At 39.4% G+C, this 72,089-nt stretch overlaps 2 protein-coding genes across 2 annotated transcripts; both read right to left on the reverse strand.

Annotated features, from left to right (window-relative positions):
- Nucleotides 1-33,576: 33,576 nt before the first annotated feature.
- Nucleotides 33,577-35,165, reverse strand: LOC138875798 (uncharacterized). Its single transcript, XM_070154666.1, has 5 exons — nt 35,054-35,165; nt 34,713-34,840; nt 34,480-34,629; nt 34,204-34,377; nt 33,577-34,134 (listed from the first exon to the last, which is right to left on the reverse strand). Exons 1-5 carry the CDS (start codon nt 35,163-35,165, stop codon nt 33,577-33,579), a joined length of 1,122 nt encoding a protein of 373 aa, XP_070010767.1.
- Nucleotides 35,166-40,792: 5,627 nt separating this feature from the next.
- Nucleotides 40,793-41,503, reverse strand: LOC138875799 (uncharacterized). Its single transcript, XM_070154668.1, has 2 exons — nt 41,302-41,503; nt 40,793-41,232 (listed from the first exon to the last, which is right to left on the reverse strand). Exons 1-2 carry the CDS (start codon nt 41,501-41,503, stop codon nt 40,793-40,795), a joined length of 642 nt encoding a protein of 213 aa, XP_070010769.1.
- Between the last annotated feature and the right edge of the window lie 30,586 nt (nt 41,504-72,089).

A 72,089-nucleotide genomic window follows, 5' to 3' on the forward strand; every position in this document is an offset into this window, starting at 1 on the left:
TTAAAAAAAATGCCTATAATACTTTAATAGAATTATTATTTTTGTATTTTTCGAAATTATATAAGGTATAAAAATAAAGTGCAATTTTTGTATTTTTTCAAGTTTATGAGAAATACATAAACTAAAATTTATATATATATTTTTTGAAATTTTCTTTTTGCAACGAAATAAAGTAAAAAATAGTTAAAATAGCTCTATTAGTCCTAAATTAGATATTTTAAGCTAAGAGCGTAAAAATTCCCGGGGAGGGTCAAAAATCACGTGCTTACAGCTGCCCCTCTTTGACTGGAAACACGAAGAGTTTTCCGACAAAGAACGACTAGACGTGTTTTTGACCCGACCATTACTTGGACGGACTACACTTAAGGAAAGGGAGGGAATGTGACCGAGCCCTGGTATCTGAGCTGCCTACATATCCTTGGTTATACAGGAATCAGGCCACGTGTAGTTCGGGAATGAGAGAGATAGTGAAGTTGTACCGAGGTGAAGAGCCGATCGAGGTGCCGTTCCGTTGAGGTTCCGGTCCGCGGTCCTGTCATCAAAAATGAAAACTGAAAAAGACTAACTAAGCCTATCAGCTACTAGTTACAAGGATCCCTATCTCTTAAGTCTTCTGAAACTTGGTCTTGAGTCTTGAATGGTGCTTCATACAGACTTTGGATTTGAACCTTGATACTTGCTAGTTGTAGGCGCTAGTTCTTGAGCAGACCACATTTGTTCTCCACTTCCGCATTTTGGGCTCTTCTCTTTCTTCTTTTTTTTTTTTTTTTTTTTGTGACCAGCTTCTGTTGATCATCCCAGACTATTGATTCGCGCTCTTGAGGCGAGCTTCTAACTTGGATTGAATGCTGGGGATTTCTGTTGTAATCCTTCTGCTCTCCAGTGGGTCACTGCTTGATTTTGAAAAATGTTTCTCCGTTCTACAGGCGGATCCCTGACAATCAAAACAAACAAAATTTCCTAACCCAGTTTGTACTGGGAAGGTTTGTGAGTCGTTAGCAAAATTGTAACTCACTTACACTACTGATGCAATGATGAGAGTAAACTAAAGGCTAGGATGTGCATCTCCTATGAGTAAAACCAAAACTCTTGCTAGCAAATGTGTCTGCTAAAACCTCAATGACTCAAACTAGAAAGTGCTTCTTCTATGGTTGAATCGGAATGAGCTAAAACTAGGAAGTGCATCTCCTAAGGGTGAAAACTTCAGTGACTGGAACTAGGAAGTGCATTTCCTATGAATAAAATCTCGATTAGGAAGTGCGTCTCCTACGGGTAAACTTCAAAAACTGGACTAGGAATTGTGTCTCCCATGGTCGAACTTAAAATGATTCAAATTAGGAAGTGCATCTCCTAGGGTGAAATCTCAATTCCGGAAGTGCGTCTCCTGAAATAAAATATAATCTAAAAAGCCAAACTCGGGAGTGTGCCCCCTAAAGCAAAAGTATAACCTGAGTGAACCAGACTAGGAAGTGTGTCTCCTAATAATGAAAACTTAATTCAGGAAGTGCGTTTCCTGTGCATGGAATTAAACTTAGGAAGTGCGTCTCCTAGGGGTAAAACTAAACTTTAGGAAGTGCGTCTCCTACTGGTGAAACTTTTTAGGAAGTGCGTCTCCTACTTGTGAAACTTTTTAAGAAGTGCGTCTCCTACTTGTGAAACTTAGGTTAGGAAGTGCGTCTCCTATTGGTACAATGGACTTAGGAAGTGCGTCTCCTATTGGTGAAACTGAACTTAGGAAGTGCGTCTCCTATTGGTGAAACTTAGGCTAGGAAGTGCGTCTCCTATTGGTACAATGGACTTAGGAAGTGCGTCTCCTATTGGTGAAACTGAACTTAGGAAGTGCGTCTCCTATTGGTGAACCTATTCTTAGGAAGTGCGTCTCCTAATGGTAAAACTGAACTTAGGAACTGCGTTTCCTATTGATGAAACTTGCTTAGGAAGTGCGTCTCCTATTGGTGAAACTTGCTTTAGGAAGTGCGTCTCCTATGGTGAAATGAACTTAGGAAGTGCGTCTCCTATGATGAAATTGAACTTTAGGAAGTGCGTCTCCTATGGTGAAACTGACTTAGGAAGTGCGTCTCCTATTGATGAAACTTGCTTAGGAAGTGCGTCTCCTATTGGGTGAAATAAACTTAGGAAGTGCGTCTCCTACTGGTGAAACTTTTTAGGAAGTGCGTCTCCTACTGGTACAATGGATTTAGGAAGTGCGTCTCCTACTGGTGAAACTTGCTTAGGAAGTGCGTCTCCTACTGGTGAAACTTATCTTAGGAAGTGCGTCTCCTACTGATAAAACTTGCTTAGGAAGTGCGTCTCCTACTGGTGAAACTTGCTTAGGAAGTGCGTCTCCTATTGGTGAAACTGAACTTAGGAAGTGCGTCTCCTATTGGTGAAATCAACTTAGGAAGTGCGTCTCCTATTGGTGAACCTATTCTTAGGAAGTGCGTCTCCTAATGGTAAAACTGAACTTAGGAAGTGCGTCTCCTATTGGTAGAACTAAACTTAGGAAGTGCGTCTCCTATGGGTGAAATGAACTTAGGAAGTGCGTCTCCTATGGTGAAACTGAACTTAGGAAGTGCGTCTCCTATGGTGAAACTGAACTTTAGGAAGTGCGTCTCCTATGGTGAAACTTGCTTAGGAAGTGCGTCTCCTATTGGTGAAACTGAAACTTAGGAAGTGCGTCTCCTATGGTGAAACTGATCTTAGGAAGTGCGTCTCCTAATGATAAAACTTGACTTAGGAGGAAATGCATCTCCTATGGGTAAAGACGTGGAATGTATGCCTCTATTATCTGGGCGGGCTCCCAATTTCAACACTTGAAATAAAAGACTGAATGTATGCCTCTGTTATCTGGGCGGGCTCCCAATTTCAACACTTAAAATTAAAGACTGAATGTATTCCTCTGTTATACAGGTGGGCGCCTGGAACATGAAATGCAAATACTGAAATGTATTCCTCTCGTTATTCAGGTGGGCGCCTGGTGAGAATTTTAAAGACTGAAAGTATTCCTCTCGTTATACAGGTGGGCGCCTGGTTGTAAAGATATGAAAAATGATATGCCCGTATTATACTGGTGGGTGACCTAGAACAGAAATGAAAAGACAGAAATGTATTCCCGCATTATACTGGTGGGTGACCCAGAACAAAAAATGAAAAGACAGAAATGTATTCCTCTCGTTATTCAGGTGGGCGCCTGTCTTCAACAATAACTTTGAAAATAAGATCCTATTTGAGGGCGGATGAACCCGACATATCCTGTTTGAGGGCGGATGAACCCAAAATATCCTATTTGAGGGCGGATGAACCCGACAGATCCTATTTGAGGGCGGATGAGCCCAACATATCCTATTTGAGGGCGGATGAACCCGACAGATCCTATTTGAGGGTGGATGAACCCAACAGATCCTATTTGAGGGCGGATGAACCCGACAGATCCTATTTGAGGGCGGATGAACCCAACAGATCCTATTTGAGGGCGGATGAACCCGACAAATCCTATTTGAGGGCGGATTAACCCAACAAATCCTATTTGAGGGCGTATTAACCCAACAGATCCTATTTGAGGGCGGATTAACCCAACAGATCCTATTTGAGGGCGGATTAACCCAACAGATCCTATTTTAGGGCGGATTAACCCAACAAATCCTATTTGAGGGCGGATTAACCCAACAGATCCTATTTGAGGGCGGATTAACCCAACAGATCCTATTTGAGGGCGGATTAACCCAACAGATCCTATTTGAGGGCGGATTAACCCAACAAATCCTATTTGAGGGCGGATTAACCCAACAAATCCTATTTGAGGGCGGATTAACCCCACAGATCCTATTTGAGGGCGGATGAACCCGACAGATCTTTAAGACTTGAAAATGTCTTACCTCGAATACTTGCTGGGGATTGGGATGAACTTTTCCTTTTCTACCTTCCCCATTTTTATTATTATTCTTTTTTTTTTTTATTCCCTTTTTTATTTTTGTTTTATTTTTGCATAGCTTTTACCTTCAAAGAACACCTTCCTTGATTTACTTACCTGTTTGGGGGTAAAATGTTATCAGCTGGGGGTACCTGACTTCCAGAAAATTTTCTAAATGGAAGGAAAATTTTCTGCCCCAGTTTGATAATATCCCTTGTGGCATGCAGTTCTGGCATCAATGCCATTTCCTTTACCTGTTTCAAATCAAACAAAATTGTTAGTTTAAAACATGGTGGTTGGTTGTGACTCCTGCTGGGATGATATTATGTGCTGGGGATAGTCCCTTCCTGCCGGGGATATCCATCTTCTTTTGTGGCATAGCTCGGAAACTGGCATTCTCCCGACCTTTTAGTTTAGCATGGATTTCGCCAAATTATGCTCACTGTTCTCCTTGCTCTGTTCACGGGCCTTGTCTTTGAGGTTTATAACCTTGGTTTTGGCAAGGATATCCCTCTTGATGCTCGTCAATCCTTTTGTCAATTCCCTTTGCTGGGGATATCTTTTTTGACACTGGCCTCGCGCTTGTTCCTTGCTGACTATACCATTTGGATATACTAGTCAGATCTCATCTTGGAAAGCTGATGGCATATTTTTGAAGTCATTTCATACTTGTTCTGACCGGACAGACTCTATTGGGGAAATTTTTTTGTGAAAGGAGAAAAACAACAGAAACAAAATAAAAGACAAAGGACACGATGACTCTTTTATAAAAGAAACTATAAATAAAAACCTATCAAACGCAGATACCGACTCTAATGGCCATGACATGCGTATGTGGCCTATCCTCTACCGTCAATCATCTTTCAAGATCTTCCATTGGCGATTCCCCCTCTGATTCTCAATCTTATTCGACTTGTAGTGCCCGAAGGGTTTTCACTATCAAGTCTCTCTCATTTTGGTTTTCTCTCAGCTTTCATCGCCTTATGGTGCCTGTGAAGGTTTTCACCGATAAGACTCTCTCATTTGTATCACTTTCCAGCTGGGGATTTGGAGTGTCGCCGGTACGACTCTTTCTGCTGGAGATTAGAGTCCTTTCTGCTGTGGAACAGAATGTTATGTTCGCCGGTAAGATTCTTCATTTGTCTGACTTGGCATCTTTTGAAGACTGATCAGAAGGTCTTTCTTTGGACCGTACTGTGGGTTTTTGGATTGGCTAGAAAGAAAGGTTATAAAAGGCTCAAAAATACAATTTTTTTTATTAGTTACAACCTTCGGAATTAGATTTATTTACAACAAACACAACTTTTGCCCCAGTTTCTTGCTTGGGGATATTTTAATTGATGATTTTTTCATTTTTCAAAACTATGACCGAGCCGTGAAGCGCCTACGTATCCTCTTTGAGGAATCAGGTCAAACGTAGTTCCCAATTCCTCTTTTCATTTGATTTTCTTTTTTTTCTTTGTTATCAATTTCTTTTCTTTTCTTTTTCTCTTTTTTTTTCTCTCTTTTTTCGTTTTGTTGTTTTCTTTCTTTCTCTTTTTTTTTGTTTTGTTACCGATTCCGAACGAGGGGTATGAAAGAAAAATAAATAAGGCTCAAAAGGGGTAACGAATGATAAAGTGTTTGGGTAGCAGAACAAAATGCCTTCGTCATCCCAGTCTTCAAAACATGCCAAGTGCAAACAACACAATTTAAATTTGTAGTCTCTTCTCATGGTGTTGGACTTGACAATTATATTCAACATCTGTTTGTTCATCTGTCACTTCTAAAGCACCGTAGGGCGACACTCTCATTCTCATTATTATGAACGACCCTCATGCCAATTTGGCGAATCTTTGCTTTTTAACGGTTTTCTTTGTGTTTAACTTGCCCCAGTTCCACATGACTCGGGACCCAAATAATCTCAAACCGTTCTTATTTCCTTTAAATGCTTTTGATCACCTTTTCGGGGTTTTATGATTAACTTTAAGATTAGGCCCAAACTGCGTGCGCATGTCATGTCACTAGAATCAGCACTGAACAAAAATGACAAAGGACTAAATGAAAAGATGATTGGAAATAATAAAAGACCGGATTTTGCATTAGATTACCGGTGAAATGGTTTGAGTAACAAAACAAAACAAACCAGAACGAAATCCTAAACAACCCTGACAAAACTTAAACAGACCGCTATGACAAAACGGAATGATAAACGGAAAGATATTGACACAAAACAATCCGAATTACAATCCTAAGGAACCGAACAAACAGAAGTGACAACAAAATAAGCCACCACAAGCTTATCTCTTGTTAACCAAGGAACGAGCGTCCTTCCACTTTATCAAGACTGGCATCTTAGCCACTGAGCTTTGCATTGATACTGTCAAGACCATTACCAGCTTCAATATCATCAATCTCTGTCAACAAGTTTCCAACAGGATTCGAATGCTTCGTGCATCATGAGGTACAAGTAAAGGATTCTGGGTGTCGTTGTCCGGCTTACCACAAACCAACCACCTTAACTTTGTAATTCAAAACAAAACAGGTTAAAATGGACTTAGTCTGTCCCCATTATTAACAACATTTTTTCTTTCTTTTTTCTTTCTCTTTTTCATTTCTTTTTTCTTTTCATTTTTTCATTTTTTTTCATTTAGTTTTTTTTCATTCTTTTTTTTCATTCTCTTTTTTTTCATTCTTTTTTCTTTTCATATTTTCATTTTTCATTGTGGTCGAATCTTATGGAGATTGCCTACGTATCATGACCCCGCATGAATCAGACCTTGCGTAGTTCGGACCAATAAAAGATAAACAACACTAAACACACATTTTTTTTAAAAATTTAAAACAAACTGGGTTTCAAGGATTTAAAGATTACCCACCAGCTTGAAAATTAAACAACCCGCATGTTCTAATCAAAAGATTGGTAGACTTAAAACAAAATTCCAGCTCCCTTTCTCTGTTCGAAAAATGCAACCAAATGGTTATTTTTTGCAAATGTGGCCCCTTCCAATTTTCTCATGAATTTTGAGGCCGGGGAGGATTATTTTGACACTTTGAAACTTGTCCATTCTTTTACGAAAATAACCTTTCGACAACTGAAAGATACTCTAAGGCTATTTCGGCAAGAACGGTTTAAGACGCGGCCGAAGCTGGCTCGGCTTATTATGACAAAAGACGGTATTCACATGACCGCTGACTCTTTGATTTTTTTTTCTTTTTAAAAATTACAATAAAAGACTTGGCGTTGTAAACACGGCCCTTCAGCGCCTCGGGGACGAAGATTTATAAGGCTGTGTGGGTCCATATCTCAAAATGACCCAAAGGTGGCTGTTTATGCCAAGTCAGCCTTCCGGCGTCCCTTTCGGGAACATTCGGCCCTTTATGACAAAACAGCGTCACCTGACTTCTTTATGACAAAATTAAAATTTGACATATATTTTTTATTTATTTGTTTTTTGGCTATTTTAGCAAAAGGTGGGTTGGACATCACCCGACTTATTTATGACAAGATTAAAATTTTTGATTTTTAGCTATTTTAGCAAAAGGTGGGGTTGGACCCGATGAGGGTTGCCTACGTATCTCACATCCGGTGAGAATCAAACCCGCGTAGTTCGGTCAAATAAACTGTTTTTGAGAGGACCCTTTTCCATTTTCTATATTTTTTTTATTATTATTTTCACAACAATCAAATAGACTATTATTCTATTATTTTCATTTATAACAAACAAACGAATTAACGAAAAACATAAAACATTCCTTCTTTTTTGAGAAGGTGGGGTTGGACCCGATGAGGGTTGCCTACGTATCTCACATCCGGTGAGAATCAAACCCGCGTAGTTCGGTCAATCAAGGATAAGTAGATGAACTAACTTTTTTTTTGGATTTGAAAGAACTACTTTAAAAGAAGAAAGGAAGTATATTTTTTGATTTTTGATTGATTTTCTTTTTAAAAGAAACATTTCTAAGATATATTTTTGAATTTCATTTGCTTTTTTTTTTCTAAAGAAGAAGAAGAAAATATTTTTTGGAATTTTACCTTTAATAAAAGAAATGCTTCTAAAATGTTTTTTTTTTTGAATTTTCTAAAGAAGAATCAAAATATTTTCGGATTTTTATTTATCTATTTTATCTTTTTTGAATTTTGAACTTTCTTTTGAATTTTTTTTGGATTATATATATACTTATTTTTGGAACAAATAAAAACTCTTTTTATTTTTATTTCTGGCATTTTAACAGGCAAACAAAATAAAATAAAATAAAACATTTTTTTTAAAAAAAAAACAAACTCTTTTTCATTTTCATTTAATGGCAAAACAAACTATTTTCTTTAATATTTTTTTAAAAACAGACAGAACAATGGTGATTTTTTTTTCCTTTGCTTTTAATATAACAAACTAACAAGACATTTTTTCATTTTTAAAATTTCGGCAGAGTTTCGACTCTACTCGGACTTCTATGCTGTTATTTTCTCCTCTTTTTCAAGATTTATCTTTAATCTGTGGAAAATAACGAAAACATACAAAATCTTTTTGAATTTTCATGCTTTGTTTTATTTGTAATTGTTTTTTTATTTATTTATTATTTCTTTAAAAAAATGTGGCATGGGAGACATAATGATTTCCAAGACTTCTTGGATTCCGCAAATGCTCCCCATGCGCTTTTCCCAACATATGAAGCGTGGGGGACATATGAGAATTCCAAGACTTCTTGGATTCCACAAATGTTCCCCATGTGCTTTCCCAAAAAGCAAGCGTGGGGGACATAGGGAATTCCAAGGCTTCTTGGATTCCACAAATGTTCCCCATGCTTCGATTAAAATAACATCATGCTGGAAATGACCAAATGACACATACGCCCTTGACTAAATATAACATGTAGCACATAGGATGCCGAAAGATTGTCTATTATTTTCAGGTTGCTTGTCCTAGACGGACCCAACCCCTATGTTGAGTCCCCTAAGTCAAATGCACATGATGCAAATAAACGTTCCTACTAGGGATCCGGCATGTGGCTTTGTTATACTAGGTTCAAAAACCTGGGTCGGTGTTCTAGACAGTGTACCCGAGCGGACAACTCGAGCTGAGGAAGGAGCTCCTTTCCGGGAACCAAAAGGCCAGCCGGCTTAGAAACTTTCCGAGCCTCTTTTATTCAGGGTATGACACTAACAGAATAGGGAGTCTCAACCAGTAAGCACATCCCCGGAGGTAAGAAGAGAAAGGTTTCGGCACAGTTTATATACAGTTCAAATAATATCAAAGCGGTAAAAGCAGCATTTAGCACATTAGGCTCAAAACATGTAATAATCAGATAATAAATAAAGCCAAATAATAACAATTATTCTAAGCTCGAATTCTTAACCCTGAACCAGTGGTTCTGGGTTCAAGTCCCCAGCAGAGTCGCCAGAGCTGTCACACCTCCTTTTTCCGGCACCGCGAGGTGCGTAGGGAGTTTTTTCCAATTAAAGGACAGTCGAAACGGGATTGGTTTAATTATTTCAGAGTCGCCACTTGGGAGATTTAGGGTGTCCCAAGTCACCAATTTTAATCCCGAATCGAGGAAAAGAATGACTCTATATTACAGTCTGCGTACCAGAAATCCGGATAAGGAATTCTGTTAACCCGGGAGAAGGTGTTAGGCATTCCCGAGTTCCATGGTTCTAGCACGGTCGCTCAACTGTTATATTCGGCTTGATTATCTGATTTTATACAAGTGTGAACTTATGTGCAAAATTTAACTTTTAACCGCTTTTATCATTTACTGTTATTTTTGTAGGACTTGCAACGTTGTGAAAATGTATCTCGAACCGCGTTACAATCAATGTACCCGTGGTCGTCGACACCCTTTGACTCCGTTGAGATTTGGATTTGGGTCACATCAATGTGCACCCGAGTTTAAGGAAGTAAATTATTAAACACGCGCCTAAAGAGACTATCGCGTTATTATTTTGCGGAGGCCGCAGAATTCGCTAAACGACCCTCCTGAATTCTAAGTAATTTTAAACAAGTATTTACTGAGGGCCCCGCAATTTGTATTTTTATTCGGCAAGGCTCATCTCATTCTTATTTTTTTTTTAAAAGAATTTGCAACGTCATGGAAATGCATCCCGGGCCACGCCACAATCAATGCGCCCGTGACTAGAGACATATTTCGACTCCGTTGAGATTTGGATTTGGGTCAGATAAATGTGCACCCGAGTTTAGGGAGATAACATTATTAAAGGCGCGCCTAAAGCAACTAGCGCATTATTATTTTGGGGTAAGGCCGTGAAATTTGCTAAACGACCCATCCCGGAATCTAAATACTTAATACATATATTTTGTGAGGGCCCCGCAATTTGTCCTTTTTATTTGGCGAGGCTCGTCTCATTTTATTTTTTATTATTATTATTTACTCTTTATTTATTTTTAAAGGGATGCCATTTTTACGCTTTTAACCATACTAAACCTTATAGCTTCTTTACAACTAAATCTCATAACTTGTTAGAAGTTTAATAAAAAGAGTTTTAGCAAATGAGCATTTCGGTAGTAGTAACAGCATGCACTAATACTATTTTTTTCGAATGAACTAACCGAAGGAAAGGACGAACAGATTAATGTCAAACTTGTGTCATAGTACGACTAGTCCAACTTAATTAAACGACATCAAATAAACAAGAATAACATAACATGAAAAATGAACAAAATGCAGACAATGAAACATAGGCGGAAAATTTCCATACCAATTTTTATATTGCATCTCAAACATTCAACGTAAAGTTTATTTATCTAATACGTCGAGGTTTACTAACCTTTGCACCTCGACAAACTCAGAACGACGAACACGATTCCGACGGAACTCAAGCCGGACCTCTCTAAACGAAGAACAACGACGGAACCTCGGACAGCACCTCGACGTACCGGACCTCGACGATCAAAACAACCTCACCGGACTGGAACTCGACCTCAACACAAGGTCAAGCAGCTCACCTCCATGAACTCCGGCTCAACTAGTGGCGTGAAGCCGGCGGACTGTTTAGTCGGAACTAGAAGAAGGAGGGGTGGTCGTCCATGGCTGGAGACGCGCCAGTAGTGGTGAGTTTCCCGGTGGTTTTGGGTTAGAGTTGAGGATGGTTTTCGGACATGGTGCTTGGGTGATGGCGTTCGGACAGTAGGGAATGGAGTTAGGCTGGTGGTTTTTGGGGTGGAGGCGACGGGGTCAAGGTCGTTGATGGTGGTTTTTGACGAGTGAAGCAGCGAGGGTTATGGGGTTTCTGGGAAGGTGAGGATGGCGGTCTGTCGGTGATGGTGGAGCTGGAGGAGGGGCTGTTTGGTCGTTGATGGAGGTGCGTGGAGGTGCGAATGGTTGTTTGGTCGTCGGGCAGTGGTCGACGAACTGGGCTGTAGTTTTGGACGTGGGGGGTGGTCGTGGTCGACGGAACTGGGCAGCGGTTATGGAGGTCGACGGACTGGTGTTCGGTTGGTGGTCGTGAGCAGTTGACGGAGTAGGGTTTCTTAGGTTCTTTCTCTTTTTTAACCGAGGAAGAAGAAGAAGCCACGGTCTTTTTTTTTCCAAGCCCCCCCGTTCCTCTCTTTTAGGTTTCCTCTCTTTCTTCTTTTTAAGAAGAAAGACCAACAGTAGTCCTTTTTTCCATTTTTTAAAAGTCCCTCCCGTTCCTTTTGTTTTACCCGTGTATTTAGCATGGGTTTTGCCCAGAAAAATGAGCCCACGCGTGGTGGGGTTCAAGGCATATGTCCCCCACGCGTGGTGGGGTTCCCCACGTGTCCTGGACACGGTTTATTATGGGCTAGGTCCAAAAATTAGGCCTAAAACCGGGTAGTTTAAACCCGAATATTATTCTTTTGCCCGGACCCGAGAAATAGGAACACGTTGCTTAACTAGTCCTATGTAAGCAAAATAACTACCAAAAGATAAGACTAGTATTTAAACAAAACTATATCTTTTTTAAATATTTTTCAAGGTTTAAAATAGCTACAAAATATTAATAAAACTATATTTTTTTGTAATTTTCGTTTTAAAATATTAAGATAAAATATGAGGTAATATTTTTGTATTTTTTCAAAGTTAAAAAAATGCCTATAATACTTTAATAGAATTATTATTTTTGTATTTTTCGAAATTATATAAGGTATAAAAATAAAGTGCAATTTTTGTATTTTTTCAAGTTTATGAGAAATACATAAACTAAAATTTATATATATATTTTTTGAAATTTTCTTTTTGCAACGAAATAAAGTAAAAAATAGTTAAAATAGCTCTATTAGTCCTAAATTAGATATTTTAAGCTAAGAGCGTAAAAATTCCCGGGGAGGGTCAAAAATCACGTGCTTACAAAAGTGACCAAGGTGCAAAATCAGAAAGTGTTGTTTGATGGGAAAACAATAAATGACTACCTTGGGTTTGATGGAGAGGATGTGGCACTATTTATGGCAAAGATGGAAATGGGCGAGGAAGTCCGTCCCTGGCTGGCACAGTATCTGGCAATCCCAGGTACCACCCCCTACTGGTTGACTGCGGGCGTCAAGACTCTGAGACGTAGTTTGAACTTCGAGGCAAGGAGGTGGGAAACATTTGTATGTAGTAGGTTGGACCCCGCGACTTATGACAACTTCCTCCCTCTTCACCAGGAAGTTTTGGTGGCTTCGATCATGGCGGGGTACCCAATCAATATGGGAAATGTTATGTCTAGGATAATCACAATAGTGGGAAATGAGCATGACAGAAACTACCCTTTTCCCAGTTTTCTGACTATGTACTTCCGAGAACTAAAAGTTGAAAAGAGGCCATTCGACATCAAGGTCAAAGCGAATGCCCCATTTTCTTATTACAACATGCAGGGGGATGATAACCCTAAGAGCAACAACTTCAAGGGAACAACTACTACTCCAACTGGCCAGTCTGCAGAGCTAGTTGTGGTAGTGGCTCCTGCTCAGCCTGCCTCCATCTCCACTGATATCCCTCATGGCCCATCCACCTCAGCAGACTCGGAGATCCCTTCTTCTCGTGCCTATCCAGTGACTACCCACTGACTGAGCCAGGCTCTTCTCAGTATCAACAACTGGATGCAGACTGCGTCATCCAAGTTGTCTACCCTCACTACCACAGTAGAGGCTCAGTCGAGACCTCCACCTCCACAGGTCCCCCAGTCCATAGAGGATGCTCTCAAGGAGATTTTAGCCAACTAAAAGAAAATCCTCAACACTCAGAAGGTGCTCACAGATGTAGTTGCTTCACGCAGCCAGGATCTCAAGGAGCTTGCTAAGGAGCACAAGAAGTTGAGAAAGATGCGGGCTTCCAAGGAGTCTGTAAAAGCGCTGAGATTTGATGTTGACAGAATGAAGGCAGATCATCTGCCTTGGACTTATTGCTATAGGACCCAGTACCATCTGCTCATCCCCAGCCCGAGCAGTCCTATAGGCCTTCCAAGAGGAAGAGGATGATCCCTAGAGCTTGGCAGACCCACCGAAGGCCTCCTCCAGTCAGCCACAGGATGCACCTCAGGAGCCTGTCCAGGCCCAGGTCCCGGCAGCACAACAGCATGCCACAGGGAACTAGTCGGAGGTTCCCGAGCACAATGAAGACCCAGGTACCACTCAGGAGCCCATCTAAACAGACAGGCCATAGGGAGTCCCTATATCCTTTTTCCCTTTCTCTTTTTGGTTCTTTATTTAGTTTAGGGGACAATGCCAGCTTTCATTTGAGGGGGTAGGCCCTAATTTTATGGATTCATTCGGATGATTGTATATATATTCGATACTTTTTATTCTTTCTTTATCTTTTCATCTTTGGGTTGTATATAATTTTAACATTTCGTTACATTTATCGCACTTTTATTTTACTTTGGGTCTGTATATAAAGTTATGCTACATTGTACATATTCATCCCATCTATTGTATTTTCGACAAATCCCCTCTTGTATATATTCATTCTACTTTCTACAACTTTTCGTTCTTATCTTCTTATTTATGATTCGTAGTTTCTTGTTTTGAAAATTTGCAATAAGCCTTTGGTTTTCTTAATGCCACGGTTCTTTCCAAAGCTGGAGTTTTGTATGAACCGAGTGGCTCTTCCCAATGATGGATGGCGTGACAACCTTCTTAAGGGTTTGAGTCCGTTTTTCTTTTTTGTTTTTAGTATTTAGTATTTAAGGGTGCCTTAATCAAAGCTTCACTTGGGCCTAGCACATTTGCCTTTGATTTTATGGTCAAAAACAAATTGTTGTGTTTAGGATGGTGAAAGTCGTGACCTTGAGACTCTTGTGTTGACCGATAATCATCAAGTAGTTTTTCGAGACCAGTGTGTGCTCAAATCTTATCTAAGGTAGTTGTTGGCCCCCGACTCTATGTCTTTAGCAACCCATAGCTTGTGTGGTGAGTAATTGCATTGCAAGTCCAAGTCCCGAGCCATTCGTCTAGAACTTACCCTGAATGTTTGTTGAGGCGAAATCCTAAGTGGATTTTTGACTTGAGACATGATTATAGGCTCTCCTTGGTCAAAATGATAGCTTGAACACTTCCATAACCTACCAATGATAAGATCCCTAGTCAACCCTTTTGAGCCTTAGACCTTTTCTCTTCAAGACCCATAATACAAGCCTATACCCGTTCTAAAAGATACACTCTCTTGGCAATCGATCTTTCCTTTAGCACATGACAAAGGCATAAGTTTGGGAGAGAGACAAGGATTGCAACAAAGTGGTAAAAAGGCACAAAAATGAAGAAAAAGAAAGGCAATGAAAAAGAAAGAAAAGCAAAAAGACAAAAAGAATGTTTAATGTGAAAAGAATAAAAAGGGACTCAAGAAAAGCAATGAATGAAAGGTGTGGAAAGTTGAAAAAAGGATAAAAGGTTTGAAATGTATAAGAAAGAGTGATAGTGTGTCTCTCTAGCCCCTTAGAAAGACGTGAAATGACTCAAAAAGTCAAGTGAATGTGTGCAAAATGAAACAAAAGAAGTGATTAAGGGAAGATGGAACCTACTTAGACCAAACATCTCCTACCCTGAACCAAAAGCCTTCACAATGTCTCCACAAAAGCCCTATATGATCTTGAGGTGAATGAAGCTTACATCAGTGGTGACTCACATAAGGGGCAAGCATATGGTACTTAGAGCCGAACTTGTGACTTTTTCTTGAGAGAGATGAGTGGATTTCCAATAACCTCATTCCGAGTGCCACTATTCTAAAGGCGAGGTTTGCTGAGGGAGAGTTGAGGATGTGTGAGTTTGGGTTCCACAATGACCAAAGTAATAGAAAGAGTTCTTTGATGTATTGAGTCAATTCTTGATGCTCTTGTATCGCACTTAATACATGGAGTTTCAAAGATTAGAAGTTGTTAATGATTCATTTGTATTGAGGGTAATTGTTAGTCCCAATTGATGCTAGATGAGGTTACTTTAGGACAACTGAAATTTTCTTGGATGTTCTCTTAAGGGGTGAGTCTTATTTTGTTTGCTTGAGGACAAGCAAAAGCTTAAGTTTGGGGAAGTTGATAACTAGGGATTTTGATGCATTTTATACTCCTTCTTGCTTACGTTTTGATTAGAAATTTGTACAAAATAGTTCCAAAAGGCTTACAAGTTGTGCTTGATTGCAGGTTTGATCAACAACGTGACAAGATGTCAAAGATCTGCTCAAAGGAGTGAAACATGCACAAGTACCAAGACAAGACAAAGCTTAGGAAAAATAGGCCCAATGTGGCCGCACACCATTCTATAATGTCCACACAAGGAGGTTCAGAGAGGTGGCATTTAGGCAAAAAGGGCAATGCGGCTGCACCAGGATCAATGCGGCCGCACTCGATTTGGTGCGGTCCGCAGTAAGAAGGATCAGAGAGTTGCCAACTTCCTAGTTTCAAGCCAATGCGGTCCACGCTCCATTTCATGCGGACTACACTAGAAGCCTCCGCGGCCGCAGTCCATTCTCTACAGTCCGCAGTGCCTGAGTTCAGACAGATGGGATTTCAAGTGTAGAGTCTTAGTGTGGCCGCACACCATTTTGTGTGGTTCGCACTAGCCCCGCAGGGGTATTTTTATCCAGTTTTTTCATCTTTGTATAAATAGCTTCTTTTTCCATTTTTAGGGTATCAAATAGTTTTTAGTTGTAGCTTTGCTCGTGGGTTCAAAATCTTTAGCTATTTTGGGCAATTTTATCTTTATTTCAACATTGAATCTTATTGTTTACCTTACTAATTAATTAATATGAGTTGTTCTTCATCTATTTCTTGCTTTTCTTCTTCAATTATGAGTAGCTAAACCCATAAGCTAGTGTTTTGGCTCAACCTTAGTGTGAGTAATTGATGAGTCTTGTGTTTTCGGGCTAGATTGACTATGGATATTTGATATTTGGGCTAATTTCATGTTAATTGTTGAATTAGTGGTTGCAAACACAAGTTTGTGTTTAGTTGACTTGAGCTCTTCTTGAAAAAAAGAGCTTGAGTCTCTGAAATTGGTCCACCAAGGAATTGGGGCGTACTCAAGAGACTGGTAGCCCTAATTAAAGGGTTAAACCTCGAGAGAGTAATATCCGACTTGAACCTTGATTGCTTGTGCAAATTTTCATACCCAATTGATCTTGAGAAATCAATTCGGGCAAAATCACTTGAACCACCGAGAGGTGTAGAGTGGGTAAAATCATGCAACGGTTATATCATACTCCCCAAATATGTCAATCATGCCCTAGACTCAAGTATCCGTCAATTGAACACCTAGGCGAAAGTCACTACCCTAGTGCCTTTTAAACCATTTGAACAACCCGATTTAGTTTAACTTTTAGTTCAATCTAGTTTCATTTGCCATTGTAGTTTGATAAAAGTAGAAGTAAAACAAAAATCCCAAAAATGTATAGAAGTGTAATTTGGAACACAAAATAGTAGTGCAGGGTAGGCTTCGATCGGGTAAAAACTCTTCGACCCTCTCTTGCTACTTAATAGTAGTGCAGGGTAGGCATCGATCACACAACATGAATGTATTTGTACTAAACCATAAAGACAAGAATTATAACACCTTGTAAGTTTTTGTTGTAACCTATGTAATGCCTGCTTGCCTTACTAATTATGTATGTTGGCAAACAGCCCCTGGCTGAGAATGATACCATGATAATACCACTGAGAAGTCATCTACCAACACAAAGAAAAGAACAATAAAGAAGTATAAGGCAAGCTCGGGCAATGCATCCAAAGTTATGATCATTAATTAGGTGCCATTCTTTTTGCTTCCCTAATCCAGAGATTAAGGATTTGAGATTTGTCTAGATTTATTAATCTCCTCCACGCACTTGGCAATTCAGAGAAAGAGTTAAATGATATTGTACCTGCAAAAAACAAAATAATGTTAGCAAAATAATCTGCCACTACATTTCCTTCCCTGAGCACACGTTGAAAGATCACATTGAATTGATCATTCATCCCCTTTATTTTCTTCAATTCTATCCCAATGCACCATGGTGGATCCCAATCCCCTTCAATGATCCTCTTAATTACCAAAGAGTCAGTCTCAATAATGAGAGGATGAAGCTGCTTCTTCATAACTAGGGATTATGATGCATATTACACTCCTTCTTGCTTAAGTTTTAATTAGAAATGTGTACAAAATAGTCCCAAAGGCTCACAAGTTGTGCTTGATTGCAGGTTTGATCAACAAGGTGACAAGGTGTCAAAAACCATCTTAAAAAGGAGTGAAACATTCACAAGTACCAAGACAAGACCAAGCTCAGTCAAACAGGGCTAGTGCGGCCGCACACCATTCTGTGCGGTCCGCAAAGATGAAGTTCAGAGAGTATGTTTTTAAGGACACAAGGCAATGCGGCTGCAAAGGGTTTTGTGCAGTCCGCATTGGGTTCATTGCGGCCGCACTCGATTTCGTGCGAACCGCATTGCCCGAGATCAGAGAGTTGCTAGATTGGAGGATGAATCCCAATGCGGTCCGTGGTCCATTTTGTGCGGACCGTAATAGAATCCACCGCGGCTACACTCGACTTTGTGCGGTTCGCAAAGTTCAAGTTTAGAGAGTAGATTAATCAAGACAAGAGCCTTAGTGCGGCCGCACTCGATTTTGTGCGGTCCGTACTAGCCCCGTAGGGTATTTTGTCCAGAATTTTCAGCCCAGTATAAATAGTTTCTTTTCCTATTTTTAGGTCATCAGATAGATTTTGGGACAGAGCTGCGCTCGTGACTTCTTCTCTTTTACCATTTTGAGTAATTTTAGCTTAGTTTCAACATTGAATCTTCAAGTTTTAGTTAGTAATTAATTATTATGGCGTTATCTTCATCTGTTTCTTTGTTTTCTTCTCCAATTATGAGTAGCTAGACCCATTAGCTAGGGTTATAGCTCAACCATAGTGTGAGTAACTGATGAGTCTTGTGCTTTGATGCTTGATTGTCTATGGGTGTTTGATACTTGGACTAATTTAGGGTTTTAATATTGAATTAGTGGTTGCAAACACTAGTTTATGCCAAGTAAACTTTGGCTCTTCTTGAGAAAGAGAGCCTAAGTCCATGAAATTAGTCCAACAAGGAATTGGGGCGTATTCAAGAGATTAATAGCCCTAATTAAAGGGTTAAACCTAGAGATAGTAATACCCGACTTGAACCTTGATTTCTTGCACAAATTTGCATACCCAATTGGTCTTGAGAAAGTCAATTCGGGCAACTCACTCGAACTACTGAGAGGTATAGAGTGAGTAGAATAGTGCAATGGTTATATCATACTCCCCAAATATGACAATCTAACTTTGGACTCAAGAATCCGTCAACTTACCACCTAGGAGAAAGTCACTACCCTAGTGCCTTTTATCTATTTGATCAACTCTCAATAGTTTAATCTTAGCCTTACTTAGCCTAATTTAGCATTGTAGTATTATAAAATTAGAATTCATATCAAAACCAAAAATGTGCAGAAGTGAAATTAGGAACAAATACACAAGTCCACTTTAGATAGAAACTCAACTCCAATATCTAGCTCCCTGTGGAAATCGATCCCGACCTTCTCGGGTAAAAGCTGCTTCGACCTCTCTTGCTACTCAATAGTAGTACAAGGTTGGCCTCAACCACTTTTTGGCGCCATTGCTGGGGAGCTAACAGTTTTGGCTATCTATCTAAATAGTTTTGTGTTTTGATCTTCTTTCCTTCCGTGTTACTAATTTCTGTGTGTCACAACTTCAGGAACAAAATGGCAGCAAACTTAAACAATGCATCTCTTGGAGATCATCCGCCGGGGGAAGAAGTAGATGACAATATTGCAGATGAGGTCCCAATTTTTCCTCAAGGATAAAGGAGAAGCCGCCAGGCCAATGATAATATTTTAGACCCTCCCCCATCCACCTCCAAGAGTGGCTCCTCGAGTGCTTCTAAACCAAGGCTTTGCAAGTGCAATTGTCCCGCTCCGGATTCGGGTAGGAAATTTTCAAATTACCAATGTGATGCTGACATTGCTGGAGCAGCGTGAGTATTTCACGGGCGCTGCCAATCAAAATGCTTACAAACATCTTGAGGGGTTCGTGGATACCTGTTGGGGGAGCAAGCAAACTAATGTGTCCGAAGATGCACTTTGGTTGAGACACTTCCCATTAGCACTTAGAGGGAAGGCACTGGATTGACTTGAGCGACTTCCCAACCATTCTATCACTACTTGGGATGAGTTGGCGGACAAGTTTATTGCAAAAAATTTCTCATCGGGGCATATGGTAGCATTGAGAGATGAGATCTTGGCTTTCAAGTAGGAGCCCACTGAACCTTTGTATGAGATTTGGGAGCACTATAGAACAATGGTAAAGGAATGCCCCAACAATGATATGACTGAGGCGATGATCCAACAGACTTTCTACCGGGGCATTAACATAACAAACCAATGCATAGTGAACCAACTTGCTGGGGGCAACTTCATGAAGCTGTCTTATGATGAGGCTTGTGAAATTCTTGACAAGATGGCTGACACTTCTTTTGCTTGCCAAAGTAGAGCCAATGTGCCCTAGGGTGACCTCACGCTCACTCATTTGCACAAGGAGTTACATGATCATGGGGAGGCTATAGCTCAGTTGACAACTACAATAAACCAACTAGCAAAGGAATAGTTGCAACAAGTTCAAATTCCTCGCTAAGTAAATGCTATGGAGGGTGTCAACATGCTAGTCAACAAAAGAAGACAACGAGGTCAAATGACCCAAGGGAATTCGAAGCAATTTGACAATGATTGTGGTGGATTCCTAGATGATAGTTATGATGGGCAAAATGAAGAGGTACAATACGTGAATAATTATCAAGGCCAAAGGGGCAATTCTTCCAACCAACAACAATGGATGCCCCAATGCAATTGGGGTAATCAACAACAAGGCAATGGTCATTGGGGGAACAACAACCAAAACTCCAACTGGGGCAATCAGAACAATAATCAAAACAATCAGGGTAATTGGAATGGGAACAACAACAACTTGGGTGGTAACAACAATCAAGGTGGGTGGAATAATGGAAATCAAGGAACCGGGGGCAAGGCTTTCAAAGCCCCCCAATGTACCAGCAACCAATCAATCAGCCCCTATTTCTATCCCAAGGTCCTAGTTCTTCTAAACCTGACATGGGGAGAATTGAAATGATGTTTGAACTGATGATGAAAAAGTGTGTGAATTCCGATGCTTAGTTGTCTTCCCACAATACTTCAATTAGAAATTTGGAGGTGCAATTAGGCCAAATCTCACAGTCCTTGAATACTCACTCTAAGGGTGCTCTACCAAGTGATACGGTAGTAAACCCGAAGGGTGGAAACAATCATGTTATGGCAGAACTACAAGAAGTGGACGAGGCGGTGATGTAAATGCCGCCAAATAAAAGAAAATATTGAGTGATGAAGTTGAGTTGCAAGAAGATGAAGTTTCTTTGGTGGTTGAAAATGCGATTGATGAGAATGTGAATGAAGAAGTGAGGATTGATATTCAAGATGCTGAGGTGGAAACTCAAAATGACGTGAACTTGTCTAGGGAACACGTAATAGACATGCCAGAGCAGGTTGTGGCTAAAGCCAAGGCTCCTTCCCAAGGCCACCTCCACCTTATCCTCAAAGGCTCGCGAAGCAGAAAAATGAGAATCAGTTTAAAAAGTTCATTGATATGATGAAGAGCTTATCCATTAATGTGCCTTTGATGGAGGCTCTTGAACAAATATCGGGCTATGCTAAATTCATGAAGGACTTGGTGCCAAAGAAACGATCCATGGATTATGAAACTATAAAGATGACCCACCAAGTTAGTGCAATAGTGCATTCAATGGCCCCAAAACTTGATGATCCCTGTGCTTTCACCATTCCTTGAACCATTGGGAGTGCGGACTTTGCTAAGGCTATATGTGATTTGGGGAAAAGTATCAACTTGATGCCCTGCTCAGTTTTCAAGACTTTGGGTATTGGGCAACCGAGGCTGACTTCCATGAGATTGCAAATGGTGGATAGAACGATGAAGAGACCATTGGGTATTATTGATGATGCGCTTGTTCGGGTGGACAAATTTATCATGCCAGCTGATTTTGTGATCTTGGATTATGAGGTTGATTATGAAGTTCCAATCATATTGGGGAGACCTTTCCTTTCTATTAGGAAGGCCTTAGTTGATGTGGAAGCAGGGGAACTCACCTTCCGGGTGGGTAATGGAAAAGTGGTCTTTCATATGTGCAAGTCAATAAAGCAGCCCAACAGTTCTGAGGTGTGCTCTTTTGTGGACCTTGTCAAGGCAGTGATAGTTGATGATACCAGTGCAATGATCAATGTGAAGGACCATATGTAGGCCGTATTGTTGAATCTTTATGTCAATGATGATGAGGGTCGAGTTGAGTGTGTGAATGCTTTACATGGGATGGGCTCTTACTCTTATGAGCCTAGAAAACTATCTTTGGACCTTGAGAATTGGAAGACTCCACCAACAAAATCTTCAATTGAGGAGCCTCTAGTGTTGGATTTAAAGTCGTTGCCTCCACACCTCAGGTATGAGTTCTTTGGCCTTAGTTCTACTTTGCCAGTTATTCGTTCCTCTTGTCTTACTAACATGCAGGTTGATGCCACATTGGCGGTGCTTTAAAAGCAGAAAAAGGCAATTGGATGGACTCTAGCTGATATCTGGGGGATAAGCCCCGCATTTCGTATGTACAAGATTATTTTGGAAGATGATGCAAAGCCCTCCTTGGAACATCAAATGAGGTTGAACGAGGCAATGCAAGAAGTTGTGAAAAAGGAGGTGATCAAGTAGTTGGATGCCGGGGTTGTGTACCTCATATCTGAAAGCTCTTGGACTTCGCCGGTGCAATGTGTACTGAAGAATGGTGGCATAACCGTGGTTGCAAATTCACAAAATGAGCTGATTCCTACCATAACCGTCACCAGTTGGAAGGTATGCATGGACTACCACAAGTTGAATAAAGTTACCCGCAAGGATCACTTTCCATTGCTTTTTCTTGACCAAATGTTAGACCGACTTGCTAGGCGTGCCTTCTACTGTTTCTTGGATGGGTATTCTGGGTACAGCCAAATCTTGATTGCTCCGAAAAATCAGGAGAAGACAACATTCACTTGTCCATATGGCACCTTTGCCTTTTCTCAGATGCCTTTTGGGTTGTGTAATGCACCGGCTACATTTCAGAGGTGTATAATGGCCATTTTCACCGATATGGTGGAAGACATTTTGGATGTGTTCATGGACGACTTTAGTGTTGTGGGTGATTCATTTGATGAGTGTTTAAAAAATCTTGATTGAGTTTTGGCCCATTGTGAAGAAACCAATCTTGTTCTTAATTGGGAGAAATACCACTTCATGGTGGAAGAGGGCATAGTTCTTGGGAATAAAATTTCAAAGCACGGTATTGAGGTATATAAAGAAAATATTGATGTGATTTCAAGGCTCCCTCCTCCTACCTCTGTCAAGGGAGTTAGAAGTTTTCTTGGGCATGCGGGGTTCTACCAGAGATTTATCAAAGACTTTTCGAAGGTAGTGAACCCCTTGTACAAGCTATTGGTAAAGGATGCCAAGTTTGTGTTCGATGAGAGATGTATGCAAGCCTTTGAACTTCTCAAGCATAAGTTGACCACCACTCCTATCATTACCGCACCTAATTGGAGCTTTCCCTTTGAGCTCATGTGTGATGCGAGCAATGTTGTGGTTGGGGCGATTTTGGGTGAAACAGTGAACAAAATGTTTAATTAGGTGTACTATGCGAGCAAGACAATGAATAATGCCTAAGTGAACTACACGGTGACCGAGAAAGAACTTTTGGCTATTGTGTTCGCAATGGAGAAATTTCAGCCGTATATTATGGGTGCCAAGGTCATAGTCCATACTGATCATGCCGCACTCCGGTACTTGATGACGAAAAAGGATTCCAAAGCTAGACTGATGCGATGGGTCTTGTTACTTCAAGAGTTTGATTTGGAAATGGTGGACCGGAAGGGTAGTGAGAACCAAGTGGCGGACCACTTGTCCCGCTTGGAGGAGGAGAGGAGGCCTCATGATGGCCTAGAGATCAATGATTCATTTCTCGATGAATAACTCCTTTCGGTGTCGGTGAATGGTATGTCATGGTTTGCGGACGTTGCTAATTTCCTTGTGACTGGTATAATCCCGTGTGAGCTCTCTTCTAACCAAAGGAAGAAGCTCAAATGGGATAGTTTGGATTTCTATTGGGATGAGTTGTACTTGTTCAAGAATTGCACAGATGGGGTGATCCGAAGGTGTGCCAGAGGAAGAGCAATTGAGTATCTTGGAGGCTTGTCATTCCTTTCCCTATGGTGGCAATCATGGTGGGGCGAGGATGACTTCCAAAGTTCTTAGTTGTGGGTTTTATTGGCCAACTTTGTACAAAGATGCCAGTGAACTTGTGAAGAGGTGTGACAAATGTCAAAGAGCGGGCGAAATTTCGAAAAAAGATGAGATGCCTCTCAATACCATTCTTGAGGTTGATATTTTTGATGTATAGGGCATTGGTTTTATGGGCCCGTTTGTTAGCTCGTGTGGGAACACACATTCTTGTGGCGGTGGACTATGTTTCAAAGTGGGTTGAAGCCGTGACTTTACCCAACAATGAGGCCCGGAGTGTTGTTGCATTTCTCAAGAAGAGCATTTTTACAAGGTTTGACACTACTCGTGCAATCATAAGTGATGGGGGGTCTCATTTTTTTAATAGAGCTTTTGACACATTACTTGCAAAGTATGGTGTCAACGACAAAGTTTCTACTCCCTATCATCCTCAACCAAGTGGCCAAGTTGAAGTCTCAAATAGGGAATTCAAGAGTATATTGTCAAAGACGGTCAATGCCGATAGGACCGATTGGTCAAAGAAGTTGGATGATGCTCTATTGGCTTATAGGACTGTTTACAAGACTACGATTGGTATGACTCCGTATCGGTTGGTGTTTGGGAAATCTTTCCATCTACCGGTTGAGTTAGAGATCAAGGCCATGTGGGCTTTGAGGAAATTAAATCTTGAATGGGATGTGGCAGCAAATCTTTGTGTGGAACAGCTTAATGAACTTGATGAATTCCGATTCCATGCCTACTCCAGTTCGTCCTTGTACAAGGACAAGATGAAGTACCTTCATGATAAATATGCTCGTGGAAAGGAGTTTAAAGTGGGTGACTTGGTTCTCTTGTTCAACTCTCGGTTACCTCTGTTTCTGGGAAAGCTTAAGTCAAAATGGAGTGGACCTTTTGAAGTGGTGTTTGTGACCCCGTTTGGTGCACTTGATTTGAAGAACGAAAATGGGGATGTTTTCAGAGTGAATGGGCACAGGGTCAAGCACTACTTGGGAAAAATTTATGATAGCCACGTGGTGGCACTTCTCCATCTCAAATGATTTGATGGTAACCTGCGTCGTGTCGCGACGTTAAATCAGGCGCTTTTTGGGAGGCAATCCATGTGTTTTTCTTCTTAATTTTCTTTGATTTTCATTGTAGTGTAGGATTTATTTTTGGACTGACAGGTTGTGAGATGTTGTAGGATTGTGTTGATGCAGTGCAGGAAAAAATTAGAAAATGACCACTCTCTGAAGTTGTTAATGCGGGCCGCACTCTTTTTATGCGGCCGCAAAGACCCTTATGCGAGGGCAAGAAATCAATTAGGACCGCACTGATGATTTCACAAAAGTGGGGGTTCTCTGAAGTTTACCACCACGGCCACATTGCATTTTGTGCGGTCCGCGATGGTCCACTGCGGCCGCATCATATTTTGTGCGGTCCGCAGTGGTCAATTTGTCAGTGACTTTTGGTTTCGAGCACCGCGTATCGTGGTGCCATTTTGTGCCGTCCGCGGTGGGAAGGTAAGCTGTGCCCCAGGACCTTTTTCTATAAATAGGACCTGAGAACCTCCTTTTGAACTTTTCGATCCCTTTACTCTAAAAGCCTTAAAAATCACTATTTATCTCTCTATTGCACGTAATCAACCACTAAGGCTTATTCATCATCTCAGCATCTTACTTCTACTACTTTAATCCCTTTTCAATTGTTTAATTTTATTGTTTTCAGTAAATTTTTGTTTCCCTTGTTTCTTCTTCTTTCCCTACCCGTTTTTCTTTCAATATTGTAGCTTAGGTCAGTTAATTTTTCTTAAAGTACGTTTAGGTAGTTAAAACACTGAACCAACACTTAGGAATGAATCAATAGGTGTAAAATTGGACTAAAATTGAACAAATCATCAACCCTAGGTTGGTGTTACTGTTGTGCATTCAGTGCGGACCGCGGTGGATTTTGTTCGGTCTGCGGTGCCCCTATGCGGTCCGCAATGGTGAAAGTCCTGAAAACTGACATTTGAGGACCGCAACCGCATTGCATTTTGTATGGTCCGCGGTGCCTCAATGCGGACCGCATTGGCATTTTGTGTGGTCCGCGGTGCATAGTTTCAGAGAATGGGTAGTCTGAACCCCACCTCTGTGCGGACCGCAATGGATTTTGTGCGGTCTGCAATGGCCTCTTTGCGGCCGTACTGAATTTTTTGCGGTCCGCACTCTGCAATTTTTATACTATCTACAACATTTTTTCTACAACTGTGAACTTTATTGTTTTGCTGGACACTAAAACAATCTGAATGAATGTTGTTTGCAGACAATGGTGAGATCAAGAGGAAAATGTGCTAAACAAATAGGAAAAGGAGAGTCCTCCCGGGGTGGGAAACAAAATATGATAAAGTTGATCCCACAAGTCAGATAATACATTAAGAACACAAGGAAAATCATTAAAGCTGCATATAGGGCCATTGACCAGTCCGGGAGTGAGTATGAGCCCTCATGGGATATATCATCAGACTCCGTTCCAGAGTACATTCCCACCTTCCCCCACTGCCCAAGCTTCAATGCGCATATCTTCTGAGTCGTCTGAGGGCTCAGCTTCCGATAGTGGCAATGAGCACTCCACCTCTCCTATAGCTTCATTATCCAGAGAGGATGCAGTAGTAGAAGAAGGGGAAGAAGCAGAAGGGGGTGAGCCCTATGTTGGTGGGGTAGAGCGGACTAGGAACCCGGAGGTATGGGAGGACCGATTCGTCAGTGAGTTTGCCTACCACAAATTCAGAGAGTGGTGACCAGAGAAGAGGTTAATACTTGAGATACAAATTATCACCCGGGATCTTTTGCATCACAATCCCAATGTGCTGAGGCAATTTAGAGAAAGAGCTTGATGGGATTACTTCATAGGGCAGGTGGATGACGCCAATGAGCACTTGGTGAATGAATTTTACACCAACGTGACCCATATCAAAAAGGATACCACGGTCACCAAAGTGCGGAATCTGAAAGTGAAGTTTGATGGCAAGACCATCAATGACTATTTGGGCTTCACGGAGGAGGATGAGTCCCTGAACTTGGGAAAAATGAAGTTGGGAGAAAAAGCTCGTTCGTGGTTGGCAGAGTACTTGGAAATCCCAGGTACCACCCCCGAGTGGTTGACTGCGAGGGTGAAGATATTGAAGAGGATATTGAACTTCGACGCGAAGGGGAAGGATAAATTTGTGTGTAGCAGGCTAGATCCTACCACCCATGACAACTCACTCCCAATTCACCGGGCGATCTTATTAGCATCCATCATGGCAGGGTACCCGATCAATGTCGGGAATATGATGTCTCGGATCATTAAACGGGTAGTGAATGAGGGTGACAAGTCTTACCAATTCCCCAACTTCCTAACCATGTACCTGAAGGACCAAAGTGTGGAGAAGCGCAAATTTGACGTGATTGTGAAGGCAAAGACACCTTTATCATGGTATAGCCTATATGGTGATGACAACCCTAAGGGCAAGCATTTCAAGGGAAAATCCACTACTTCAACTGGCCAGTCTGAAGAGCCAGTAGTGGTAGTGACTACTCCACAGCCTCCCTCCACTTCAGCAGATCCAAAGATACCTTCCACTACTGCCTATCCATTGACTGCTCACCGTTTGAGCCAGACCCTCACCAACATCAACAACTGGATGCAGACAGCTACTTCTAAGCTGTCTGTATTATCTACTACTATGGCAGCTCAGTCAGCACCTCCTCCTACAAAGGTGCCAAAGTCCATTGAGGACACTCTCAAGGATCTTCTGGACAACCAGAAGAAGATCCTTGAGAGCCATAAATTGCTCACGGACGTTGTTGATTCACACGGAAAGGCTCTCAAGGAGATTTCTAGGGAGGCTAAGAAGATGAGGAAGACTCAGGCTTCCCAAGAGTCCGTGAAGGAGTTACGGGTCGAGGTGAAGAGATTGAAGGCAAATCACCTACCTTTGGATTTGCTACTACATGACCCTATGCCACCAGCCCATCCTCAGCCAGAGTAGCTTGAGAGGCCTCCTAGGAGGAAGAGGGTGATCCCCCAATCCGATGATGCAGTTATCTAGTTAGCGGACACACCAGAAACTTCCTCCATGCTGCCACAGGATGCAGCCCGGGAGATTGCTCAGGTCCAGGCCCAGGTCCCAACAGTAGAGCCACAAGTCACAGGGAGCCAGTCTCAGGTTCCGGAGCATATAGAGGACCCAGGGACCACTCAAGATCCCATGCTGACGGACGGTCCATATGGAGTTTCTGTATCCTCTTTCCTCTATTTTTGGGGCTTATTTTGCTTAGTTGGCATCGAGGAAAATGCCAGCTTTCATTTGACGGGTAGGCCCTACTTGGATTTGGATGACTGTATATATGAATGATTTCTTTCTTTCTTTTTTACCTTTGGTATGTATATAATTTCAGGATTTCCTTACATTTTTTGCACTTTTTACCTTGGGTCTATATATAAAAGGTATGTTCCATTGTATATATTTATCTCCCCTATTGTATATTCTATTAAATTCCCTCTTGTACATATTCATTTTACTTTCCGCATTTTCCTTTTCTTAGCTTCTTATTTTATGTTTGTAGCTTGTTTTGAGTTTTTGCAATAAGCCTTTGATTTTCTTAATGCCACGGTTCTTTCCAAAGATGGAATTTGTGTGAACCAAGTGGCTCTTCCCGATGATGGATGGCATGACAACATTCTTAAGGGTTTAAGTATTTTTTTTTTTTTTGCTTTTCAGTAGTTAGTGGTAAGGGTGACTTAAGAAAAGCCTCAGTTGGGAATAGCACATTTGCCTTTGATCCTATGGTCAAAAACAAATCGTTGTGTATAGGATGGTGAAAGTTGTAACCTTGAGACTCTTGTGTTGGCCGATAATCGTCAAGTGTTTTTTTAGGACCATTGTGTGCTCAAATATTATCTAAGGTTGTTGTGGTGCCCCGACTCTATGTATTTAGCTATCCCATAGCTTGTGTGGTGAGAAATTACATTGCATGTCCAAGTCCCGAGCCATTGGTATAGAACTTGCCCTGAATGTTTATCGAGGCGAAATCCTAAGTGTAATTTGACTTGAGACATGATTATAGGCTCTCCTTGATCCAAATGATAGATTGAACACTTCCATAGCCTACCAATGATAAATCCCTAGTCAACCATTTTGAGCCTTAGACCTTTTTCCTTCAAGAACCATTATACAAGTCTTTACCCGTTCTAAAAGATACCCTCTCTTGGCACCCGATTGTCCCTTAACATATGGAAAAAGTATAAGTTTGGGAGGGGGGGGGACGAAGATTGAAACAAAGTGGTACAAAGGTACAAAATAAAGAAATGTAAAGGCAATGAAAAATAAAGAAAAGCAAAAACACAAAAAGAATGTTCAATGTAGAATTGAGTGAAGGGATTCAATAAAAGCAAAGAATGAAAGGTGTGGAAAGTCGAGAAAGGAGAAAATATTTGAAATGAATAAGAAAGAGTGACAGTGTGTCTCTCTAACACCTTAGAAAGAAGTGAAATGACTCAAAACGTCGAGTGAATGTGTGCCAAAATGAAGCAAAAGAAGTGTTAAAGGGAAGATGGAACCTACGTAAACCAAACAATTCCTACCCTGAACCAAAAGCCTTAACTATGTCTCCATAAAAGCCCTATATGATCTTGAGTTGAATGAAACTTACATTAGTGATGACTCACATAAGGGGCAAGCATATGGTACTTGGAGCCGGACTTGTGACTTTTCCTTGAGAGAGATGAGTGTAGTTCCATTAACCTCGTTCTGAGTGCCACTATCATAAAGACGAGGTTTTCTTAGTGAGAGTTGAGGAAATGCAATTTTGGGTTCCATAATGACAAAAGTATTAGAAAGAGTTTTTTTGATGTGTTGAGTCAACTCTTGATGCTCTTGTGTCGCACTAAATCCATGGTGTTTAAAAAGAGTGAATGTTGTTAATGATTCATTTGAATTGAGGGCAATTGTTAGTCCTAATTGATGCTAGATGAGGTCACTTTAGGTCGGCTGAATTTTCTTGGAATTGACGCTTAAAGGGTGGGTCTTATTTTATTTGCTTGAGGATAAACAAAAGCTTAAGTTTGGGGGAGTTTATAACTAGGGATTATGATGCATTTTACACTCTTTATTGCTTAAGTTTTGATTAGAAATGTGTACAAAATAGTCCCAAAGGCTCACAAGATGTTCTTGATTGCAGGTTTGATCAACAAGGTGACAATGTGTCAAAAACCAGCTCAAAAAGGAGTGAAACTTGCACAAGTACCAAGACAAGACCAAGCTCAGTCAAACAAGGCCAATGAGGCCGCACTCCATTCTGTGAGGTCCGCAAAGATGAAGTTCAGAGAGTATGTTTTTCAGGCCACAAAACAATATGGCTGCAAAGGATTTTGTGCGGTCCGCATTGGGTTCATTGCGGCCACACTCGATTTCGTGCGAACTGCATCGCCCGAGATCAGAGAGTTGCTAGATTGGAGGATCAAGCCCAATTCGGTCCGCCGTCCATTTTGTGCGGACCGCAATAGAAGCCACCACAGCCGCACTCGACTTTGTGCGGTCCACAAAGCCCAAGTTCAGAGAGCAGATTAATCAAGCCATGAGCTTTAGTATGGGCGCACTCGGTTTTGTACGGTCTGCACTAGCCCCGCAGGGATATTTTTGTCCAAAATTTTCAGCCTAGCATAAATAGTTTCTTTTCCTATTTTTAGGTCATCAGATAGATTTTAGAACAGGGTTGCGCTCGTGACTTCTTCTCTTTTACCATTTTGAGCAATTTTAGCTTAGTTTCAGCATTGAATGTTTCAAGTTTTATTTAGTAATTAATTATTATGGGCTTATCTTCATCTATTTCTTTGTTTTCTTCTCCAATTATGAGTAGCTAGACCCATTAGCTAGGGTTGTAGCTCAACCCTAGTGTGGGTAATTGATGAGTTTTGTGTTTTGAAGCTTGATTGTCTATGGGTGTTTAATATTTGGACTAATTTAGGGTTTTAATATTGAATTAGTGGTTGCAAACACTAATTTATGCCTAGTAGACTTTGGCTCTTCTTGAGAAAGAGAGCCTAAGTACATGAAATTAGTCCAACAAGGAATTGGAGCGTATTCAAGAGATTGATAGCCCCAATTAAAGGGTTAAACCTAGAGATAGTAATGCCCGACTTGAACCTTGATTGCTTGCACAAATTTGCATACCCAATTAGTCTTGAGAAAATCAATTCGGGCAAAATCACTCGAACTACCAAGAGGTATAGAGTGAGTAAAATCGTGCAATGGTTATATCATACTCCCCAAATATGACAATCTAGCTTTGGACTCAAGAATCCGTCAATTGACCACCTAGGAGAAAGTCACTACCCTAGTGCCTTTTATCTATTTGATCAACTCTCAATAGTTTAATCTTAGCCTTACTTAGCCTAATTTAGCATTGTAGTATTATAAAATTAGAATTCATATCAAAACCAAAAATGTTCAAAAGTGCAATTAGGAACAAATACACAACTCCACTTTAGATAGAAACTCAACTCCAATATCTAGCTCCTTGTGGAAATCGATCATGACCTTCTCGGGTAAAAACTGGTTCGACCTCTCTTGCTACTCAATAGTAGTACAGGGTTGGCCTCGATCACTTCTCTATGCAGTATGCCAATCCTTCAACTATAGCTTTTGCCTCAGCCATAATATTGGTTGTCTCACCTATCTCCTTTGCTTTAACATACACCAAATCTCCACAACTATTACGCACACAAAAGACATAGGAACTAGGACAAGGATTATCTCTAGAAGCCCTATCTATGTTACACTTAAACCAACCCTCATATGGAAACTGCTAGATTACTCTCTTAGTCACTACATAAGGTTTATAACATTCAAAGTACTTAATCATATCCGGCAACAACAGAGGGATATTTGGCATCCAATGATATCTCAACTTTGCTAGGTAGTGTAGAGTCTTATTTACCTCATGCATCACCCTATTACCAGATACTGACCCTCCATGCTTCATTGTGTTTCTCCTCTTCCAAAGCTACCATGTGACCATGACTGGTACTTCCTGAATCAATGGCTTAAGCTTGGAAAAACATTGAGTTTCTCAGCATGCTCTTATGACTTGATATACCTGCACTATGTTGATAATTATACCTACTTCCTGAAGAAATATTTTCCATACCTTAGCTGCAGTATCACTTGTAAGGAATAGATGTTGGAAAGAATCTTCCTTTGGTGGCAAACAATACCAATACTTAGATACTACAATATATCCATTTCTCCTCCATATATCATCACTAGGAAACTTGCCCTTCCATAATGTCCTTAGGAAAAATGAGATTTTGAAGGGCATGACTTTGATCCACAACTTCTTGTATTCTACATTTGTAGGAGCCATATGCCTTAGAATCTGCCATGCATTATCCACTTTAAATCTGCCTGAAGCTGTTGGCATCCACTTTGGAGTGTCCCAGTAATCATCACTGTCATCAAAATGTACCTCTTACCTTATATGATCTGCAATATCACTTGGGAAAGATTGCTCCAACAACTGATCATTCTAACTATCTTGAACCCTCAACTCAGCCACTTCCTGCAGTTCTTCATTGATGGGAAATTCTAGGGGTACTAAATGATACAATGCACCTAAGCCAGTCCAATTTTCATGCCATACATTGATAGGACCCCTATTCATCTCCCATGATATCTCATGTTCCACCACTTCCGCTTTCTTCAGCATAAAGAGCTTTGGATACATCAAAAAGTGATCTAAAACCTAGACCCCCTCCTCTTTTGGTAAGCATAAGTTAAGCCATTTTGTCCAGTGTCTACTCCTTTCCTCCTCTTTGTTACTTCAGAAAAACCTAGTAAAGGTCTTGTGCAATGTTCCAGCATATTATCAGGAGGATCCAGTACTGATAATATATGTGTAGGCATGATTTCAAGTACACTAGTAATAATTGTTGCTTTGCCCTCATAAGATAATAGCTTTCCTTTACAAGAGTGTAGTTTTGCTTTCACCTTCTTAATGACATCATTATAATAATCCTTCCTCCTTATTGTGTAGAAAATAGGGCATCCTAGGTAAGTAAATTGAAACTCACCCTTTTGAAATCCAGTGATTGCATCTACTGAAGAGAATAGAGAACCTGCCACATTAACATGCATATTGTATGAACTTTTGGTCTTATTAATCAGTTGTCCAGAAGTCTTGTCATACAGTGTTAGCACCTCCCTCACTTTCCCTAGTGAATAAGTATCAACAGAGACAAAGATGATTGTATCATCAACATAAGCCAAATGGTTCAAAGGATCTGTCCACTTTGGCATACCATACCCTTTAAACCCCTTGTCTTCAAAGACCTTGATAATACCTCAACTGATAAAATTAACAATGCTAAAGATAATAGATCACCTTGTTTAAATCCTCTTGTAGATCTAAAGAAGCCTGAAGCTTGGCCATTTACTAGTATTGAATACCAGTTGTTAGAAAGCAGGTTCCATATCATGTTTATGAAATTATCTGTGAATCCCATCTTCCTCAAAACATGCATTAGATACTTCCATGAAACCATATCATAAGCCTTAGCCATATCTAGTTTAATCATCACATTTGCAGGCTTTCCCTCAACCTAATATCTGTGATAATCTCCTGTGTCAATAGGATGTTCCTAGAGATGCTTCTTCCCTTTACAAATCCAGATTGATTGGAAGAGATTAATGACGTAAGTATCTTTTCCAATATATCATGTAGCACTCTTGAGATAACCTTATTTATAAAATTGCTTATACTTATAGGCCTTAAGTCTTAGAATGTGTGCACCAATGGCTTCTTAGGCAGCAATATAAGGTTGGTATGAGTGATTGATTTAGGCAATGAAGCACCTCCATAGAAGACCTGTAGCATTCTATATATGTCTTCTCCTATAATACCCCCACACTCCTAGTAAAAAATCCTAGTGAAACCATCAGGTCCACTTGCACTGCCACCACTTAGAGCAAAGACTGCACATTTAACTTCTTCAATAGTTAGCATCCTACATAGCTCCAAGTTTTGATCCAATGTCACCATTGAAGGCACATTATGTAACAGCTCAAAGCTATTAGGATCATTCTCCTGAGTGAACTGATTTTGCAAGAATTCTACTACTGCATTGGCCATTAGTTCCTGTAATTCAATCCACACTCCATCACTTTTATGGATCCTTTTCAATTGAAGTTTTTGCCTCTTGCCATTGACATGGCTGTGGAAAAATCTAGTATTTTTATCACCTTCTGCAAACCATGTCATGCTTGACTTTTGTTTCCAGTATTGTTCCTCTATGCTCAGATATTTCTTCAATTCTACCTGTGCCTTTTGAAGGACAATTCTATTCTCTATGATTGGCTCCTCTTCAAATAGCATCTCCTTAACCCTCACTACTTCTTCCCTAATAGCCAACTGTTTGAATATATCACCAAATGTCAGCTTGCTCCATTTGGATAATACTATCTTCACTATCTTTAATTTATGCTTGAACATAAAAAAAGGATCTCCATTGAAATATGCCACTCAATTTTTCCTAACAACCTCCTTAAATGTGTCATGATTTGCCCAAAAGTTGAGAAATTTGAAAGGCTTCACAAACTGCATTGCATTATCTCCACAACTCATCAACAAAAGTGCATGATCAGAACCTGTTCTTATAAGGTGTTCAACCTCTATATCAAGAAAAAGATTCTGGAAAGGTAGATTGACAAAATCCTATCCAACCTCTTAAAAATACACTCAGAATTAGGTCTCCCATTCCACCATGTAGAAGGACTTCTTTGTATCCAATATAAAAAAAAACCCACATGAATTCACACAAAATGCAAAGTCTTCGTATTCTGTAGGATAAACTGGAAGACCTCTTATCTTTTCTTCTTCACTAAACACCATATTGAAGTCTCCACTAACCACCCAAGGTAACTCCAAATCACTAGCAAGATAGTACAAGTTGTCCAGAATTCCAACCTTTCCAGTAAAGAACATTTAGCATATACAAAAGTTATCATAATATGCTTACCAATGTCTTGATGATAGACCTTGATAGTCACCTGTTGCTCGGTATCAATCAATAATTCCCACTCCATAACACTTTCAAAGAACAACCAAATTTTGCCATTGATAGTTGAACAAGCAACATCCATTCCTAACTTTCTCCTGTACCTCTGAATATGCCCAGCTTTTTGAAATGGTTCCATGAGGACAACAATTAAAAAAAATATACTCCCTATGTATATTAATAACCCTCTAAAAGGCCTGTTGAGTTCTCACAGACCTTATATTTCAAATAAAAATTTTAATTATCATATAGTGGTTGAGGTTGCCCTCTTGGGAAAAATTCTTTTAGGTTGAAGTGTCTCTCTGTTTTGTGCTTGTTTCTTTCCTTTCTTACCACTCTTCTCATTAAACCTAGGTGATAAGTCAGCCTCCCTAGCCACATCTTTGAAATTACCTATTGTGGATTTATCAATACCCTTATCTTCAAACTGCCTTTGCTCCACCATTGCATTTTAAATGTCAACTGGAATCATATTATATGTGATTATATCATGAAGTATTTGATTAGCTGATTGCAATGGTAAATTAATTTGCATCTGCATTAGTTCCCCAGTACCTGAAGCAAATGCCATTGACATTGCTTCAATAGCTCCAAAGTTCTTTAGAACTATAGCCTATTCAATTACATCTATTTCAGTCATTATTGCCTTCTTTAGTGACTCAGAATTCTTCTCCATAACTCTCATATTCTCCTGTATCACCTTAAACTGAAGTTCATAAACAGAACTCAAGTTAGGGATCACTGTAGCAGAAAGTGTTAGAATTACTGTTCCATTGAGATCAACTAGCTTCCCATCAACTGTTTCATGATCTGACCTCACTGTATCATTTAGAACCTTAGTACAAACATTCTCAACCTGATCATCACCTGAACCCTCCAACAGATCACCCTCAATAGTAGCCAAAACCTCACCAGCTCCCCTAGGGTTTACTGTTGCATTAGACTGTCTCTTAGCTAGATCTTCTTCAGTTGAATTTACACTTGAATCACGGTCCTTAGTTCTCTTGAATCTCCTCCAAGCGGCAAATTACTTTGCTGAGTGTTTGGTTGTTGAGAATCATTAACCCTAGTTTTCAGTAAATTAGGGGTTATTGTATTACTAGGGTGTTTTACACTTGTTGCTCGCTCTTGGCTATTGTCTTTGGATTCCTCCATTCCTGATATTGTTTTTGCACCTGTTTGATCCTCCATAATATCCACCTCATCACTCCATAATGGTTTCCCTGAATTGACGTCTTGAATCTACTATTCTTATCTGGCTCCTCATACGTTTGAGATGGATTTTTGGCACGAATTGTTTAAAGTAACATTGAGCTGTCAAATGTCTTCTTTCCTAGTCCCAAAACTCCTATGCACCCACTTCAATGTAGACTCCCTCATATTTGCCTCGTCAATCCCAGAATTAGTAGGATTAGGAGCCTTATTCTTTGCCGCAATTTGAATCCCATTCTCCATAGGTTCGACAATCCCAATAAGTGTAATATTCACATTCTTCTCCATATTTGACTTTCTTTTCTCATTGTCTAGCAATTTTTCAACTTCTTCTTATTTTCACATGTCTTTGCTCTTCAAATTCTCCTTGTTTCACCACTGATACTTTTTTATCCTTTTGAACTGGATTTTGAGTATTCTCTAGTTGATTAAACTTGCTTTTTCCAGTTGCATCTTCAAATTCCTTGCCATCTGTGATCCTCAAAATAGCCTGGTCTGATTCTTCGACTTCTAATATATCAAAAGAGTTCTTGGTTGCTACTACATCAGCTTTTGCCTTTCCTTTCAATTTGCCTTCCTCTTTGTCTTTGGCATCATCAATAATATGCTCATTTTTATCTCTTTGATATATATTATTTGCATCCATTCTTGTTTTGTCGGATTAGGAATAGGCTTTCCTAAGACTTTGCCACTAGACAACATTTTAGAAGTGTTAGCTGCAGTACCTACTATCTCCTTTCCGATTTTAATATCCTCAACAACTTCATTAAATCTCTTATGTCATTCTAGGTGAATTACCCAACATTCCACCTCATTATGACCTTGTTTCTTGCAAGTCTTGCAATACTTAGGCATATAGTCATATTCGTAATCCACTTAAATTCTTCAGGCCCAGATTTATCTGCCTCTTCAACTATTTTAATACATTGTGGAAATTTAGATAGTAAGTTAACCTCCACCTTCACTTTTGCACAGCTAGGCCTAGTGCCATTTTGAGTTGCAAGATCAACATATAATGGATTACCAACAGCATTTGACAATGAAAATACATATTACTTACCAAAAATATTGGGTGGCAACTCTGAAAAGCTAATCCAAGCTATAGCAATGGGAGTCTCCTCATCAGGTGTCCACCATAGGTTCCACTTCGTGCATCGTATCTGCCACATATTAGCTTGAGCTTTTAAATAAAAAGCTGGTTTTGAGAGAAGATGAACATAGTTCTCCATTAAAAACAACCTTATCAATACATAAATGTCCTCTATTAAACCAATTGAACAAGCTCCTTTAATCTTACATTGAATGAGAATAACTTTACGTAATTCACTGATGACAGGCTTCCCATACAAAAATTTCCTAAGAAATTCCAATTGAAGACCTCGTTGGACGATAGATTGTTTGACCTCTTGCTTCTTCCACTTAACCACGGGCTCACCATGAAGAAACTAGATAGGTTTTATGGGAAATTTAGTTAGGGTTTGCATGAGCGCGTTAATTGTCTTAGGTTGTAATAATTATGCATAGTTAGGGACTGGATTAGGGTTGTTAGAAGTTGTTTGGGGCTGTGGGGTTGGAAAAGACGACTGACCAGCCTCAAAAGGAGGCTGGCTAGTGGCCGAAGATGCCATGAGAGGCCTGTTCGAGCTTCGACTCCCAGTCGTCACAAATCGCCTATCGCCAGAGCTCTCAAGAGGCACGGATGGGCTTTGGTTTTTAATTTACCCTAGTTTTATTCAGATTTTGAGAATTATTTTTTGGTATAATTACGCCGTAAGGTGGCGTGACCCTATCATTAAAACAATCCAAATTAGAAAAGATGAGGGAACACAATGCCCCGCCTCGCAAAACATAGAAGAGATACAAAAATTCTCCAACTTGAAAGGATTTAACTAGCTATACAAGGTCCAACTAGCTTGAACCTTTTACAAAAACATAGCTACAATCCTTGGAATCTCTGCCACTTTTATTATTTACACAAAAAAATTCTTCCTCTGTCTATGTCTGAAGGAAACCACCAGTAAGCAGTCCATTCTATAAGGCCCTTTAGCAGTAGCTGGTAAGTCAAACCAAGAGGAGGTATTCAATTCATCATTCTTAATACTCCATTTAGCGAGGGCATTCGCCACTTGATTAGATTCCCTAAAATAATGACAAGTCACACAATTTACCTGGCTAAAAATATTTTGAATTTGCTTGATGATATCCATCATCTGCCATAAGACTTTTGATTTTCCTATGATCATATCAATCACGAACAAAGAATCACATTCCAAAATAATATTGTCCAAACCATTTAGTATGCACCCATTTAACCCTACTAGAGCATCTTTAACCTCTGCCATATTGCTGTTAATACTCCCAACCGATTGAGCAACAGCCATAAGCAAAGTCCTTTAGTTATCTCTACAGATACCACCAACTCCAACGTGACCCTCCATATTTTTGGAGCCATTCGTATTCAATTTGCATCAAGCCGGCTTCTCCCACTTAACCGCAATGCATACAATTCTGGGCACTTCATTAACAACTTGTTGGCAGATGCCATTCCATATACAAGTCCATTCTTGCCCCACTATGACCTTGGACAAAGTGCATTTAAAATGAGATAATATTTGAAATATGATTCTCTTCACATATACTCTAGACCTCCCAAATATAACTGCACTCGTAGCCTTCCGAATCTCCCAAAAAATCACCACAGGGTTATTTGCAAAATAATTTTATGAAGAGTATTTTTTGGCTTCAAATCCTACCATCTCAGTAGTAAATTTCTAATAGAGATGTAATCCCATCTAATACCCAAAGGATTCCCAAAGAAATTTTAGATTTCCACAATCATATTACCACTAACAAAGTTATAATGTAGTGATTCCTTTTGAGGCGCTTCATAACAGAAACATCAGGATACATGGTTGTGGCCAAATTTAATTAGATTGTTATCATAAGAGAGCTTATTGTTTAGCATTCTCCAAACTAAAAGGGACATTTTAAAATATAATAACTTGTCCCAAATTTTGTTCATGAACTTTGATTTTTCTCTTCTGTGTCTGATACATCTCCACGCTGAAGTAGTAGTGAAATAACCACTACTATTTGGCATCCATACGGGCATATCCTCAGTGTTCTGATTACCCGGCAAAATGGACATGATATGTTCCCTCAAAAATTCTGATAATTGTAAATTAGCAATCTCCCACATGTTATTGACTATTACATCTCCAACCAAAGAAAAATTAGATAGATAAAGAGTATGAAAATTTTGTGCAATAGCTCCCATCTCTGCCCAGTTATACCACCACAAATTGCTATTTCCAACCTTCTCCCGTATATGCATCAGGTTCTTCCAAGCAATAGATTGACTACAGCTAACATTGACAACCATAGGATGTTTATTGTTGCAGTACTTGCCCACTAGAAACTCAAATCACAAGGAATTGACGGTCCTAAATCTCCACCACCTCTTCATAGACAAACTTTTACTAACATCTGTAATGCTCCTGAAACCTACACCACCCTCTTCAATTGGATAACATAAATTAGGCCATGAGCTCCAATGGTACTTTTGCTTGCCATCACTTGAATCCCAAAAAAATCTAGCCATATAAAATTCAAGTTGTTTGATAACAGTTTTAGGTGGTTCAATAGCAGAAAGCAAATAAATAGGCTGGGACTGCAAGACATGTTTGATAAGGATATCCCTACCTCCAATAGATAGAAATTTACCTACCATCCAGTTATCTTACTCATAATCTTGGACATCATGTCACTGTAATATGATATCCTCCGCCTACCCACATACAAAGGACACCCTAAGTATATGATAGGAAAATCGGCATGTCTAAAACCAGTAGCCTCCTTAATTATTTGAATATCAGCACTAGATGCCTTCGAGCTAATTAAGAAACAACTTTTATCAATATTGATGAGCTGTCCAAAATATTTCTCTTAATTTTGCAGTTGATGTACCACCAACTTTAGTGATCTCTTGCTACCGGAAGTGAAAATTACCACATCATCTGTATATGCCAGGTGTGTCACTTGTAGACCCTACTGTAGTATGCTAAAACCTCTATATCGGTTTATGTAAGGTAATTGATTGAGCATTATGGACAAAACTACAGCACCCAGAAGAAAAAGAGAAGGAGAAAGGGGGTCTCCTTGCTTCAAACCCCTAGTAGAGTGAAAAAATTCTCTTCTAGCCTCATTGATTAATACAGAATACCAGAGATTTACTATTAACCTCTATATCATATCAATCCAAATCTCAGAAAATCTAAACCTCCTCAATGCATGTAACAAAAAAGTCTAGTTAACCCTATCTTATGCTTTAGCCATATCAAGCTTAATAATAGTGTTCCCGCCTATATTCTTCTTCCTAATCCCATGTATAATCTCCTGAGCTAATAAGACATTTCTTGTTATTGATGTGCCCTTAAGAAAATTAGTTTGGTTTTTGGATATGAGTCTTGGTTGAATAACATTTAATCTGGAGCTTAAGATTTTGGAAATAATCTTATTGTAACAATTGCTAAGACTGATAGGTCTCATTTCATTAAAAGAGCTAGGATTATCAAGTTTTGGTAATAGAATAAGGCAAATGCTGGTATAAAATTTAGGTAACTCTGCCCACTAAAAAAATACTGAACCAAGTTAACCAAATCCCCTTTGATGATCTCAAAACAACTCTGGTAGAAAGCCCCTCCAAAACCATCCGGCCCTGGAGAGCTAATACGATTCATGTCAAAAATAGCCTCCTTCACTTCTTCTTCATTTGGAATCTTGCATAAACTGAAGTTGTCATCATGACTTACTAATTGATTAATACAATCGAGATGATAAAGTTCTGGATCACAATCAACTTTAAACAAATTTGAAAAAATGATAAACTGCCTCATTAGCAATGTCCTCTCCTCCACTTAACCACTGGCCATCAGACTTCTGTTTTCTTTCGATTATAAGTTTTCTCCTGCTATCATTAATAATAGCATAAAAATATTTAGTATTGGAGTCCCCCTCTTCTAACCAGTTAATATTACCCTTTTGTCTGAGAATAGCTTCCTCACATTTAAACCTCCCAGTATGTTCTGCTTGATCTTTGTGAACATGTGGTCTAACATCCTCCATATCATTCTCAATGTAATCAGCCTCCAAAGATTGCATCTTCTGTTCCCATTTCTTGACTTTCTCAAAAACATTGCTGATCTCTTCTCTAGACCATTTACTAAGTTTTCTACTTAAATGCTTGTGTTTAAGTTGGAATTTTCTCATGCAGTTACCATCTACCTCCACATCCCGTGCCTCTTGTACAATAGATTTGAAATCAGGTTGATCAATCTATAAATTCTAGAATTTGACATAACTAATGGCACCTTGTTCTGAAGTAGAACATTTCACTAGCATGGGAGTTTGATCTGATCCTGTGCTTGCCATATTTCCTATATCATCGATGGAAAAATTTTCAGTCCACTCATTATTAAAGAAAACCCTGTCAAGTCTTTTCCAAATCCTGAGATCTTTTCCCCTTGTGTTGTACCATGTGAACCTTAACCCTGTGTAACCAGCATCAACCATACTACAATCCTCCATGCAAGAAATAAAGTCCCACCTTTTTTCTCATAAGGATCCATAATTGCATTGAAGTCATTACTTATGCACCATGGACCATTGATATGACTGTTGCATTGCCGTAAACTTTTCCACAGAGGAATTCTCGTCAAAATTTTAGACTTTGCATAAATTACAGTGAACCATGTAGTATTAATACAAATGTTACTTGACATCTTCAGAGTAACCTACTGTTCATCCTCTTCCATCACTGTTGCATTGAACTCAAAAGAGCAAAAGACCCAATTCTTACCATTACAGTTAGCAAAACACCCTTCGAAGTCGAAAGATCTCCAATAACTCTATATATGATAAGCTCCAACAAAATGTTCTTGGATAGCAATAATATGTATCTTATAAAGATTAGCTAAAAATTTTAATCTTTCAAAAGGCTCTATGGACTTTACCCCTCTAATATTTGATGGTAGGCTATAATTACGTATTTTAGTCGCTTATTGCACTCTAATTTACTGTACTTTAATTAAGTTTGAGTTTTAACTGCTAGTGTTTTATACTAATTGTGTGTTTTATGCCTTGTAGGAGTGATTCTGAGCTATGTAGAGGTTATGGAATGAATTCAAGCTATTTCGAGCTTTGAAGTCTGAGTAAAAGACTAAGGGATTAAGTTGGGATAGCGTTCGGGGATGAGAACCACATGTGGATATCAAAAAGTCGAGAAAAATCTGTACTCTGAGAAACAAACACACCCGTGGCGCATAGGGCAGCGCGTGGTGCCCCGTACTTGTACAAATTTCCTTCTGCTGTCAGAACAAGCCCCCTGGATTTCCTTACTAGCACTTTGTGTGGCGTATCTGTCGCGCCTCGTTTTCTTGCGAAAGCGGATTTCGACATGTGACAACTCTTTTAATGGGTATTAAAAGAGAAAAATTGCCACCTAACAATTTTAAGGTGCGTTAGGACACCTATTTTGTAAATAACTCTGTTTGACTAGTCAACATTACTAAAGATCGGGTAAAGGCTCAAATTACCTTAAAGAGAAGGTGTTAGGCACTCTTAGAGGTCCACAACTGTGAGTCCCGGCCGAACTTAATACTATGTGGATTGTAATTAGGCTAGGTGATCAAATAAATAAGGAGAATATAAAGGTCAAGGGACTTTATTATAACACAATTAGCTCAAATCTTAGTACGACTATAAAGATACAACTACTTAGGTCTAATAGCAAACATATAAAAAGGGGGGAGGGGTCTTAAGTTTTTTTAGCCTAAAGGATCACCCCGTACAACATAAATAATACTTCGTGATTCCTTTTGAAGAGGACTTGCTCATATTATTCAGTGGGCACAGACTATCATCTCCTGCTACCCAATTACTATGTTAAAGTTGTTTATCTGAAGCGTTCTAATGCAATTCTAAACTGTGTCCTACGCGTGCACTACCCATCCCATGCCTATTGTCCAGGAGGCATTGGACCTCTATTTGGGTGGTTCTAGACTTTAGTTAGGTTACTCAAAAATGATAAAACTAAGCAACACTCAAAACAAGTAGGACTTCACGCAAATACAATTAAAAGCCCAGATTAGCCTACACACATAGACAACAAATGCACGCGGGCAGATTCTATATTATGTATAGGCCGTTTCAGGTTCGAGGTATCATCTTAATCCTATAGACATGGTTTCTAAGTGACCACACAATTTAAGAAAGTCTCATGGCAGTGCTGCTATTCAGATTATCGCGATCATAAAACCTATAGACATGATCTCTAAGTGAGTTGCGCAAGGAGGCAGTGATAGCTATTGAAAAACTCGGAGTTACTCTCGTTTGATCCTAATGGCATGCTTTATAAATGAGTAGCACTGTTTTATAGCTAGGTTCCAATAATTGGCAGATTTATCGCTTATTCCTATGGGCATGTTATTTAGGTGAGTAGTATAATAAGACAAGAGAAACAGTTGATTAGTTAATCAATTAAAGCCCTATAGACATGGTATCTAGTAGAATATCAATTAGTATAATCCTATAGGCATGTTATCTGGTAAATACACTACAGTTGCAAAAATTCAATGAACAATTATTGACACTTGTTTCCAATAGGCATATTTTCTAATAACACATAGAAGTAGACATGGGAGCAAGTAAAATACTTAAACTCGTGCCTCTGATAATGAAATAGGTCGAGTGAGTGTGTGGTTCCTTACAGACATGGTTTCTACTAGTGTACAATACATGAAAAACCAGATAGCATATATGGCATGTTGTATAACAAGTAGATCACATAGATCTTATAGGAACGTTTTCTACCCTTTTATGCAAATATTAGATTATACCTGTTTCCCCAATTTCACTAACACCCCAATTGTTTGTTTACAAAATATTACAGGCCTAATTAATGAACATAAGAATAAATATTTATACACAGGAAACTGTAAGACCAAGAGCAGGCCCAAAAGAAAAATGAAAATAACCAGTACTGCCTGAGCCTTCCACAAGCTCACTTTTCTACGAATAGCAGGCCCAGATGTGAATTCAGCTCAAGCACTAGAGTGTATTAGTTGCACATCCCAAGTCCATATTTGAACCCATATTAAAACCCAGATGGAGTCTCAATTACCAAGTAGTTGTGAGTTAATAATTTGACGAATACACATAGCAATTACTTAAAGAATTTTGGACCTACTAACAATGACTAAGTGATGCATTTTGTACAGACATAACAGGAGATAGCATATTGGGCAGAAGAACATATTGAGAGAGATCTAGGGGGACCAGGTTCTTTGAGATTATAGGATAAATATATAAGAGTACACAATGCCAAACGAGTTCAGAATAGGGCACTAACCTAAAGGATTTCAAATGTCAGTTTGGTATAATCATAGGCAGGAGACAAGTAGAGTACAAGTTTTACATGAAAGTTCTAACATGACAGTTCTAATAAGGTCACAAACAGCATATTCAACATACTAGTGGCGCAGCTTGGCCAATATCATGAAACTTAACATGATGGGGAATAGATCATAGTACAGAAACTTATGGCATGTGAAAAGGGTAGATTAGCTACACATTAACATGTTAGTTTACCATACATAAGAGAGGAAATGAGATATTTATCCTAAAGTCTTAGGTGGTGCTAAAGTTCAGGATTACAAATAGCAAGGAAACATGTTTAGGTTAGATCGTAAAGCAGTATTGTAACATGAGATCCATATAGTTATGGCCAGTTTGCAGAGAACAATCGACTAAACACAAGACTCAATGCCAAATGATTCATTCAAAGTAGAGGGATGGTTTCATAAGAGTTTCATTATAAGACCCAAAGCAACGCATGGAGAGGAATTTATAACAAATAATAAGTAATCAGGACAGTTAGATTCATTCAAATAGCATACATATAATGGGCATGTGTTGAAAATAAAGGCTCAAACATGTTCAGATGCTAAAAAAACACAGAGGAAAACAAGAAAACCATCATAGAAGTGCAGGACATAGTGAAGAACACGTATTAGTCCAACACAAACTAAGAACAAACTGATCCATCACATATGTTAAAAATACATTCAACTATCAAAGAATATAGAATGACAGGGGAGTTATTGAACAATATCATGACAGTATTGCATCAGGGACTCATAAATAACGAAGAAAACTGAATCATGACATCACTAACACATAGAACACATAGAGAGAAATAGAAGGAGAATAGTTAACATTGCAAGAGTTAGGGAAACTAACTAGTAACGAAATTAAATGAGAAAAGAATAAGAAGGAGCATAGAATACTGGTAGTAAGAACCCAAGATCTCTGATGCTTCAGAGTTCACAAGAGACTCGTAAGAGCCCCGAGCAGTACTTGCACCAGAGGAGGTTGATAATATTAAGGCCTTGGCTTTCAGCTAGCTAAAGAGCCAAGTATTTCAGAGAAGATGAATGGGTGAGGGAAATATATTGAGTGCAATAGCAGTGATATTAGCTTTTTTTAAGAGAAAAATTGGGGAGGGGTTTATATAGTAGCAGATTTAAACGAAGAAACAAGGAAAATCATCAGTCAAACACAAGAAAGGAAAGAACATCACATGCAATCAGTGAGGTGGCCGAAAAGGAAATAAATCAAACTCCAAACCTTAATTAGGATTCGATACTCAAAATCGGTCAATAAGCATGAGGAATCAGGCCCCTCTTTTGTATATATGGACGAATATCGTCCAAATTTTCAATATTAAGGTTGATTCCAGTTTGATATAGAGAGGGTACTTTCCAATATTGGGCAAGTACCTAAGTAATGCCATAAACGCGTGACCAGTAGTCAAGAAACATAGATATGGTAAGCAAATAATGGTTAAATCCCATTATCAACGGGATTAGGAGAGGGATTGGAAAGGCCAGCTGCTAGGGTTTCTTTAGAGAGAGGGGGAGGGTTGAGAGAATACAGAGGCAGTCGTCTCAAGGAATGGGGATTAGGGTTTGGGGTTGGGTAACTAAAAGGGAGTAGGGTTTTATTACGGGCCGTTAATCATCTGAGATTAATGGCCAAGTTCGAAGGGCTACAAGGCGAGTTAGGAGAGTGGGACGTCTGGTTTTGGGCTGGGGTAGATTGTGATATTGATTTCAACCCTAAATTAGCCTTGAATTGGCTATAAATTAAATAATGCAAAATTGTTTAAAAAGATAATTTATAAAAGAGATTAATAAATAATAAAAACATAATTTATGTAGTAAAATGGTTTAGAATACTAGTTTGACATTATAAATATAAAAAAATGTCATTTAGCCCAAATAATGCAATAAATGTTAATATGCATAGAATATAGGCTATTGTTGCAACATTATGTGAATAGCTTAAGAAATACGAACATACTTATGTGAAATAAAGTAAAATATTATGAAAAACATATATGGAGGCAAAAAAATAAATTTGGATGATTATGACATCTTAAATAATTTAAAGGGATAATTAATAAATATTTAAGTAATTTAAATGCAAGAAAATTAATTTTAGAGCTCTAAAAATTGCGGAAAATTATGAAAAATACATGTAAACTTCTTGTAAATTAAATAATAATATAAAATGACATTTGAAACTATATATACTATTCGGAAAAATATCAGGGCAAAAATTGGGTATCAATACTTGCCCCTCTTTACCCTAGGATGATGAAAGAGTTATAGGGTAAAGAAAATGATGACCAATTTTTGTCGGATTGATTGGGGAATGATGTGATTTGAAAAAATGGAGGCCGAACCCTGGTTCTTCAGTTGCCTACATATCCCTGGTATTATGGGAATTAGGCCATGTGTAGTTCTGGATCCAACGGTGAACAAAACCAATGGAGTTGTTATAAGAATGGTCGTATGTTTCGGAAAGGTTCTTTTGGGTAGGATATTATCGCAAATAACAAATGATTTTAGGTGGAGTCAATGAATCCATATTTGAAATGTTACGGATGTATCACAAGGCAGATATCTATACGGTCATAGAGTAAAAGGTAGGCGATTACTGGTAGTCGGGTATGTTTGAAGCAATCGAAGGATGTGAACATTGTGAAAGGAAACTGGAGCGAAAATTGCTCCTATTTTTAGAACGGTTAACTCCCGAATTACCTGCAAAATATAAAATATGATGCATGCAAATATATATGGGTTATTGCAACAATTTAAACATGATACAAATTCCCTTTGGACCATGAATGTTGTCTTTGGACGGTGAGGATGATGTCCTTAGACCATGACATCCTGGGCCTTGAAGTGCATGAAAAGGGATTTGCATACCATGAAATGGTATCCTCGAGCCATGAGGATGGTGACTCTGGACTATGACGCCTTTGAATAATGATGTGCAGTTTCAAGAGATCCTCAAGCCATGGAATGGTGTCTCCCGGCTATGAGGATGATGCCTTTGGACAAAAATGGCGATATTTCAGCCTATGAAATGCAAAGATATGATACTTGGTCATATGCGAGGACGAGAAAAGACAAGGCTTAGTCTTGTGTTAGATGAGGGTGGTGCTTAGCCTAAGTGAATAAAGGGGATAGTGTTTGGCCTTATGTAGTGTAGTGGAGATGATATTTAGTCTGATGCAAATAAAAGAAAGTGCTTAGCCTTATGCAATTACGGAGGCAATTCTTAGCCTCATGCAAAGAAAGACAAGGCTTAGCCTTATGCAAAGAAAGGTAATTCTTAGCCTTATGCAATTATGGAGGCAATGCTTAGCATCATGCAGGAAATGGAGACAATGCTTGGTTTCTCAAAAGGAAAGGCAATGCTTTGCCTCATGCAAGGAATGAAGACAATACTTAGTCTAATGCAAAAGAAGGGAAATGCTTAGCCTTATATGATTACAGAGGCAATGCTTTCCTCATATAGGAAAAGGTAGTGCTTAGCCTTATGCAATTATGGAGGCAATTCTTAGCCTCATGAAAGAAATGGAGACAATGCTTAGTCTCATGCAAGGAAAGGCAATGTTTAGCCTTATGTAATTAAGGAGACAATTCTTCGCCTCATGCAGAAAATGGAGACAATGTTTAGTCTTATGCAAGGAAAAGTCATGATTAGCCTTATGCAATTATAGAGGCAATGCTTAGCCTTATGCAAGGAATGGAGACAATGCTTCGTCTCATACAAAGGATGGAAAGGTCATGCTTAGCCTTATGCAATTACAGAGGCAATACTTAGCCTTATGCAAGGAATGGAGACAATGCTTAGTCTCATACAAAGGATGAGAGACAATGCTCAGTCTCATACAAAGAAAAGGCAGTGTTTAGCCTTATGTAATTGCGGAGGCAATGATTAACCTCATGCAAGGAATGAAAACAATGCTTAGTCTCACGCAAGGGAAGACAGTATTTAGCCTTATGCAAACAGGCAGTGCTTAGCCTTATGCGAGAAAAGCAAAGAATAGTTGTGAGAGAGTAGAGTATTTCTTAGCTTGATATGTTGCATTTTGCAACTTGTCGTATGAAGATAGTGATTTTGTTGTGTGTATATATTTGCGCATATTCCAGTTTTTTATTGTGCTTGCATTAAAAGAAATCGTGAGTTTTGCGGGGGGGGGGGGGGAGGTTGGTTCGTGCTCTTGACTCCTTGCTCCGCCTTCACTCCCATTTGAGGTCCTACTTGGGTCCCCTTGGGTAACATCTGGCTATCATAGAGACAATGTTTTCGAAAAACATGTATGCATTTGACAAATTATTTGTAGAAATATAGTTGTTCAAAATATAAGAGAGTGCGTGATATCAAATAATTTAGATGAACGGGTGACTGTGACGCATTTTAGAGACATTGCAACCTCCTTGACTTAGAATTTTGAGGGTCCTCCTCAAAGTTCTGCCCCAGTTTAAGTGGATATTTCTGACAACACATTCCTTGGATGTTCCAAATCTGATGAAATCGGGCAAACTAGAGATCTTGACCCAGTTTCTAGTCATGGGGAAATGAAGATTTTATTAAGATATGACCGAACCCACAGGGCTGCCTACGTATCCCCTCTTAAACGGGAATCAGGTCATGTGTAGTTTAGTTACATCAAATAAAAAATGCAAACAATATTAAACATAGTATCTCTTGATTGTGTCTAAATTGATAGGCTTTGGCCAAATCTCTCCGTCCATTTCCGCAAGTATAAGTGCTTCCCTTGTTAGTACTCGATGAACAATGTAGGGACCTTGCCAGTTGGGTGAGAACTTCCCCTTGGCTTTATCGTGATGTGGGAAGATCCGCTTTAGCACTAGCTGCCTTTGTGTGAATTACCTTGGTCTGACTTATTTGTTGAAGGCTCTTGCCCTTCTGTTCTAGTAGAGTTGACCGTGACATACTGCATTCATTCTTTTTCCATCAATGAGAGCTAGTTGCTCGTACCGGCTCTGTACCCATTCTGCATCGCTGAGCTCAGCTTTTTGTATAATTCTTAGAGAAGGGATCTCTACTTCGATAGGGATAACCACTTCAGTACCATAAACCAATAAGTAGGGAGTTGCCCCAGTTGATATGAGAACCGTGGTACAATACATGAGCAGAGCAAATAGAAGTTTCTCGTGCCATTGTTTGTAATTATCTACCATTTTCCTTAATATCTTATTGATGTTCTTGTTGGCATCTTCTATAGCTCCGTTCATTTGCGGCATGTATGCTGTGGAATTATTATGCTTGATATTAAAAGTTTCCCACATGGCCTTCATTAGATCACTGTTGAGATTGGTGGCATTATTAGTGATAATCGACTCTGGTACTCCGAACCGACAAACAATGTGATCCCAAACAAAATCTGCGATGCACTTCTTAGTTACAACTTTGTAAGATGCAGATTCGACCCATTTTGTGAAATAGTCTATGGCCACCAGAATGAACCTATACCCATTTGAAGCAGCAAGTTCGATTGGGCCGATGACATCCATACCCTAAGCGGAGAAAGGCCAGGGTAAACTTGTCGCATTGAGTTTATTGGGTGGTACTCGTATCATGTCAGCATGTATCTAGCATTGATGACACTTCTGAACATACTTGATGCAGTCTGCTTCCATTGTAATCCAAAAATACCCCGCTCTTAGTATCTTCTTGGCTAAGATGAATTTATTCATATGCGGTCCGCAGGTTCCAGCATGTATTTCCTCGAGCAATCTGGATGCTTACCTGGCATCGACAACCCTAGTAATCCCAAGTCTGGAGACCTTCTATACAAAATTCCCGGTGCTTTGAAAGAAATGGTTGGCTAATCTTCAGAGTGTGCGCTTCTGAGTATGAGTAGTAGTCTCTGGGTATTCTCCCTTTTCTAGGTACCTTTTGATTTCGTGGAACCACGGATTTTCATCCATCCTATTCTTCAACATGTGTACAATAAGCCTGCTATTTATGAATTCCTATTGGGATAGGATCAATGAAATTATTATCTGGTGTTGTATCATGGAAGAAAAAGTGGCTAACGCATCTGCAAACTCATTCTGAATCATCGGAACATGTTTGAATTCTATCTTTGTGAACCTCTTTATCAGCTCTTGTACACAGTACAAATATGGCAATATTTTGGTGTTTTTGTGTATCCCATTCTTCGAGAACCTAGTCCACCAAAAGATCTGAATCTCTGATTAATAGTAGCTCTTGAAAATTCATGTCATTGGCCAACCTAAACCCCAAGATGCAAGCCTCATATTCTACCATGTTTCTAGTACATAGGAACCTGAATTTTGCAGATACCGGATATTGTTGGCCAATCTCTGATACTATGACAGCTCTGATACCCACTCTTTTGAAGCTTGCAGCTCCATCGAAGAACATTCTCCAACCATCGTATGCCTTTGTGATATATTCTCCTACAAATGATACTTCATCATCAAGAAAATACGTTTTCAATGGTTCGTATTCTCCGTGTGGGATTTTCTGCCAGATGATCTGCCAATGCTTGCCCTTTAATTGCCTTTAGAGTTACGTAGACAATGTGGAACTCACTCAGCAATATTTTCCACTTTGCTAGCTTGCCCGTAGGCATGGGTTTTTGGAAGATGTATTTTAGCGGATCCATCCTTGATATGAGATAGGTAGTGTATGCACAGACATAATGTCTCAATTTCTGAGCTATCCACATTAAAGCACAGCAAGTGCGTTCCAACAAAGAGTATCGGGCTTCGAAAGGTATGAATTTCTTGCTCAGATAATATATCACCTGCTCCTTTTTTTCAGTCTCATCATGGTGCCCCAAAACACAACCAAAAACCCTGTCCAATACGAACAAATAAAGCAGCAGAGGTCTTCATGTTTGTGGTGGGACTAGAACGGGTGGTTTAGATAATACTCCTTGATTTTGTCGAAGGCCTTCTAGCATTCTTCACTCCAGCTTGTCGCAGCATCTTTCCTCAGCATCCTGAAGATCGGCTCACATATCATGGTTGATTGTGCTATGAAATGGCTGATGTAATTGAGAGCCCTAAAATGTTCATCACATCTTACTTATTCTTCGGAGGTGGCAGGTCCTAGATAGCTTTGACTTTTGACGAGTCTAATTCAATCCCTCAGCAACTGACGATGAATCCTAGCAATTTTGTAGTAGGGACTCCGAAGGCACACTTTTCAGGATTCAGATTCTGATTGTACCTTCGAAGCCGATCAAAGAATTTCTTCAAGTCTGCTATGTGATCTATACTCGTTTTGGATTTGATGATAACATCATCCACATGCACCTCTATTTCCTTGTGTATCATGTCGTGGAAGATGGTTGTCATGGCTCTCATGTAGGTAGCTCCATCATTCTTCAGACCAAACGACATCATTTTGTAGCAGTATATTCCCCATGGTATGATAAAGGCTATATTTTCGACATCCTCTTCATCCATCCAGATCTGATGATATCATGCGAAGAAATACACAAAGGATTGGAGTTCATGCTTGGCATAATTGTCGATTAGTATGTGTATATTGGGCAACGGGAAATCATCTTTGGGATTCGCCTTGCTTAGATCTCGGTAGTCAAAACATACTCTAACTTTCCCATCTTTTTTCGGAACTGGCACAATGCTGGCCAACCAAGTCGGGTATTCAACCACTCTAAGAACATTGTCTTTGATTTGCTTGGTAACCTCCTCTTTGAAATCATATTCGGCTTGAACTTTCTGAGCTTCTGCTTTACCCGTTGACACATGGGATTAGTGGGTAGCTTGTGAGCCACTATGGATGTGATCAAGCCAGTCATATCGTCGTAGGACCATGCAAAGATATCTTCATACTCTTTTAGGAACCTAATGTACTCTTCCTTCTCTGATGGTGATAGGTGAATGCTTATGTGTGTTTCCTTGACCATTTCGGTATCCCCTAAGCTAACTGCCTCATTTTCATCCAAATTAGACTTTGTTTTTTTCAAAGTTTTCCACTTCTCTGACGATTTCCTCAAGTGTTATATCATCTTCCAGATCCTCTGAAACACTATCCTCATGTTGCGTTGTCTCATTACATGTCACGGGCGTAAGTTCATCAGGATAGGTAATAATAATGTTATAAAAAATATAACGAAAAGTATTAATGCATTAATAAAATCTTAAAAACGTCACAAGTGCGGCTCGATGACTCGAACAATTATTTCAAAGCAAATTACTGAAAATGACTCAAATCCTAAAAATTATTATTAAAATAATTTATGCTAATTTACCAGGTTACCTAGGAACTCGACGGACCCGGGATGGTGCAGCAGTCCAGTTCTTGAGAACAACTTCTTTTTCCACGGTATGAATGGTAAGGTCTTCCTCCTCCTCCTCCGCAACTATTGCACTGCAGTCCATATCTTCTTCATCTAGAAATAGCTTCCTCATGCCAGCTAAGACTTTATCTTCCTCAGATCCCCACATCATGTCAGTTTGATGGAATGTCTAGTGTAGAGGTGGTACCGGTTGTTCTAGTGGATAATAAGGACCACGCCATGGTGGAAACAATTCCTGGTATTCTTGCCAAGTATATTCATAACTGAGCCCAAAGGTTGTACCATGACACTGCGGTTGTACGGGTTTGGTGATCCCTTGATGGTTTTTGCCGAGACCTTTGCCATGTCCATACCCTGTGCATAGTAGTATGCTTTCTATCTTGTTTCTCCACTATCGGTCTTTCTCAATAGTGTTGACTCGCTCAATGCGATGGTATATTTCTCCACCCAACTTCTTCCAATTTTTGATGACTGGAACGATCTGATTAGTGTAGATGGGGTTACTTCTATCTCCATGAATAATCACCTCCTGATAATTCCATTCAAACTTCACAGCCTGATGCAGGGTTGAAGCCACTGCTCCGGCAGCATGTATCCATAGTCTCCCAACAATAGGTTGTAGGTAGCAGATATATCCAGCACTTGGAACTCGACATCAAACCAATTGGTCAACAATAGAGTATTCTCTTGCTTGTACTTTTCTCCAAAAGTCATCAGTGCCAGTCTCAACAATAGGCAACTTAGATGCAGCTTTCTTGCTTGTTACTCCCAAGTTCTCAGGTGTATAGACTCTGCTAGTTCTAGTCATGCCTTGTGCCGCACATGTTTCCTCCATTTTTGCTTTTCCTTTTATCCTTGCTTCCGTAACATAATCCCATGGGATAACATTAGACTTGTAATATGGCATGGGAGCTACCATCACAGTGAAGGGTGTAGTTACCTCGACTTCAAATGGTGTTTGGGTTTGTACCACAACGGGTGTGAGGGTGACTTGAGATGTTTTAGGATTATCTCCCTCTCAAATGAGTCCGATTGACCCTTCTGTATCCCATTCTCGTCAGTCTCTATCACATTCACTCCCTTACCTCTGTGATCCGGAAGAGGATTTTTACAAACATTTGGTGTAGCTTCCTTTGCCTGTATGACTTTAGCGTCGATCAATGTGTGGATCTTGTCTTTCAGTGTGCGACACTCATCAATAGCGTGACCCTTCATGCCCGAATGATAGGGACATATTTTGTTGGGGTTAATCCACTAAGGAGAATTATCTATAGCAACGACAGGAATGGGAGTGACATAACCAGCAGCCTTCAATCTCTCGTATAGTTGGTCTATGGGTTCAACAATTGTGGTGTATTGTCTAGGCAGTCTGCGGTCAAAATTTAGTCATGGTGTTGCACCCCCTTTTTTCCTCTTTTCATTGGAAAATCAAATTTATGACATTTTGGGTATGGGACAACTCATTCTTTTTGGGAACTGGGTTTGCATTTGAAGATTCGCCACCTAATGATTTAAGGTGCATTAGGACACCTATAAGGTTTACTTCTAAGTTTTTTTGGATAACAAGAGGTAGGGTAAGGGCTTGAAATTATCCTAAGGGGAAGGTGCTAGGCACCCCTCAGGATCCACTAGTGCGGTTCCCGGCCAAATAGTTTTTTGTGAATTTTGTACAATTAGCATATAGACAAGCATAGACTCAAATAGTAGGGGATTTAGGTTTAAACACCTAAGAGTTTGAAAGAACAATTATCAAAAGGCGAATTTTGAAAAGAAGTCACAGTTCTATAAATACTTGGGAATGTCAAAAGGAAAGGAAAAGGGGAGAGGGGGTCCTAGGTTTATTTATAATATGGATCACATCAATACGATAGCCGGTATGACACTCATCAAAAGAGGGGATACACGTGGTATTAGCGCACCGGTCATCATATCCATATCTACCCTTCCCACCTTGTCGAGGTATTAAAGCACAGATTGGTCTCAACCACTATTGCATGCTATTACCCGTCCCATTCCTATCAGTCCCGGAGAAATTTAGGACTACTATTCCTAAAGGGGAGGGATATTAGGTAGACTTTTAGGTTACAAAAGGTGAAAAAGCTAAGGCAACATACAAGAACACATAGGACTACACATTAGGGGAAACATATAAACAACTAAAAAGCTCATGTATACCTCCTCAAGCAAAGCACATAAATAGCATGACTTAAACATAAGCAGGGTCTAAATTTAAAGTACTCAATCATGGGGAGTTTTAATTGTTGAGACAGACCAGTTTATTACATAACTCAAATAAGAAGTCCGAATCAGGCATGCCTACTGGTTGTGGCAGTTACTTATTAACAAAGGCGGATGCATTTTTTATTATCATTATCACCTAAGGCTTGCCTAAGTGTTTGGTGAGATCCTATAAGCATGATATCTATTACTGCTTCAAGACGTGGAAAAGTAGTAACAATTTGACAACAAACGATTTGAGATCCTATAGACATGCTTTCTAAACTGCGTTAAATAAAAGAGTAAGGTTGTTTAAAACTAATTCAGAACAATACGAGTAAGGCCGATTTTAAACTAGACTGGTTTAAGATTTTATAGACGGGATATCTATTATTGCTGATTTAATTCCTATAGACATGATTTCTGTGAAAAATACTGATTTTAAACCTTATGAACATGATGTCTGATTATGGTCGTTTAAGTCCTAAGCATGGTGTCAAAGTGTGGTAATAAACATGCAGAATTTTAAACGAATCCTATAGGCATATTATCTAAATGCAGAATGAGGCATGCTGAATTTAAACAAGCCCTATAGACAGGTTCTCTAAATTTAAAGTCAAACATGCAGAAACAGGTCCTATAGGCATATTCTCTAAATGCAGAATTAGACATGTTGAATTTAAACAAGTCCTATAGACAGGTTCTCTAAATACAAAGTTAAACATGCTGAATTTAAACAAGTCCTATTTACAGGTTCTCTAAATGCAAAGTTAAACATGCAGAAAATGGGTCCTATAGGCATATTCTCTACCCTTAAGCATGCACAATTACCCAGCCCTTTTCATTAGCCAACTCCAATGTTTATTACAAGTTATTACAAATTGAATAATGAATTACATTAGAAAAGTGTAAAAGAAGAAGTTACAACCAGAGGAAGTACTAAGATGTTTTATAACATAATATTATCAATTTAAAAATAATGGACTTAATTTTTTTATAAATGTAAACGCAATTAAATCCTAAAAGAGGCTAATATTGCAATTATATGCAATTTAGCTTTAAAAATACTAAATAAATTTGTAAAAATATGCAAAAAATATCTTGGCTATAGTTTAACATAAATATAAAAGTCCAATAAATGAATTACAAAAATAAAATTTTGGAAATAATTATCTGGTTTTTATGGATAAAATAGGGAAATAAATTGATTTTAAAAACATTTAAAAATAAAGAAAAAATTAATAAAACATTTGGAAATACTTATATATATATACATACATATGCTATTTTGAAAGTATTTGCATATTGAAAAATATATAGAAAAAAATTGGGTATCAACAACTGCCCCTCTTTACCTGGGAAGGATGAAAGAGTTGTCGGGAAAAGATACGATGACCAATTTTGACCGAATGAAACGCTTCGAAGGAGTGAGGTCACGCCCTGACTTCTGAGCTGCCTACATATCTCTGGTTTTACAGGAATTAGGCCATATGTAGTTCAGGATCCATCGGCGGAGTATGCCGATAGAGACTTTTCAAGAACGGACGCAATATCCAAGACGGGGTGAGTGGATGGCTTGTGGGAATGGTTAAGGTTTGATATGGCTGCGGGAACTGGAGCGGGCTTTCCACTGCCGGGATGGTCGTTGTTCGTCGGTGTATCTGCAATTAGAAACAATACAAGCGTATGCTGTGCATGAATTTAAACATGATGCAAATTCCCGTCGGACCATGATTTTGTCTTTGGACGATTAGGATGACGTCCTGGACCTGAAGAGTACAATAAAGGATTCGCATGCCATGAAATGATGCTCTAGGGCTTTGAGGATGGTGCCTCAAACCATGATGCCTTTGAATAATGAAATGCAAAAGATTAAAAAGGGATCCTCATGCCATGACATGGTGTTCTCGGGCTATGAAAATGGTGCCTCTGAACGATGACACCTTTGGATAATTTGGCAATCTTTCAGCCCATGAGATGCAGTATGTGGCGATCTTTCAGCCATACCGATGCAGTATGTAACGATCTTTCAGCCATGCAATGCAGTATGAGGCGATCTTTCAACCATGCATTATAGTATGAGGCGATCTTTCAACCATGCAATGTAGTATGAGGCGATCTTTCAGCCATGCAGATGCAGCATGAGGCGATCTTTCAGCCATGCAGATGTAGTATGTGGCAATCTTTCAGCCATGGGGATGCAGTATGTGCCGATCTTTCAGCCATACATAGCCTCCATGCTATCGCGCCCCTTTTTTTTCCACTTTGCATCGGAGAATTGGGTTTATGACTTAAGGGTTTGCATTTGAAGAGTCGCCACTTAATGACTTAAGGTGCATTAGGACACCTATAAGGTTCACTTTTAAGTTTTTTTGGATAACTAGAGATAGGGTAAGGGCTTGAAATTATCCCAAGGGGAAGGTGTTAGGCACCCCTCGGGATCCACTAGTGTGGTTCTCGGCCAAACAGTTTTTTGTGAATTTGTACAATTTAGCAAATAGACAAGTATAGGCTCAAATAGTATAGGATTTAAGTTTAAACTCATAAGAGTTTGAAAAAAAAGCAATTATTAAAAGATGGATTTTGAAAAAGAAGTTACAATTCTACAAATACTTGAGAATATAAAAAGGGAGGGGGTCCTAGGTTTATTTATAATATGGATCACATCAATGTGATCCCCGGTATGACACTCCTTAGAAGAGGGGATACACGTGGTATTAGCGCACCGGTCATCATATCTATATCTACCCTTCCCATCCCATCGAGGTATTAAAGCGCGGATTGGTCTCGACCACTATTACATGCTATTATCCGTCCCAGTCCTATCAGCCCCGGAGGAACTTAGGACTAATATTCCTAAAGGGGAGGGATATTAGGCTGACTTTTAAGTTTCAAAAGGTGAAAAAGCTAAGGCGACAGACAAAAACACATAGGACTGCGTATTAGGGAAAACATGTAAACAACTAAAAGGCTCATGTATACCTCCTCAAGCTAAGCACATAAATAGCATGACTTAAACACAGTCAGGGTCTGAATTTAAAGTACTCAGGCAAGGGGAGTTTTAATTGTTGAGGCAGACTATAAGAAGTCCGAATCACGCCTGCCTGCTGGTTGTAGCAGTTACTGATTAGCAAAAGGAGGTTCAGATTTTATTGTCGTTATCACCTAAAGCTTGCCTAAGTGTTTGGGTGAGATCCTATAAACATGATATCTATTGTTGATTCAGAATGTAGCAAAGCAGTAACAGTTCTACAACAAACTAGTTGAGATCATATAGACATGCTTTCTAAACCGCGTTGAATAAAGGAGTAAGGCTGTTTAAAACTAATTCAGAACAATACGAGTTAGGCTGATTTTAAACTAGACTGTTTTCAGATTTTATAGACGGGATATCTATTATTGATGATTTAATTCCTATAGACATGATTTCTATGGAAAATACTAATTTTAAACCTTATGAACGTGATGTCTGATTATGGTCGTTTAAGTCATAAGCATGGTGGCTAAGTGTGGTAATAAACATGCAGAATTTAAAACGAAACCTATAGTCATATTATCTAAATGCAGAATTAGACATGCTGAATTTAAACAAGCCTATAGATAGGTCCTCTAAATGCAAAGTTAAACATGCAGAAACAGGTCCAATAGGCATATTCTCTAAATGCAGAATTAGACATGCTGAATTTAAACAAGTCCTATAGACAGGTTCTCTAGATACAAAGTTAAACATGCTGAATTTAAACAAGTCCTTTAGACAGGTTCTCTAGATGTAAACTTAAACAAGCAGAAAACGAGTCCTATAGGCATATTCTCTACCCTTAAGCATGCACAATTACCCAGCCCTTTTCACTAGCAAACCCCAATGTTTATTACAAATTATTACAAACTTAATAATGAATCACATCAGAAAATTGTAAAAGAAGAAGTTACAATAAGAGGAAGCCTGATTCTTGACTTCCTCTCTAAGTTATGGAATAAACCACCTGTTGATACCCAATTTTTCCCTATGTATTTTTATGCTCACAATAATTTCAAAATAGCATGTGTATGCATATATAAGCATGCCCAAGAGTTTTGGTATTTTTTCCTAATTTTTAAGGATTTTTAAAATCAATTTATTGCCTATTTTAGCAGTGCAGAATCCAATAATTATTCCCAAAATTATCATTTTAGCGAATAATTTATTTCCATTCTCATATTTACACCAAAATATAATTAAGATGATTTTTGCATATTGTTATAAATTTATTTAGTATTTTTAAAACTAAATTGCATATAATTGCAATTATAGCCTATTTTAAGATTAATAGCATTTCTATAATTGTAAAATTGGTATCAATATTTTTAAATTAATATTTATGCATTATTAGTTGGGTAAGTACTTTTAATTTGTTTTTAAAATCTTTTTTACTATTTTATGAAATAAAAAGGGACAAAACTGGCTATCTAAAAATTGACCTCATTTCGTTTCAATTGAAGCCCATTTTGTATTTCGATTATAGCCACATTAACCCCCTCAATTGAACCAATTTGAATCCCAGCCGGGCAAGCCCAATTCCATACCCTTTGACCCATTTAACTACCCGACCCAAGTCCCCATTTCTGTTTATCCAGCCGCCTTTGAATGCTCTCCACCCTCAAACTCTCTCGAAGGTTCTTCGGAACCCTAGCCATCTCCGACCCCTTTTTCACCGTACTTTCACCGGAATCCATGGCTTCTCAAGCCATGGATGGTCTATACTCACTCCTCTCGACCATTAGACCTTGGTTGTTCGAAGTTGTGAGGCCTGACCTCGACGATGCCCTCTCCGATCTTCTCCGATCTTTGATTACATGGTTTCTCCGGCCATGCTCCGGCACATTCGAGACTCAGGAGCCCGGTTCTTGACCTTCCCGACTCAAGACTAGACCTGTCTCCAAGCCTTTCTAATTTCTAGGATTTCTCTAAAACCCTAAGCCATTCGAGGTTCTTTCACCGTTATTTGTTTATATCTGTATTATGTCTCTGCTTTTCTTGACATCTAGAGTGTTTTTCCCAAAAGTTTTTGTCGAAATCGTTTCTCTCCGATTTTTAGGGTTTTCGCAAGGACTTTTGAAAAAATCTTTCTGATTCTTTTCTTCTTTTACTTTATGTGTGTTTGTTTATACCTTGTCGTATGATTTCTTTTATTTTATGCATATATTGTCTTTTACCTTCTTTTTTTCTGCTGTTAATTTCTGCTATGTTTTCACTACTCTTTTGCTATATGTGTCTACCGTTAAAGTTATTTGATTTTTGACTTTGTTCATGTTCTTACATACTTTATCTGCTTGTGTTCAAGTTTGCACTGTCTCTTTCTTCTGAAGTCGTTTATGTTCTGAGTTTCTCGAATATGTTTTTCATGATTTTTCTTCCTTTGTTGTTCAAGCATGCTATCATGTCTGTTTTGTTGAGACTCTGAAAAACAAATGGTTTGCTTTCCCACCTTTATGTCCGATTCAACATTTGAAACCCTAGGATTTGGGGCTTCCTTTTGACGATTTTGACTTTTTTGTTCGAGTTATGGTTCCACAATGGGACCTTGGACTCTCAAACTCACTATGAGTCTGCAGGTTAAACCTCCATCTCCTTGCTTATGATTCTTAACTTCTCTTCGATTAAAATTCTCTTTTAAACAACTTGACAGTCTCTTCTTGATTCACATGTTTGAGTTTTTATATATATGAGAACTCTTCTTTCAAAAATACTTTGCCAACTACTAATTGATTTCGGATTCCTTTAATTGTGTTCACTTGATTGTTACTGGTTTTCCCTAATTGAACCTTTCTTTACCCCTTTTCCTGACTCGATTCATTCGAGTAAAAGTCTGAAGTTTTAATTTTACTGGTTGATTCCCTTTCCTTTTCTTTACAAGCCAAGTACTATTAGCTTGTTGCCTTAAATAGCTTCTATGTACTTACCCTTTATTATATTACTGGGAAAATATTTTTTAAAATCCCTTTCCATAATTGTTTTACCCGCTTGAGATCAGAATCCCTTAATTAAAGGGAGACTGATCAGAATGATATTCCCTTACCTTTTGTTGCTTACTTGCTACACTATAAAAAGGGCTCGACCCTTCTGCATTAAAGATAGGCTTTAAGCTTTAAGCTTTGATAAAACCTTACTCTCTCACATACACTTTCAATCGCAATACTTTTTCAATACCTTCTACTCTCTGCTGAGACTTTTGTACTGCTTGCAATTTGGCTTTTCAAGACTGTTGTTTTACTTACCTGTCTTTCCTGAAACTGGTATGTCAAATTTAATTTCTTGCATCACCCCCTATGTGTTTATTTTATAGTTTCAGTACTTTTTCCCACTTTGTTGTTCATGTTCAGTAGTTAAATCATGTGTGTTTCTTTCCTTGTATCTTGCTTCTATTATGAATCCCTATCCCCCGATTCCACTCTATGTATCTGAGTTAATGGTTTTGGCCTGGCAGTATCTAAATTACTGCCCAGGTCTGAACCTGACCTTCAATAGGTCCTAACTCCCAATTTAAGCTGACAGGCTGGTCAGGGGTGTGCCAGTATCCTAATTGTTGGGTATGACCACTAGTTTGTCATGGCTCCTCCCTAATTTCCCCTCTATTGCACTTACACTTACTCTTAGACTCTATATTATTCACCCCTCCTATGAGCCTTGCCTTGGGAACCTTGAGTTCCCTCTGAACTTGGATATTGGAGGGCTGGCCATTCCTCACTGCTATAATTCTGTAATATAATTGGGTATAAGCACTACCTGGAGTTCACAAAGCTCCTTGGAACTTTAACACACCCAAAAGATGAGATAGGCTTTGGGAATCTGATCCTGGAAGTTGGTTTATGTCATATTATTGGACTTTGAGTCTAAATTAGGCTATTCAGATGTAGTTGGAGTTTCTGATGTAATATACTTTTTCTGGATTCATTCAAGTGGTAATAATTTGTGATAACTATGGGGTGTATAGTAAAAATGGGGGAGGGTCTCTCATGTTTTGCATATGGGGTAGATATCATGCTTTAGGTTTTATTTCTGCAATCACAACATTTTCGTTTATATATCTGCATTTAGAAATTCTGCCTATAAGATTGTATCATTATGCATTTAGAAATCCTGCCTATAAGATTGTTTCATTTCAGCATCAGAAAATGTGTCGATAAGTTTCTATACTTCTGTATATAGAAATCATGACTATAGGCTTCTGCACTTCTGCATATACACATTAGGCAAACAGTCTATAGGTTAAAATAATCAATTGCATCCTAGACACCATGCTTAGAGGACTCCTGCACTTACGTAACCATTTTAGACCAATGACAATTAGAGATCATGCCTATAGGAGCAAATCAGTTGAATCGGTTTTGTTTCGAATCTAAAATTAGTCATAAGTCCGTATATTTTCGTTTATAAAACCAACATCTTTTTCATAAAAATCAGTGTACTATGTTATATATCATGCCTATAGGTCTCACTTAGACAAACTACTAAGTAATTAACCAACTGTATCAGTTTTGATAACTACATCCAGACAGGGCTAATTCGGACTCCTCATCTAAAAAATATGTGATAAATCAGCCTGTCCTATGCCTTAATTTATAAAAGACCGAACCAGTACTTGTAAGTCATGCTAAATAACTTGTTGTTTTGAATGAGGAGGCCTACTTGAGCCTTAATTGCTATTTGTTCACCCTTTAACTGCTGTTTGTTTTTTTGCTTGTCGCCTAGATTTTTATCCTTTTGAAACTCTGAAAAAGCCCCAACTCCCTCCCCTTTAGGATTAGTAGTCTCAAATGTCTCCGGGACTGATAGGATCGAGACGGGTAATAGCATGCAATAAGTAACGACACCATTCTACGCTTTAATACCATAACAGAGTGGGAAGGGTAGCCATGGATATGATGATCGGTGCGCTAATACCACGGGTAGCCCCTCTTTTGAGGAGTGATTACCGGGTATTGCATTGATGTGATCCATATTAATCATAAACCTAGGACCCCACCCCCCCCCCCCCCTTTTCCTTTTATTTGTTTCATCTATTCCTTGTAGAATTGTTTAAATCTTTCATCAAATTCCTGCCCCTTTTTACCCTTTCTCAAGTTTCGACTTACTTGCAATGTTGTATGTGAACCCCTTCTTACTTGAGCCCTTAATTGCTTATTTGATTATGTGAAGTCACAATTGTAACATGGCCGGGAACCACACTAGTGGATCTTGAGGGGTGCCTAACACCTTCCCCTCGAGATAATTTCGAGCACTTACCCAAACTCTGGTTCTTCAAACTCAAACCCTTCTTAGTGTCCTAATGCACTTAATCATTAGGTGGCGACACTTCAAATTCCAAATACCCAATTCCCAAAAAGGAACGAGTTGTCCTCCCAAATGTCACAAACCCGATTTTGCTTTTTTAGAAGAAGGGGGCGCGACACCACCTCAAATGCCATTTGTTTCAAAGCGTTTCTCGAACTTGAGTGTGTCAAATTTCCCTAAGGGACTCAAGGGTCCCCGGGCAGTGCTTACACCCAAGTTCGCATAGCCAGATAGAGATGAGTGCAGTGTGGAAGGGCCAGCCGTTATGTGTCCAAGTTCAGAGGGTGATCATGGGTCCCAAGGAAAGGCTCACACAAGAGAGGCAGAGCCTAAGTCTAAGAGTATAGTGGAAGTGTAGGAGCAGAGATTTTGTTTAAAAACTGGGTTGAGAATAGTAAGGTGTAAGGGTATTTTGAAAACAGTAACAGTAAAGCTAACACTACACAGAATCAGCATTTTTATACAAAGGGTTCAGGGGTTTGGGAATACATTGCAGGGAGCATATGACCCTAAGAGGGGACAGGTTTGGACATGCACAGAAATAGCTAGTGTTGGCATGCCCATAAACCAGACAGAGAAAACAACACATAGAGGGGATATGAAGCATATGACCCTAGGGAGGGTTAGGTTTGGGTCATGCACAACAATGTCTAATACTGGCATGCCCTCTAACAACCAAAGAATACAAACACATAGGGGATATGGGGGTTTTGGATTCATAAGTCATAATAAGTGACTGACAGAATTCATAAATAAGAAAAATACATTAATTCAGAAGAGGAAGGGGCAGATTACAACATGCTTGGTAATGTAACTGGATTAAAAACAAGCAGGAAACAGACAAGAGTGAAGGAAATAGTAAAGAAACATGTTGTTGTTGATGCTGGAAGAATAATTAAAACATACCAGTAAAGAGGCAAATAAATAAAGAAAAGTAAGCAAATTTCCACAGCCTAGCGTTGGCTTTCAGCCGGCTAGACAAGGCAGCAACACAAGTAGTAACAGAAAAAAAGAGACAGAGAGCTTTGAGTAAAGTGTGTGTTCTGAACTCAAGTGGTTTGTGTGTTTGAAAGAAGAGAAGGTGCAGGGTATTTATAGCTTCTGAAAACGAGTGAGAAGTAGGGTAATAAGTAAAGTTTTAATACAAATATAGAAACAATCAATAGTCAGAATCAATTACACAAGTGACTCCTTTTAATTGAGGAATCACTGTTTAACGGGTAATGGCTGATTCAAAATAAGGAAAGAAGATCAATTTAGAGACAAACTGAGTATTGCCATAAAAGGAGTAATAAAAGCATTAAGTAAGTAATCAAGTCTAAGTACATAAATATGCTTATTTAGGGAAAAGATTCAGTAAGGCAAAATAAGGAAAGGAAACAATTAACTTTACCAGTTGAGTGAAATTAGAGTTCATGAAAGAAAGTTTTGAAATCAGTCACAAGATTGGGATCAATCAAAGAAGAAACATGCTTTTGCACTTCAGTATATAAATAAAGTGAACAACGTCATCAGACATGCGAGGCCAAGCACATTGGCAAAAGAGATAATCACCAGCATGCAGTAGTGGCATAAATAAGCTAGGGTTCAGTAGTAAAGCAAAATTTGAAACAGGGTAATCAAGTGGGTCAAGTCACATTGAATCAATAGTGAAAAAAACAGAGTATCAGAAACATGCATAGGTCTCACAGTAGCAGGTGAGGAAACCTTTTGTAAAGTTAGGGTTTTAGCCATAGTCGAGTTGAAAGATAGTGAAAATCAGGTAAGTCACATAAAGAAAAGAGAGTCTGAAACTAGAACTTTCAATCAAGTATTCAAACAAACAATTTCAGACCGAAAGAACTAGGGTTTTCAACAACAATCGAGTTCAAAAGATGGTAAATAGATAAGTCAAGCAAGAATTTTAAACAAACAAGAACACATCTAACAAATAGCTTCAGAACTCAATTAAGACCCAAAAGATATTAGGATTTTAACATGCTGACTCAAGTAGAAGGAAAGCATAACAAACAGTTCCAACATAGTAAAGTCATAAAATAACATCTAGAATCTAAGAAAAGGTTTTTGAAATAACTTAAAGGAAAACCCTAATCAGAACAATGAAGAGTCGTTCTGAAAACAATGTTGAATAACTTTCGAGAAAAAATGCTTAAAAGTTCATGGTAAGCATAGATCTAAGGTTGATCTGAAAGAAATCGAAAGATCTTAGATATTAGGGTTTCAAAAAACCCAAAAGAAACGAGAAAGATCTCGAAAGTTAACGATCTAACCAGAAAAGGTCAAGGACCCGCCTTGAAAGGCCATGAATGGCCGGGAAAGGTAGTGGATGGTCGGAGAAAGGCCATGAACACCAGTCGAGCAAGGATTGGACCAAACTCCTTCGAAGTCTGGTCATGAAACCATAGAACCAGACACATAGGAGCCATGGAAGGCTGGTACAAGTCTCAAATGACCACGGAAGGCCATGGATTAGGTGGGTATCAGGGTGGATTAGGGTGTAGTTTGATGGCGGCGGCTAGGGTTTGTAGGAGTTTCAGAGAGATTTGAGAGAGAAGCGCGGCGGTAGGTGAGAAATCAATTAGGTTTGGCGGTCTTTTGGGTTTAATTAGGAAAGGGGAGCCGGTGGCCGGTTATCTAAATGATCAACGACTGGGATTAAAGGGGTTAGGTGGGGATCCAGGTTGGGTTGTGTGAATTGGGTTAGGGGGTCGGGTATGAGTTGCAATTGGGTTTGGGAATTGGGTCTTTATTTGGGCTCAATTTTAGGCTATAATTGAAATGAAATCTGGCTAGATTTTAAATAGCCATTTTTTCCATTTATTTTATAAAAAATAGTAAATTAATTTATGGAAACAAATTGGAAGTGCTAAAATGTTTTATAACATACAATTATCAATTTAAATATACTGGACTTAATATTTTATAAATGTAAACACAATTAAATCCTAAAAGAGGCTAATATTGCAATTATATGCAATTTAGCTTTAATAATACTAAATAAATTTATAAAAATATGCAAAAAATCATCTTGGATATATTTTAACATAAATATAAAAGTCCAATAAATGAATTACAAAAAAAAATATTGGAAATAATTATCTGGTTTTTATGGATAAAATAGGGAAATAAATTTATTTAAAAAACCTTTAAAATTAAGGAAAAAATAATAAAATATTTGGGCATACTTATATATGCATACATATGCTATTTTGAAGGTATTTGCATATTGAAAAATATATAGGAAAAAATTGGGTATCAACAGCCCCCCCTTTTTACCCGGGAAGGATGAAGGAGTTGTCGGGTAAAGATACGATGACCAATTTTGACCGAAGGAAATGGTCAAAGAAGTGAGGTCGTGCCTGGATTTTGAGCTGCCTTCATATCCCTGGTTTTATAGGAGTCAGGCCATATGTAGTTCAGGATCCGTCGGCGGAGTATGCCGATAGAGACTCTTCAAGAACGGACGCAATATCCAAGATGGGGTGAGGGGATGACTTGTGGGAATGGTTAAGGTTTGATATGGCTGTGGGAATTGGAGCGGGCTTCCCCTGCCGGGATGGCCATTGCTCGCCGGTGTACCTGCAATTAGAAACAATACAAGCGTATATTATGCATGAATTTAAACCCGATGCAAATTCCCTTCGGACCATGAATGTTGTCTTTGGATGGTTAGGATGATGTCCTTAGACCATGACGTCCTGGGCCATGAAGCGTACAATAAAGGATTTGCAAGCCATGAAATAATGCTTCGGGCTGTGAGGATGGTGCCTCCGAACCATGATGCCTTTGAATAATGAAATGCAAAAGATTAAAAAGGGATCCTCGGGCCATGACATGGTGTTCTTAGGCTATGAAAATGGTGCCTTCGAATGATGACGCCTTTGGATAATTGGCGGTCTTTTAGCCCATGAGATGTACTATGTGGCGATCTTTCAGCCATGCCGATGCAGTATGTGGCGATCTTTCAGCCATGCAATGCAGTATGAGGCGATCTTTCAACCATGAAATGCAGTATGAGGCTATCTTTCAACCATGCAATGCAGTATGAGGCGATCTTTCAGCCATGCAGATGTAGTATGAGGCGATCTTTCAGCCATACAGATGCAGTATGTGGCAATCTTTCAGCCATGTGGATGCAGTATGTGGCGATCTTTCAGCCATGCAGATGTAGTATGAGGAATTCTTTCAGCCATGCAGATGCATTATGAGGCGATCTTTCAGGCATGCAGACGTAGATAGAGGTAGAGCTTAACCTCAAAAGGCAGAATGGTAGCCTTATGCAATGCAGAAATGCAGACAGAGACATCGTTTAGTCTTGGAAGGCAGAATGGTAGCCTTATGCAATGCAGAAATGTAGATGGAGACAACATTTAGTCTCAGAGGGTAGAATGGTATCCTTATGCAATGCAGAAATGCAGATGGAGACAGTGTTTAGTCTCAGAAGGTAGAATGGTAGCCTTATGCAATGCAGAAATGTAGGTGGAGATAGCGTTTAGTCTTGCAAGGTAGAATGGTAGCCTTATGCAAAAAATAAAATGGCAAATGGTGATAGAGCTTTCTTAGCTGATAGCAGATTGTGATACTGTGACCACTAGAGACGTTGTGAAACACGTAATATCACTGGTGTGTGTGGATAGCAAATGTTGGTAAGTGCAACGGTTTTGAGAGTTGTATTCCCGAACAATGTTTGTCTCATGAGTGTATAGTATGTTTGATGATTTCGCAATCCTAGTGCCTGCATCCAAAGAAAACTTATCAGTTCTGTAAAGGGAGATGACATCCTCGCTAGCTTTGCTTGACCTGCTCGGCTTTGATCTGGTGATACTGTATGTATTATTGGGGTAGCGCTGCTAAACAAAGCAATTTCAGTAATATGCATGATTTTGTAAAAATATGATATAATAATTTTTTAGATGAACCGACGATTGTGACGTGGTTCGGGATATTGCAACCTCTTTTGCTACGGAATTTTGAGGGCCCCTCTCAAAATTCTGCCACAGTTTAATGGGTTGATGCTTCTAGCTATTGCTTTCGACGATCGGCTAAAATTACTTCGGAATTTTGAGGGTCCTCCTCAAAATTCTGCCCTAGTTTCCAATTGTAGGGAAAATGAAAATTTTATTGAATTGTGACCGAACCCATGGGGCTGCCTATGTATCCCCTCTTAAATGGAATTAGGTTAGGCGTAGTTCAAATTACATCATATAAGGGAAGCATGAAAATTACACATAGTAACGCTTGACTACATCTGAATTAATCGACTTTGGCCAGACTTCTCCGTTGATTTCTGCAAGTATGAGGGCTCCTCCTATCAAAACCCGATGAACCATGTATGGACCCTGCCAGTTGGGAGAGAATTTCCCTTTGGCTTCATCCTGATGCGGAAAAATTTTCTTTAACACCAGTTGTCCCGCTGTGAACTGTCTTGGCTTGACTCTTTTGTTGAAGGCTCTAGACATTCTGTTCTGATAGAGTTGACCATAGCAAACTGCGTTCATTCTCTTTCCACCTATAAGGGCTTGTTGCTCATAACGACTTTTCACCCACTCTGCGTCGTCGAGCTCGGCTTCTTATCTGATCCTTAGGGAAGGAATTTCTACCTCAACAGGAATGACAGCCTCTGTACCATAGACCAGCATATAGGGGGTTGCCCCGATTGATGTGCGGACTATGGTGCGATACCCCAATAAAGCAAATGATAACTTCTCGTGCCACTATTTATGCTTCTCTATCATTTTCCTTAATATCTTCTTGATATTCTTGTTGGCGGCCTCTACAACTCCATTCATTTGCGGCCTGTAGGCTGTGGAATTCTTATGTTTGATCCTAAAGGTTTCATACATAGCTTTCATCAAGTCACTATTTAGATTGGAGCCAATATCAGTAATGATCAACTCTGGCACCCCGAATCGACAAACCATGCGATCGCGGACAAAGTCTGCCACGACTTTCTTAGTTACTACTCTGTAAGATGCTGGTTCGACCCATTTGGTGAAATAGTTGATTGCTACTAAAATAAACTTGTGCCCGTTGGAAGCAGCAGGCTCGATCGGTCAAATAACATCCATTCCCTAGGCGGCAAACAACCATGGTGAGCTTGTTGCATTAAGCTCATTTAGAGGTACCTTTATCATGTCTGCATGTATCTGACAGCGGTGGCATTTCCGGACATATTGGGTGCAGTCCGTTTCCATAGTCATCCAAAAGTAACCAGCCCGGAGTATCTTCTTTGCTAAGACAAAACCGTTCATATGTGGACCGCAGGTCCCAGCATGAATTTCCTCTAGTAGATTGGATGCTTCCTTTGCGTCGACACACTTTAGTAATTCTAAATCAAGAATCCTCCTATACAAGATTCCTCCGCTGTAAAAGAAGTGGTTGGAAAACCTCCGAAGTGTGTGTTTCTGAGTAGGATTTGCAAGTTCTGGGTACTCTCCTTTTGCTAAATATTCCTTGATATCATGAAACCAAGGCTTTCCGTCTACTTCTTCTTCAACGTGGGCATAGTAAGCTGGCTGATCATGGATCTTTACTGGAATGGGATGAATGAAATTTTTGTCTGGATGTTGCATCGTAGACGACAGGGTAGCCAATGCATCGACGAACTCATTCTGGACCCTAGGAACATGCTGGAACTTCGTCCTCGTGAACCTCTTTCTTAATTCCTGTACATAATGCAAATACGGGAGTATCTTGGAGTTCTCCAATCACTCACCTGATGTATGAGTAGGTCCGAATCTACAATCACTAGCAGCTCTTGAATGTTCATGTCAATGTCCATTTTAAGCCCTAAGATGCAAGCTTCATATTCACCCATGTTGTTGGTACACGGGAACCTGAGTTTGGAAGACACCAGATAATGCTGACCAGTTTCTGATACTAGGACTGCTCCTATGCCAACTTCTTTGAAGTTTGTCGCTCCATCGAAAAACATTCTCCAACCGTCATAGGATTCTGCAATGTCTTCTCCTATGAAAGATACCTCTTCGTCAGGAAAATACGTTTTCATGGGTTTGTATTCTCCATCCACGGGATTCTCGCAAGGTGGTCTACCAGTGCTTGTCCCTTGACCGCTTTCTGAGTTACGTATACAATGTCGAACTCACTCAATAGGATTTGCCACTTGGCTAGCTTGCCAGTGGGCATGGGCTTCTGAAAGATGTACTTTAAAGGATCCATCCTTAATATGAGATATGTAATATAGGCACAGAAATAATGCCTCAGTTTTTGAGCTACCCAAGTCAAAGCACAACAGGTGCGCTTTAACAGAGAATACCGATCCTTGTATGGGTGAACTTTTTACTGAGGTAATAGATGTCCTACTCCTTCCTCCTCGTTTCATCATGCTGCCCCAGAACGCAACCGAAAGCTCTATCCAATACTGAAGGTAGAGTAATAATGGTCTACCTAGCTCGGGCGGGACCAAAACTGGTGGTGTTGACAAGTATTCCTTGATTCTGTCGAAGGATTTTTGGCAGTCATCGGTCCATTTGGTGGCAGCGTCCTTCTTCAACATCTTAAAGATTGGCTCACAGATAACCGTAGACTGTGCTACGAACCGGCTGATGTAGTTAAGTCTTCCCAAGAAACTCATCACCTCCTTCTTGTTCTTTGGTGGTGGTAGTTCTTGAATGGCTTTGACTTTTGATGGATCCAGTTCTATTCATCGGCGACTCACAATAAATCCCAGCAATTTTCCAACGGGAACCCCAAATGCGTATTTTGCAGGATTTAGTTTCAGGTTGTACCTCCGCAATCTATTGTAGAACTTTCTCAAATCTTCCATGTGATTAGTGGCCTTCTTGGACTTGATGATAACATCATCCACATATACCTCTATCTCCTTGTGTATCATATCATGGAAAATGGTGGTCATGGCCCTCATGTAGGTGGCCCCTGCATTCTTTAAGTCGAACGGCATCATCTTGTAACAGTACATTCCCCACGACGTAATGAAAGCTGTTTTCTCAACATCTTCTTCATCCATCCAGATCTGATGATAACCAGTGAAACAATCTACAAATGAATGCAGTTCATGCTTGGCGCAATTGTCAATCAGGATGTGTATGTTCAGCAAAGGGAAGTCATCTTTCGGACTGGCCCGGTTGCGATCCCGGTAGTCGACACAGACTCGGACCTTCCAATTTTTCTTTGGTATCGGTACGATGTTGGCTAACCATGTCAGGTATTCTATTACCGTGAGAACCTTAGCTTTGACTTGCTTAGTGACTTCTTCCTTGATTTTCAAACTCATATCAGGCTTGAACTTTTTGAGCTTTTGCTTTACCGGCGGATATGTTAGATCAGTTGGCAGTTTGTGAGCCACAATAGACGTACTTAGACCAGTCATGTCATCATACGACCAAGCGAATATGTCCTTGTATTCCCTTAGAAATTTTGTGTATTCCTTCTTTTCTGACGGCGATAAGTGAACACTGATTTGCATTTATTTGACATTTTCTGCGTCTTCCAGGTTAACAATTTCTGTCTCATCTAGGTTGGACTTAGGTCTGTTCTCAAAGTTCTCAACTTCTTTGACAATCTCCTCTGGTATGTCATCGTCCTCAGAATCAATGTTTGTTTGTTGCGTTGTCTCATTGCATGTCACAATCATTGGTTCATCAAGATAAGTAATAGTAATGCTGTATAAGTAGAGTAATGAGAGAAAAATAATAATGAGTGTTGATTCATAAGAAAAGCCGAAATGCTTTGATAAATTGCATAACTATTTTGAACATTGGAGATCTTATTGCGGGAATAAAAATGCAAAAAGAAAATCATTTAGTAAAAAAAGCAGTGCATGATGCTTGTTTTAGCCTTGCTACCCCGAGGCTTGTCGGGCTCTGGTTGTCCTGATGGTCCAATCATTGAGGTGTGCCCCTCTGCTCACA

The sequence above is a fragment of the Nicotiana sylvestris genome, chromosome 8 (assembly GCF_000393655.2).
Source record: "Nicotiana sylvestris chromosome 8, ASM39365v2, whole genome shotgun sequence".
NCBI classification, from domain to species: domain Eukaryota; kingdom Viridiplantae; phylum Streptophyta; class Magnoliopsida; order Solanales; family Solanaceae; genus Nicotiana; species Nicotiana sylvestris.

Bases quoted from the DNA above. Each gene is read 5' to 3' on its own strand.
- LOC138875799 (XM_070154668.1), bottom strand. From the start codon at position 41,503: ATGGTTGATGCTGGTTACACAGGGTTAAGGTTCACATGGTACAACACA. The intron at 41,233-41,301 runs GTGCCATTAGTT...CTATTGTACAAG, and splicing joins ATGTTCTACTTCAGAACAAG to AGGCACGGGATGTGGAGGTA.
- LOC138875798 (XM_070154666.1), bottom strand. From the start codon at position 35,165: ATGGTGGAGCAAAGGCAGTTTGAAGATAAGGGTATTGATAAATCCACA. The intron at 34,378-34,479 runs GTGAATTCATGT...GAGGTTGGATAG, and splicing joins ACGAAGACTTTGCATTTTGT to GATTTTGTCAATCTACCTTT. The intron at 34,135-34,203 runs GTTGTTAGGAAA...CATAAATTAAAG, and splicing joins ATCATGACACATTTAAGGAG to ATAGTGAAGATAGTATTATC.